This window comes from Hypanus sabinus, unplaced genomic scaffold (genome assembly GCF_030144855.1).
Source record: "Hypanus sabinus isolate sHypSab1 unplaced genomic scaffold, sHypSab1.hap1 scaffold_361, whole genome shotgun sequence".
In the NCBI taxonomy this organism is placed as follows: Eukaryota; Metazoa; Chordata; class Chondrichthyes; order Myliobatiformes; family Dasyatidae; genus Hypanus; species Hypanus sabinus.
The window spans coordinates 244768-305715 of NW_026781258.1; the positions used below are offsets into that span (position 1 = coordinate 244768).

At 44.8% G+C, this 60948-nt stretch overlaps 1 protein-coding gene across 1 annotated transcript; it reads left to right on the plus strand.

The window, feature by feature from the left end:
• Positions 1 to 43292: 43292 nt before the first annotated feature.
• Positions 43293 to 49650, plus strand: LOC132388602 (oocyte zinc finger protein XlCOF15-like). Its single transcript, XM_059960975.1, has 2 exons — positions 43293 to 43308; positions 48036 to 49650. The coding sequence occupies exon 2, from the start codon at positions 48685 to 48687 to the stop codon at positions 49507 to 49509; it is 825 nt and encodes a 274-aa protein (XP_059816958.1). The 5' UTR covers positions 43293 to 43308; positions 48036 to 48684; the 3' UTR covers positions 49510 to 49650.
• Positions 49651 to 60948: the final 11298 nt, after the last annotated feature.

Here is a 60948-nt window from a genome sequence, read left to right on the forward strand (position 1 = left end):
TTTTTCAGAAAGGACAGCACGCCCGTTGTTGTCAGAACCACAGCCGCAGTTTTCCCGGTGCAATATTTTGTTTTCAGCTTCTGACAGCAGATGGCGACAAACCGATCAAAAGTGAAGGTGACGGTGAACCAGACAGAGCAGTATGTGGCTGTGAGTCTCAGTACCTCGATAAACCTGCATGCAGGGCAAATCCTTAGAAAATTCCACGGAAAGTAATAATCTAAGACTTGACGTCCAAGGACCTCTATGACTACCGTCGGAAGATCTCCCGCTGCCATGGCCACCAGGTAGCGAGTGGTGCAGGTAGAGAGGCCGCACTTTCCACGGGACAGGATCACAATCGCCAATAAATTCACTGCAGGGTGAGAGAAGGGGACAGACACCGGGCATTATTAAACTTAATTTCATTTATGGCGGGAGAGACTCGGACAAGAGGGCACAGCCTCAGAATAGAGATTCGCCCTTTCAAAACTGAGATGCGGAGAACTTTCTTCAGCCAATGGTGGTACATATGTAGAATGTGTTGTTACATGCAGCTGGGAAAGACAGGTCCCTGGGTGTATTTAAGACAGAGATCGATAGGTTCTTTATTGGACAGGACATCAAAGGCTACGGAGAGAGCGACGGGAACTGGGGTTGAGGAGGAGAAAAAAGTATCAGTCCCGACTGAACGGCGGAGCAGACACGATGGGACAGATGGACTACTTCTGCTCCAATGTCTTATGCTGTCGTGGTATCTGAAGGGAGACAACGCACACAAATTCCCGGGGAACTCAGCAACAATCGCCACATTGGAATAGACTCAAATTATCCGGCCGAGGCCTTTCTTCAGGGCGGAAATGGGCGCCCCAGTTTACGTCTGGTCTCTGAGTGAAAGCCGGGAAAACATAGTAACCAGATGCCGAGTGGCTCCGTTAATGGATTACTTCTCCAGCGCAGCTCATTTCGACAACCCACGTCAGTAGATCCGTGGACTCGAGTTCACGAGATCGGGCCCAATTATTGACAAACAGGAAATAAAATACGACTGTGACAGGTTCCACAGGGAGCAGTGAAACGCAGGACCTGGGGTTCAATTTGATCAGTGACACAGAGACTGATAAATTCAAAATTCAAACCCCTCCAAGTCACAAAGGCCCGGAGAGCTGCCCGTCCCCAAGTCTGGGACAACTCTGGAGACGGTACCACTGAAAGTCTTCTCGTCTCTCCTTCCTGGAGAGCTGCCTGTCCCCAGCACTGGGACAACATGGCAAGGTTCCATTAAGAGTTCCCAGTCACATTTTCCCGGATGATTCCCGTCTCCCAACACTGGGACAACACGGACAAGGTGTCATTACAATTTCCCAATCACAACTTCCCCGATGATTCCCGGCTCCCAACACTGCGACAACTCTGGAGAGGATGCCATTGAAAACCAGATATTAATTCCGGTCAATGACTCACAAATGGTCAACACCACAATGTATAACATTCCTAGTCTCACATTCCCGGAGAGCTGCATGTCCGCAGCATTTTGTCCACTCTGCACAAAATTCCATCAAATGGAAGAACAACGTTCGGGTCGATTCCGTGAGTTAGAGGAGAGACAGGGGTTTAGTTCCGTTTGTCATTAAATATGAAAAATAAAAATGTTGAATAGGCATTGTTGATATCACTGGCGGATATTACTGACACTAATGTCCAGCGGGAAACTTGTAAAATGACCAAAAATCGGATCACACCGGTTAACAGAATGAAGTGCCAGACACGAATAGTTTTGCTCACTCACCAGGAACTCCAATAACGACAATGGACACGCTCACTATTTTGTCCACATGTCGGTACCTTTCAAACAATGTAGACATTTTCTCTGATGAGTGATCTGTCCCCGTGTGCCACAGGCGATCCCCCGAAATGCAAAGTCAAGGCTGCACATACTTGGGGTTTTAAAAACACTTACCGACTCCACAGGGGACATGTTTCAACTGGTTTAAAAATAAACACCTTTTAATTTATTTACAATCCAATTGCGTCAGAGAAGTGCAACACCGGGTTGCGACATTATGGTTAAGTTAGTGAATTAATGTTGAAACTGCAAACAATGGAAATTGTGATGTTACTAAGAGTTACAAATTGCGAGTGGCATTCCTCCGGCAAAGGGCATATTGTTTTTCAAACACCAACAGACCCGACTCCCCACCTCACGTTACTTCACCCAGTGTCAGTGCGACTCTTGTCCATCGTTTGAGCATATAAACCGAGAGTAAAGCGGCCTCTTCACTCCGATTCTCTCTCAATTGTAATCACAGCTCATCGCACTGTAACCTTATTTCCACTCCCGATGAGGAACCATCATCAGCTTTTTTGGGTGAAGTGGACCATATTTTGTCCTGGGTAGAAAACGTGTCCATGTTTATCATGTTTACGTTCGTTATCATTCAGAGAAATGTTGGCTCTGAGAAAATAAACTTCTGCCTTCTGTTTGACCTACATGGAACAGAGAAAGGTAAAGAACGGGAGCAGGTTCCTCGGCCCACAGTGACTGAGCCAACCATGTCGTCGTATAAAACGGAACACACGCACTGACACTCGATCGAAAACTAATCCCACTACCTTCGCCCCCCCCCCCCGTTCCCCACAGCACTGTATCAATCGACAAACTAACACACGGCAGTGCGCTGTCTTCACGGCCTCGTCTCCTTCCCCGAAATAATACCATTGTCCACTGGACCGACCGCCCAGAGCCAATCCCCCAAATAACCCATCGGCAACACTCTCGCCACAGGTGCAGAGACCAAGAGAAAATTGCGGAGCGATTGGCAAGACTGCGTCGGGGAGAAAGAATGTGTAGCAGGCGAGAGGTGGCAGCGAAGGGAGTCCGGAGTGGAAACGTTAGAAGAGAGAGAGAGAGAGAGAGTGAGAGAGACAGGGAGAAACAGAGAGTGAGAAAGGGGGGGGGGGGGCGGAGTGCTGGAAGCAGAACTGGGAGGAAGAGGGAAGAGGAGACTGGGAAAGAAAGAGAGAGGCTCCGAGCCAAAGGAGCAGGAAGGGGCTGGATGTTGCGGGGCAGTACGGTTGTAAGAGGGGGAACAGTAGAGGGGGGAATATAAGGGCAGAGAGATTGATGTAGGGAGAGAGATGCGGAGGGAGAGTAAGCGAAAGAGAGAGATGATGAAGTGTGAAAGACGAAAGGTGACAGAGGGAAATAAGGGGAGGGAGGGAGCAGTGGGTCAAGAGAGGGGTAACGAGATGGGAGAGAATGAACGTAGCAGATAAGTGTGAGAGCGTGAGGGAAAGAGGAGGTGAATTAAAAAACTGGGAAGTGATAGAATAGCAACGAAGTGCCAGTAGCATGGGATAGAGAGAGGAGGGAGAAAGCCTGCGGGGAAGAGGAACAGCGAGAAATGGTGCCAGGAAGAAATAGGGGCCGAGAAGAGCAGGGGAGAGGTAGGAGACTAGGGGAGAGTGAAGGAGGGAGTGATGCAGTGAAAAATATGGGCGTGTAGTGGGATGGGATGTAGAGGAGGATGAAGACTGAGTGTGTGCCTTGAGAAAGGGGGGTTGGGCTGAGAGAGTTACAGGGATCTGCAGCTGTGGGGAAAGACGGGGGAGGGTGAGGAAAGTGAGGAGCAAGTGGTAGAGAACGCTACACTGTAGAGAGAAGTAAACACACGAGGCAAGGGAGGGGAAGGGAAGAGAGGGGTAAAGTGATATTGTTTCAATCTCTGTTTCCGATATTTTACCTCAACCTCCCGATATCGAAAGAGCGCGTAGAATTTTGACTTTGAAATCTCGGGATCCGAATAAGCCAAGGTCAGTTTGGTCTGTTTCATTCGTTTCAAAGTTGAAGAACAAATCATGAAATATGCAAGGAAACACAGAGTTTTTAAATTCAAGGTTTCCGAGGTTCGTTATTATGAAGATTATCCACTGGATGTTATGGCCTTGCGGTGTAAATTCGTTCCAACCATGAAGATAGACCATGATAAGGGATTATTCCCATCAGTTCACTATCCAGCCCGTTTAAAATTAATTTCCCAAGATTCGACTCCACTTGTTTTTTTTTTAAACCCAAAGAGGCATTGGACTCTATCTTAACTCTATTTCGGTTGCAGCCGAGTTTTAGGACTAATGAATAATTGCTATTTGAGAATGAAAATAAGCTTTGAAGATTTCAGTTTTTCTTAAATTGTTCCTTGATCGATGGTCCACTTTAAGATGATGTGTGATGAATGGCTTTTCCGAAATCTGTTTGGTCTACTGAGCGAATTAACACAGCGGGTCCATTGTTAACCGGTTAGGTTATTTGTTGCTATCCTCCTTTTATTTCATTAATTACTTGATAATTTTCATAGTTCTTAAGGATTTTGTCTTATATATGCATAGTTGGGAGAACTCAGTAGATAGAAAATTTGTTTTTATTTCTAAAAAATGTTTTTCATTGGTCGTGTAAGTTAAATGAAAATTGGCGCTGATTTTTCTCTTCATGAGAGATTACGTAGTATTCTTCTCTTTGTTTAATTTTATTGTTTTAGCGTTTTGGGAGACCGCTTCTGCATTCACCAGCTTATTTTTAAGGATTAAGTATAAACTGTTATTTCGCTCTGCAGGGCTTTCCTATTTCAGGACAGTGTGGGTTTTTTTGTAACGGGGGGAATTATGGAAAGCTTTAAAAATTAACATTATAAAATGGGCAGCTGGCGGCGTCTTTCTCTTCTTTTCCTTCTATAGGGACTGGTTTTGAGTTATAAGATTAATTGTAGGATTAATTTTAGTTTACCTTTTTATACTTTTTCCCATTACGAAGTTCGGAGCATACATGTTTTGTATATTGTTATATTTATCACAGACAGTTTTGATTAGTCCTCGCTGGTATGAGTGTGTTTATGAGTTATATATTCCTTTTTCTCTGGTAATTAAACAGGTAAACGTTATAAGTTCGAACGTATGTGGTTGGAATCATCCTATAAGCACAAGAGGACTTTTAAAATCATTAATCAATTCCAACCCGATATAATTTTTGCTCAAGAAACGCCTATCAGAACGAGCGATCAGAACAGATTTTTTACATGTGGACGGGCCTTCAATTTCAAGCTACTTGTCAGAATAAAACAAAGGGAGTATCTATTTTTATTAAATCTAATATTTTATTCATCCAAAAAACATTGTGTCAGATATTAATGGTAGATGTTTAATTGTTAAAGGAGCAATTTGTGAGAGAAAAATGGTCCTGGTTAATCTATATGGACCTAATGTGGATGATCCTGTTTTTTAAAAAAGGTTTTTCCTTTCTTGCCGGATTTGACTGAACATATGTTCTTAACGTGGCGTGATTTCAACTGTTGTTTAAATCCTTTGATTGACAAGAGTCCAACCAAACTGGGGCTTCCGTTTTGTTAACTCTTTTTTAATTGATTTTGGCCTGGTTGAAATTTGGAGACATTCATATCCTAATGATAGAGATTGTTCTTTTTTTTTCCAAATGTTCACAAAAAATATTCTATAATCGAATATTTTATAGCTGATCCCCGATTTTTGTCCGTGTTATGAGTGATGAGCAGACATGATGGACAATGGGGGTGAAGGGTTAACCATTCCCAGCACCCCCTTCTAAGAACCACGAAATATTACTGTTGTTATGCTGACCATGAGAGACGAAAAACAGGCAAGAACATCAGCGACAGATAGGAGAGAGGGGGAAATTGCTGATTAACTGTATTGTGACTCCTTTTTGAAATTATTTACTGTTTCGCTGCAAGGATAATAGTTTGCTCAATAACATTCCTAATGGCCTAATTTGATGGACATTGTCATTCAGGAGTGATGGATAGCTGAGTCCCCGTGAGTAGGGATAAAAGACAGGTCTGGAGAGACACCCTCCAGACACACCAGTGGACACTGATCGATTGCTGGAACCAACAAAAAGGTGGGGGCTTCAAGACCGGACCAGGTGGTCGATCAGTAAGGCTCTCAGTGAAAACGCAGGGCCGGTGGGGACTTGTGTGCGTGTCCAGTCATGCCAGAGTGACGAGTTCACCACAGAATAACGGTCTAGCTGAAGGACGGAGAGGTCATTACTGAATGGCCACAACGATATGACGGATTAAGAAAGCAAAGGAAGGTTTAGCTGCTGTAACTAATTGTTACAGCTCCCTCGCTCTCTCTCTCTTTCTCTGTCTAACGATTACAATACAACAACCATAACTACATCAGCTCTCATGAACTGATCTGAACTTTATGCTTTTCTATGACAAATCATTTCTAACCAGACATCGATAGAGCTTGTTCATTATTGACTAGGATTATTCCTATACTTTTAGGTTTATTACTGCTAACATGTTTTATGTGTATATTTGTATTATTGATATGGTTTTGCTTATTTTATTACTAAAAACCTTTAGTTTGGTACCACTAAATTCCAACGGATTCTTCTTTCTCTGCTGATTAGACACCCAGTTACGGGGTACGTAACATCTGAAATCCAGAGATGAGAATCTGATGCTCTCGTTCTCTCGGATCATGCGTCTTTAAGCTTAGCTTTTGAATTGAATGCTGTTATTATTGCAAATTTGCCTTGGCGCTTTCCAGAAAATTAATTACAAATTTCGGACTTCGTCAAATTTATTGAGACAAAATCTATTGTTTTTGATTTTTTTTAATAATACGGGAGATATGTCCAAATTGATTACATGGGAAACGTTTAAAGCATTTTTATGCGGTCAGATAATTTCCTATTTAGCTAAGCTTAAGAAACAGACAAAAAGAGAGTTAGATAAGATTTCAAAACAAATTAAAGACTTGGATTTATGCAAGTTCTCCTAATATTGATTTATTCCAGCAGAGTTGAACTCCAATCACAATGCAATTGGATATTAATTTATCCTATTGAAAGAAATTTGCTCAAATTGAAACGTCAATTTCATGTGTTTGGGGATATAAATAATAAGCTTTTAGCATCTCATTTAAAAGTAGCTCGAGCTATCAGACAAATGTTAACCATTCGTAAGGGAGACGGTAGTTTAGCATGTAATTATGAAGATATTATTTATTTCTTCAAGACGTTTACATTGTTCATCATGTAAAACTTGCTCAACGGGCTGGGATATGTGTAGGGGAAAACTTCCAGCCACTCTCCAACCCCGCCTCCCGTAGAAGCAGTTGCTGTGCAAAACAAAATTAATGCAGCGACACACACACAACCAGATACCGTTATAGAATATACCTTAATGATTTTACTAGAACTAAATGGTTACTAGCAATTCAGATTCAGATTCAGTTTTTTGTCACTCAGAAAACACAAATGCAATGCAGTTAAAAATGAGACAACGTTCCTCCAGAATGATATCACAAAGCCACACGACAAAACGGACTACACCATAAAATCCACGCAACGTTTGGTAATCCCCAATCCAGAGTCCGGAGAGGATGCTGCGTATGAATAGAGCGCTGCCGTCCAGCGCGTTTCCCGGAAAGGAGCCCCAAATCGACCAGACAAAACAAGACCAGAAAGTAAATCTACAAGACCTGCACAAAACCACATAACTACAACGTATAGTTACAACAGCGCAACCAATAGCATAATTGATATATTAAAAAAAAACAGACAATGGGCATAGTAAATATAGCCCAAGATTTAAAAATGTTCAAAATAAATCACCACAGTTTCCACACGTCCCCAGGGTCCCGATAGACTCGCCATCCCACGCCGGCGGCAGAAAGGAATACCCCCGCTATGGACTTACACGGCGCCGCCCGACTCAGCCTCCCAGACGCAGCACACAGCGAAAGCGACCTGAGTCCGTCGAAAGGACGCCGAGCTGACCACCGTCCCCTCCGGCACAGCTTCTCCGAACACCATCCTCTGCCGAGCGTATTAAGACGGACATCGGCAACGCGACCCCGAGGACAGGGGGCCTGTTCTTCCCAGCAGAGTCCCGGACCTCACAGCAGCAGCAGCAACGAAGAAGATCATCCTGGAATTTCCCGATGTTTCCCCGTGCTTCCACGTCCGTTTTCAATCGATTATAATTGCGCACGGTATCCCTCTTCACAAATAACAGATAATCAGTTCCGGAGTGGCCGCTGCAAGCTGCGTCGCGTCACCATCTTGGATCTACACTTGCAGTACAGTACAGTATATAAGAAGGAAAAGGAAATAAAATAAAACGTGCCAAAACTTATCAGAGTTCGGTCAATTTGGTGCACATCATTGGAGCTCAGCTATCGAACCGTTCGACCCCCCCCTGGCTCTCCTCCGACCTCAGCGTCTTCGCACCTGGGGCCATCCGCAGCGGTCAACCGAGCATTGCCGCGCACGTCCACCTTCCTCGGCGACTTCGTTCCCTCTCCCCGAAATAAAACCGCGAAAACCCACCTCCCAGACAACAAGACAAATGAATACAATCCCCCACTATCAGCAATTCTAAACCTAAACCAACTGCAAGAGAAAGCAATTATCATAACAAAGAAGCCATTTCAATTACATACGCAGTACATTATCCCCCCACTAACAAAAGTCCAGCCCTCATGACATCACCAGAGTTCCCCGGTGCTTCCTGCAAGGCACAAGACCCAGGTGCAGTTCAGATCATACTCGGTTCTCCTGGCTCCGGAGGGTGTCTACTTTTCTGAGATCTCCGTGCCCCTCTGCCTCAGACACCAAGGGGGACTCTACTGTCGAACCCCACCCTCCCCCTCACTGGACTCCCGCTTCACTTGAGAACCCACTGCCTCGGACTCCCCATGTCTACCCGTCAGATCCTCACTCCTTCCCTCACTGGGCTCCCCCCTCACTTGAGAACACTCTGGCCCGCGGTCAGGCTCCATCCTCTCTCCCCCCAACGGGGTCCAGTATAGGCTTGGCTCAGTGACGCAGGGAAAGGACGACAGTGTAAAGTAACCGGAGTGAAGAAAGCTGGAACAACACGTCAAGAGGAAGAAAGAACGATATTTACAGAACAGAAGAAAGGATCAGGTAAGGCTATAGCGAATCACCGTGTAGACAGGAAGGAATTTAACAATGGTCTTAACAGAGTAATACGTGGATTTGAGAAATCCTTGGCGAATTGCACTGTGAAGAACAGGAGGAGAATGGGGAGATTATGGGCAGATCAGAGGTAAAAGAGGAAAACGTATTTGGTGTCGACGGAGGCGGTGCAGCTCCTCACTGAATACATTGATCAATGTGAACACAGAGTCAAAAGGCAGGTATGCTCGAACATGCCGACGCTGAGAAAGAGGATGCGCTGGAAACTTAGAAAACATTATGATACATGATTCCCGGTGCCGGAATGGATATAATCCAGGTAAATTTGGAAGGCGAGCTCAGATATTGCTGAGCTTTTGGACGGAATATGTGTGTCTTCGCTGGCCACGAAAGTAGAACTAGATGATTGGAGGGTGGGAGATGTTATTCATTTGTTGACGAAAAATAATAGGGGTACTTCTTGGAATTATAGACCAGGGAGTCTTACATCTGTAATGGGTAAACTGCTGCAGACGATTATTGAAGAAGGAATTTATGAGTATTTGGAGAAACGTAGTCTGGTTACCGAGAGAAAACATGGCATGTTGTGCTTAATGAATCAGATTGGATTATTTGAAAAAGTGAATATTAAAGAAACAGAAGAATCAGGACAGTCGATGTGGGTGCATCAATCTTGGTCAAGCGTTTGATCAGTTCCCCACAGTAGACTCATTCAGAAAGTCAGGAGGCAAGGGATCCAGGGAAACCTTGCTGCGTTGATTCAGAATTGTCTTCCTAACAGAAGGGAGAGTGAATTCTGCCTGGGAGACAAAGGGCAGCGTGTTCCATGGAGAGTCAAAACTCCGGTACACTTCACAACTCTATTGCGAGTCTGCCAAGAACCAGCCGTCCAAAATGGCAATCCGAATTCCCAATTCAAGTACACACCAATTTATCCAAATGCCAATTTACCTGTGAATCGTGGTTTTATCGCATCGGGTGTAGATACGCTAATATTTCGATCCATTTAACCCTGAATCCACATGGCCGGTGTGGAATCCGAGTCTCCCTCTGAAATCAATAATAAATGAAACATACAAAACTACACAAACTGAAAACGCAGCGAAGGCAAAGCAATAATCAGGCTCACACTTGTCTCCCTTCAAATCCATCGCAGTCAATTGGAGAATACAGAATAACCATCCAAATTACTTCAGTGTTGTAAGGACAGAGGGATCGAACAGTATCAACGACTTTCTAGATCGGTCGGTGCTGTGAGACACTGAAATTCTAAACCAGATACACAGTCAGACAGCCATAGGAAACTACAGCACAGAAACAGGGTCTGCAGTCCGTCAGGTCACTGAGGAATTACTTAAATTGCCTACTGCCATCGATCTCACCGGGACCGTGACCATCCATATCCCTCTCATCCGTGTACTTCTCGAATCATCTCTTAAACGTTGGCATCGGAATCTCAATTACCACTTGTGCTGGCAGCACTGTCTACACTCTGTCGACCCTTTGAGTGAAGACGTTTCCTCTGATGTTTCTCTTAAACATTTCACATTTCACACTTCACCCATGATCTCTAATTGTATTCTCGCCCAACATCAGTGGAGAAAGCCCGCTTGCATTTACACTCTCTATACGCCTCATAATAATGTTGTATACCTCTATCAAATCTCCCCTCAGTCTTCTATCCGCTCGGGAATAAAGTGCTGACATATGTAATCTTTCTTTCAATTAAACAAAATAAGTCCGTTCCGGCAATAACTGTGTAATTTTTTTCTGAATTATTTTAATCATAATTTCATCTTTCTTGCACACCATATTCCAAATTAGGCCACAATAAAGCCTTAAACAACAGCAATTTTACGACCCAACTCCTATACTCAGTACTTTGGTCTTTGAAGGCAAATGTTAGAAAATCTTTTTTTTACGACCCTGTCGACCTGTGCCGCAACTTTCATTGAATTATGGACCTACATTCCCAGATTCGTTTGCCCTATCGTACTCCGCAGTTCATGATTTCTCATTGTGTCAAACCAACCCTGGCTAGTCCGCCCAAAGGGCAGCATCTAACACTTGTGTGTGTTAAATCCGATCTGCCATTTTCAGCCCATTGTTCCAGCTGGTCCAAATCCTGCTTCATGCTCCTGTACTCTTCCCCGCTGTCAAATACACCCGTAATGTTGTTGACATCGGCCAATTATACACCGTTAAAGTTAACAACATTATTATCCAGATAGTTGATATAGATTACCAATAACAACGGGCACAGCGACGATCCCTGAGACACTCGACTCATGACAGGTCCCCCGTCAGAGAGACAACCATCCGTTACCACACTCTAGCTTCCCCAACGTAGCCAATGGGACTGCAATTTAATAGTTCATCATGAAAGCCAAGCGACTGAACCTTCTCGAGCATCCTCCCCTACGGAACCTTGAGAAATTCCTGGCTGAAGTCCCTGTAGACGGCATCCACTGCCTTGCCTTCAACACCACTCCTGTTAACTACCTCGGAAAGCACTGTGAGATTGGTTAGACATGACCTACTACGCACTGGCCCATCCTGACTATCGCTAATGTCCCTGTTTGTCCAGATACTTCCCTTCATACCCCATGACCAGCGTAGTCTGAACACCGAGGGCAATTCATCATTACGTAATACTTGGCGAGTTCCTTCCAAGCAAAACTATCGAGATCATCCAGCGGTCGGCACTGATTTTATGGCTTTTTTTTAAGTTCTCCTGCACATTATTATCCGACGCATTGAGAGTAGTCTGGAAAAGCAAGGCGTCAAAGCTGTAAAGAATTAGTCGACTTACTTAACTATAGGAAAAAACGCTACACTCGATCGAGCACGGAACATAGAATATTACAGCACAGTACACCAGGTTCTGATAGGCTTTCAATTAAAGTAAGTTCGATCTAACACACCCACCCCCGCACCTGAATCAGAATCAAAGGTTTCAAAGGTACATTTAAAAAATCAGAACCAGATTTACTAATACAGACATACGTCATGAAATTGTTAACTTTACGGTAACAGAACAATGAAATACCGGATAAATAAATACAGAGAAAACAAAACTGAGATAATACAGGTGGCAGCGGGGAGAAAAACTGTTCCTGAATCGCTGAGCCTGAGCTTTCAGGCTTCTGTTTCTCCTTCCCGATGGTAACACTGTGTAGAGGGCACGTCCCGTTAGTGGGCAATGTTAATGATGGACGCCACTGAGACAAGAATTATCCCTTGCAACAATGATCAATGAGATACAGAGAATCTGTATTTAGCAACAATTATCTTTTATTATTTCTACTAAAAGCACGTAGATTTACACACTATCTTCCTGTGTGCACCCTACTGGAAACCCAGACACTCCATGAACAGTCAATGAAGATAAAAGGTATTATCCGGGAAAAGAGTCTACGCTGGCAAAGCATTCCATAGAAACATAGAAAACATAGAAACTCTACAGCACAATACAGGGCCTTCGGCCAGCAAAGTTGAGCAGAACATGTCCCTACCTTAGGACTGACTAGGCTTACCTATAGCCCTCTATTTTTCTAAGCTCCATGTACCGATCCAATCGTCTCGTAAAAAGACCCAATCGAATCCGGCACCACCACTGTTGCCGGGAGCTTATTTCACGTACTCACCACTCTCTGAGTAAAAAAAAAACTTACCCATCCGCTGTACCGACTCCCCAGCACCTTCAACCTGTGTCCTCCTGTGGCAACCATCTCAGCCCTGGGAAAAAGCCTCTGAATCTCCACACGATCAATGCCTCTCATCATTTTCCGATCCTCATATTCCCGATCTCCACGTGTCCCTGTGCTCCTACCTTTCGGCAATGGTTGGTCTCTGGCCGCTGGAGAGTTATCTCCCCTGCCTATTTGAAGCTGAGGAATCTTATATTGTTCCTCATCAATTGAACCATTGGATCCCCAAACCATTGGCTCAAGGTCACCTGACCTACTTGGGTCACCTGGTTACTGATCATTGTACAGAGCTACAACCAACGTATTGTACGTGGCTCTGCCCACCCCAGCCTTATGTATTCGTCTCTTTACACCCTGACTGGTCCAAATCAGTTACATGAGGCAACCCAGACAGAGGGTAACGGGACTACAGATTGTTTCTTTGATATGTCTGGCATTTTACATAACAAGTAACTGCTCCTCTGAGCGTTGTCTTCGGTTTATTGCTCTGATTAGATTGTCCCAGAGTCAAGAATCAGTTCAGAGTCCACGCCCTTCACATAACAAATGGCGACTTGTTTGAGAATGGTCTCAGGGTTAGCAGATCATTACCTGAAGCTCCCTGTGTCCACATTCAGTTCCTCTGATTAAATTATTCCAGTGCAAGAATAAGTTCGTAATCCACAAAATGGGGGAAACTGAGAGAGCTGGTTTGTCTGCATCCCTGTCCTTGATCAGACTGTAATTTCTTCAGGCCAACAGTGTTTTATGAACCATTCAATCTGACACGACTGTACCTTTCTCGGGTCTGCTGTCATCTGAATGCACCAGGCTGGATGATGGAGGTCTTGCAGAGATGCCGAGTGCTGTAGCGGTCGAAGGGGTTTACAGAATTGCGGTGCGATGTAGGAGTTGGAACGGTTTTGTTACGTGCCCCGTAACAGGTTAAAACAGCCAGCATAAATGGAACACACCTAGAGTCTGGTATTGCTACAAACAAAACTGTTTATTAGTATCTACGTATTATAGAAATATAAAACCAGATAAATCAAACAGGTTAGCAGAGTTAATGCATATATAAGTTTGTAAATATAAAACCCCAAACTTCTTCAAGCTTAGGTAGTAAATGATACAGGCTTGCGATGGTATAGGAATGACGTCAGTTTAGTTCGTGATTTTAAGTTGAGTAGAATTGAGGAGAGAGAGAGAGAGAGAGCGAGAGGTGATTTGTTTTCCAAGTAAGCCGATGCCGTCGATCTTTCCGTTGTCCTCCGAAGTCCTATTAACGTTACCGACTGTGACCACACAAAAGGGTACAGTCTTCAACCGGAAAAGCTATCAACCCAGTCAAGGGTTAAAAACATCGATAACATTCCACCGATCACCCCCGTACCACACTGCGAGCAAACCCCACCCTCTCGTGGGCAGTGAAAGCTCATCCAGTGTCTATTTCTTCTGTATATCTCTCCGTGTCCTCCGTGTGTCTGTGTGTCTTTGAGAATGGAATTAAAGGCAGAGGTGACACTTTCCAGAGTCAACCGAGGCCCGCATATCAGTACGAGTTCCACAATGGAAACAGAGTGATGAGACTTTCTCCAATCACCAGAATCGGCACGGAGCGGTGCACTGCAGGAGCAGAAGGAAATGTGATTGACAGGTGAGCTTGAACACATCCGCTGTTCTGCACATACTCATAGTGACCGTTACTTAAGAAAACAGATTGAGGGAATTCTGCGTTTTCTCCTTGGAGCGACGGAGGATGAGAGGTGACCTGATAGAGGTGTACAGGGTGACGTCAGGCGTTCAGCGGCTTTTTCCCAGGTCTGAAATGGATGCCACAAGAGGATACAAGATTATGGTGCTTGGGAGTAGATACAGATGAAATGTCAGGGGAACGTTTTCTACGCAGAGAGTGGTGAGTGCGTGGAATGGGCTGCCAGCAACGATGGTGGAGGCGGACACGATAGCGTCTTTTAAGAGGCTTTTGGATAGGTACATGGAGCTTGGAGAAATATATGGGCTATGTCTAAACTTAGTAATTTCTAAGGTAGGGGCATGTTCGGCACAACTTTATGGGTCGAAGGGCCTATGCTGTGCTGTAGGTTTTCTATGTTTCTATGTTTGTATGAAAGACAATACACCTGAAAGCAAATCAGGAGAAAAACAGACAACCTCATGGCAAATAATAGAACAGCCCGAAACCCTGCGGTGTGGTCACTGATTTAACTTGTCACTTTTGTTCAAACATAGAATGGATGGCGAAATGCTGGTAGAATTGTGGCTGGTTTGAGAATATCTTTAAAGTTAAATCGACTGCATCGCAGGGCACGGGTATGGGCTGTTCAAGTCATTCACTGGAAGAGGTCAGGGTCCTGCCAAACGGTCCATGAGTACGTTGGAAGACATTTTGCTTCAAATTGTTCACAGCCGCCGCTAATTTCCCGAGGACTCGTTCCGTTTTTGACCACAGGTCTCTGGAATATCGTTGTGGATCTTTTAAATTGTTTGGACGAATATAAATGCAGTGTTATTGTAATACATGTCAGCTGTCATTGTTTATTCCACCACTCACACCGCCCGGAATGACTGGAACAAACGAAAGAAAAGAATGAACGAATAAACCCTTTAATAAACGAGTGTTCTCCATTTCACCTGCCAGAACAAACTCCTTCCCTCAATTTCAGAAGCGAATCTGCTCCGTAAAAATGTCACAAAATAAATTGACTTCAATATGCATGCCAACTTTAAAAGCAACACACTTCAATAAAAAAGATAAATTACAAAAAAGAAAGAAATTTAAAAAAAAAACAACACGGATATTAAAAAAATCATATTTAAATACCTGAAGCCAGGTATCATGGAAAATATCGTGGATAATTCACATTATGTTTTGTTTTAAAGTAAATAGATAGCAATATCCCTTTAGGAGCCAAATTAATGTCACTGGGACAGTCAGTAAAAATAGTTTTATGTAAGTGTTTGTGCTGTTGGTTGTCACTAATGTCCCTGACGTGACAGCCATGCAAATTGACTCAGTGGAATTGCTCTCAACTCAATAAATTTCTGTCTGCTAAACCGATCCCCAGTCCATCTGAGCAGCTGAAACATTCCGCACAACTGAACGCTTCTTCTTACGGAATATGGGATATGCGGCGATTTACTACATTGCGGGCATATTCTATCCTACACTTGTAGCGGTTGGTGTCCCCGGTAAGATGCCGGAGCTGGTCACTTTATGTATAGTGCTTTCGAAACTTTGCTGCGGTATCCGCACTCTTACTGAGCGCAGATGTTACCGTCGGCTGAAACGTGTTTCCGGAATGGAGGATTCAGGCATCTAACGGTTTTATTGCCATTTTTCATTTTTTGATCGGAGTGTTTTCCTCTTCTGTCAATTAAGTTGGTGATATCGTCACTGTTTCATAATTGCGCATCGCTAGGCTTTCTGAAGTGACGCTGCTCTCCGCTTTTCCAGACCCGAGTCTCTATCAGAGCAGACACTTCAATCATATAACTACATGCCAGCTTACTTAAATGACGGCCCAGTCTATTTTCGACATGTAGGTCTGTTCTTCTGTAAGTCAGTAAATGAGAACTCGTGCTTTCTATCTCCATGATACCACTTTGATACCGCTACAAATAATCCCGTCTGTTACTTCACATCTACTAATGGAAATGGTGTTGTTTACAGGAACGATCGACTACTCACCGGTCCGTGAGTCGTGGAACTCGGACGCCTCACTCTAAACTGTGGGAAGTCGCCAATCCACTGACACTCACATCCGTCATTGTCCTCCAGCCGGAGTGCAGCGACGGAGACCGCACCCACTGGATTCCCGCTTTCCACTTCCACAGACCATACCCTGCAGGAATCGGGGGGAGTGGTCATTGATCAGTTGCAGCTAAACCATATTCTGCATAGCATCTTTATAATGGTTGTTCAGTGAGTTGTCACTGACGATATTTATTTTTTATTCAAATTTCTTGCAGTTAATTTAACGGCGATTGTGATCCTATCTCGGGGAAAATGCGGACTCTCCAAATGCATCACCCGTTACCTGGTTGGAATGGCAACAGCGGATCTGATGGTGGTTATCGTTGTTGCTTTAGTGGAACAGACCAACTATATCCACAATTATTCCAGAACCCTGCTCATCACTCCTGTATGCGCTCTGACACTTGTATTTCGGGTCATATTGATCGATTGTTCTGTTTGGTTTACGGTAAGTTTTACCTTCGATCGCTTCATCGCAATATGTTGCGGAAAGCTGCGGGAGCGATACTGCACCGAGAGAACAGCAACGGTGGTTATGGTGACTGTGGTTATAGTGAGCTGCGGAAAATCTGTCCCGTTATACTTTGTCATTGAACCTTACGCCATCATTGACAACACACCGTGGCGTTGCGCCCTCACACAGGAATACGCTACTTCAGACGTGTGGAGAGGATACGAATTACTGGAGAGCATTTTAACACCATTGCTGCCAATCGGATTAATCCTGTTGTTTAACGGGTTCACTGTAAGACATATCGTTGCGGCAAATATAGTCCGCAGAAAGCTTCGACACAACGGCGACAATCAGAAAGATGCCGAAGTGGAAAACCGCAGGAAATCGATGATTTTGCTGTTTTCTATATCAGCAAATTTCATATTATTTTGGATGGCCTATTTAGTCCATTCCTTGCAATGGCAAGTGGAAAACTATTTTTTCGAGAACAGATATTTGAGTCCCCCGGTATACATCCTACAGCAATTTGGGTTCATGTTGGAAATACTCAGCATGTGCACCAATACTTGTATCTATGCACTGACGCAGAGGAAATTCAGGGAAGAGTTGAGGAATGGAATAACGTATGTGTTTACATTGAATGGCTATCTGTGTAGATCACACCCGTGTTTAATGGTAAGTAAGCGGAATTTTCAATAAAGCAGTTTTTCAATGAACAGGTTTAGCAAAAATGTCATTAATTCAAACAATCATATGCCTGGTCATTCGGAAATTGCTGAAATGGCAAAAGATTGTTTGCTTCATACGGTTCAGGTAGGTAGCAATACAAACGCTCAAAGCTGCTGGCATGATTGTTATTCTGATTGAAGAATGTTTCAAACTATCACAGACACTCGACTGTCACAAGGGCAGGGATGGCTTCAGGACTTTCCGGGTTTTAGATGTTGAAGAATGGAAAGGCTCGGGTAACAGAGTGTAAAGGGACTGCGATGAGGAACCAGGGACAGTATCGCAGCTGCAGAAAGGGAGGACAACCTGGAGTGTTTGTTTGTTAATAGACTGGGAGGAGAACACAGAGACATGAAGGGCTCGATCACCCCATTTAGAGAATTCTGTATAGCCGCCGACCTGCTTACCCCCCCCCCAAAAAAAAAATCAAGATCTGCAAACGGGAACGGTGAGGGACCGATCGGAAAGCGGATCTTTGACCTGTGTAATGGTATTGGCACGGGTAAGTGAAACTTCCACAATATTCATTGGCACCTTCCCTGGGTAAAAGGTCTGGCATAATCTCTCAGTTATGTGCTGGAAGGATTCATGTCAATATAAAAAGAAAGACAGTCGCGTGAACAGCCCAGACCGGATCGAATATTTGAAAAGGGAACAAATGAGGTGACAGATCTCTCCGCGGGTCAGCATGTCAGAACGACAGGGCAGAGCTCCCCTCTATTTACCTTACACGGGGATATGACCAGAAAGCATGAGATGTATTGAACAGTTTTTTTTTTTTACAACCCTGTCTAACTGTGGTGCAACACTCATTGAATTATGGACCTTCATTCCCAGATTCGTTTGTTCTATCGTACTCCTCAGTGCCCTATTTTTCATTGTGTCAGACCAACCCTGGCTCGTCCTCCCAAAGTGCAACATCTAACACTTGTCTGTGTTAAATCCGATGTTTTCTTAAGACCATTGTTCCAATTGCTCCAGATCCCGTTTCCGGTACCATGCTCTGGTACTCATCCTCGATGTCAACTATGTAGGTAATGCTGCTGTCACCGACAGTTTGCTGATCCAGTTAACGACATCATTATCCAGATCGTTAATATAGATGACAAACAACAAACAACGATGACAGCAACGATCCGTGCGGCACTTCACTCGTCACAGGTCTCCAAACAGAGAGACAACCATCAATTACCACACTCTAGATTCCCCAATGTAGCCAATGGTGACAACAATGCAATAGTTCATCGTGAAAGCCAAGCGACTGAACCTTCTCGAGTAGCCTCCCGAATGGAACCTTGAGACATTCCTTGCTGAAGTCCCTGATCGACGACATTCACTGCCTTGCCTTCCACACCATTCCTGGTAACTACCTCGTAAAGTTCAGTGAGATGAGTCAGACATACGCACAGGACTATACAGACTATTGCTAATAGTCCTGACTCTTCCAGATACTTCCCTTCATATCCCATGACCAGCGTAGTCTGAACACGGAGGGCAATTCATCAATACATAATTCTTGGCGAGTCCCTTGCAAGCAAAGCTATCGAGATCATCCAGCGGTCGGTACTGAAATTTATGGCCTATTGTTTTTTTAAATTCTCCTGCACTTTTTTATCCGACGGTTAAGAACACTCTGGAAAAGCAAGGAACTGTAGCTTTAAATAATTAATCGATTCACTGAACTATAGCAAGTATGGAGCTCGATGAAGCAAAGAACATAGAATATTACAGCACAGTACATGAGGTTCTGAAAGGCTTGAAGCTAATGTAAGTTCAATCCAACACATCCCCCTGCATTTGAATCAGAATCAAAGGTTTCAAAGGTACATTTAAAGAATCAGAACCAGATTTAATATCACAGACATACGTCGCAAAATTGTTAACTCTCTGGTAGCAGTACAATGAAATACAGGATAAATAAATATAGAGAAAACAAAACCGAGATACACGTGGCAGCGGGGAAATAATGCTGTTCCTGAATCGTTGAGCCTGAGCTTTCAGGCTTCTGAAAGTCCTTTCCGATGGTGACCCTGTGTAGAGGCACATCCTGTTAGTGAGCAATGCTAATGATGGACGCCACTGTGAGAAGATTCATCCGTTGTAACAACGAATAATGAGATACAGAGAATCTGTATTTACCAACAAGTATCTTTTATAATTTCTACTAAAAGCACGTAGATTTACACACTCTCATCCTATGTGCTGGAAACCAGAACACTCCATGAACAGTCAATGAAGAGAAAAGGGGTTATCCGGGAAGACAGTCTACACTGGCAAGGTATTCCATAGAAGCATAGAGAACATAGACAATCTACAGCGCAAAACAGGGCCATCATCCCACAAAGTTGTGCCGAACATGTCACTACCTTCGAAATGACTAGGCCTACCTATTGCCCTCTTTTCTAAGCTTTTCTAAGCTTCATGTACCTATCCAAAAGTCTCTTAAAAAGACCCAAGCGTATCCGCCTCGACCACTGTTGCCGGCAGCCAATTCAGCCCTGGGAAAAAGCCTCTGAATATCCACACGGTCAATGCCTCTCATCATATTCCGATCCCCATGTTCCAGATCTCCACGTGTCCGAGTGGTCCTACCTTTCGGAAATGGTCGGTCTTTGGCCGCTGGAGAGTTATCACCCCTGCGTATCTGAAGCTCCGGAATCTTATAGGAATATAGGGTAGCAAGAAAGGAGCTTACGAATGGGCTGAGAAGAGCAGGAAGGGGGCATGAGAATGCCTTGGTGAGTAGGGTAAAGGAAAACCCCAAGGATATCTTGGGATTGCCCTACTCCTGCTTCTATCTCTTATGTGTATGTTCTTATGTGATGTTTGAGAGACTACTAGACACGTATATCGAGGAACTTAATGTGGGGGAGGGTGTTAGTTGTTATGTGGGAAGCAGTGTTTGCGGGTCGGAAAAACACTGTGGGCCGAAGGGGCTGTAATGTGGTATACCATTGTATGTTTTATGTTCTATATATAATATAGCAATAGTAAAACAGATAAATCCAACAGGTTAGCAGAGTTTCTGCAGATATAAGTGTGTAAATATAAAACCCCAAACTTCCTCAAGCCTAGGTGGTAAACGATGCAGTCTTACGATGGTATAGGAATGACGTCAGTTCAGTGCGTGATATTTAGTTGAGTAGAATTGAGGAGAGAGAGGTGATTTGTTTTCCAAGTAAGCCGATGCCGTCGAACGCTCCGTTGTCCTCCGAAGTCCTGTTAACGTTACCGACTGTGACCGCACAAAAGGGTACTGTCTTCCCGCGGTAAAGCTATCAACCCAGTCCAAGGTTAAACACACGGAGAGAATTCCACTGGTCACCCCCTTCCACACTGCGAGCAAAACCCACCCTTTAGAGGGCAGTGAAATCTCATCCAGAGTCTACTTATTCTTTATTTCTGTCCGTGATGTCCGTGTGTCTGTGTGAAAAGCCAGCTGACCTTGTATGTATCCCAAACATGCTGAACGCCAGCTACCCATTATATGGCCCCGCCCCTCCTTAAGAATGGAGACTCACGAGCTGTTCGGTGCTCTCTCTCTCTCTCTCTCTCTCTCTCTCTCTCTCTCTCTCTCTCTCTCTCTCTCTCTCTCTCTCTCTCTCTCTCTCTCTCTCTCTGAATCAGTGTACACTCACTCTCTCCCTTTTTAGAGGGCACATCCATATTGAATAACGCTTAGCATCTTGTCACACCTCCCTCCTGTTGAGAAAAACAAAGTTTGATCAGCGAGCAAAATTGTTGTCAAACATATGATTACAGAATATGAAGCAATACATACATGATTAATATATAGCAGACTAGAGAAGTGTATAAAATATTTTCTATTTCATTCTTAAACTTAACGTCCGGACAGTCAATCCACCATGTCATTGTCTTTACCTTTCACATACATTGTTACAATACCAGATTCCTGCAAAACCAAAACCCCGTTATCTTCAAAATGGCGCTTGATCACACATTTTCTCATTTCCACTTCACTACAGAATATTTAACCATCACGTGCTCAGACCCAACAGGGCTTTCACGTTCCGCCTGAAATTTATCCTGCACAGTAGCTAACTACTCACTCGTGTTTTCTAAACTAAGCCCACTCGCTGAAATTTCAAAGAAATCCTTTGCTCCAAACAAGTCATTAATTCTATCTCCAAGATCATTAGTTCTATATGTTTCCATTAGAACACCTGCCGATGGCCTCTCTTGGTCAACACAACGCTTCCCTTTGTTTTGAGAGGTCTCCGAAGCCTGTCTCTCCAATTCCCAAACTTGAACAACATCACCACGTTGTTTATCTAAATTCAAAAACATAGTTAAGCGAACCTACGTGTACTGTCTCAGCATCTGAGAGAGCTGTTTCTGTCAGCAAGGTCAAAAGTCTTCAACCCAATCTACACTTCACAGGTACTTTATTCAAAAGTCCGGAGACAGCACCCTTCTCAATATCTTCAATAACATTCACCTCACCAGTTTTCATCTCATCACCAACATTTAGAACACTGCCTAACTCAGCTGACTGAGAATCCTCAATTTCCACTGCTAACAAGGTTAACCCCTTATTCACTGAACCAAGTCCAGCGGACACAAAAGGACTGTATTCCTTTTCAACCGACTCAGACACCTCAGGCCTTAACTGAGTTCCAAGACAAGGCGCAATACCCTGTAAATTCACAGTTGCTTCAAGAACCTGAACACAGAAAATCGGGCAATCTGCCACTTCTACGCTTTCATTACTAGCCCCAAATTCAAATTCCAGTTCACCCTGATTACCCCAGCTACTCTCTTCGAGGCTCCCATTCAGGAAAAACTTAACCTCATGGGTTAAAGCAAACTCGACTGCTGACTAATCAGACCCTGATTGGTTCTCAGCCACTTTCTCATCCTACCCCTTTAATTTTTCTAACCGAAGCTGAACTTTAGCCTCAGTAGGTTTACTTTAAACAGCATTTCCAAAATATTCTCTTCAACCGTTCCCTTGGATGTATATTGCTTTGCTATTAACGCTTGTATTATGTACGTCCTCATTCTAGTGCTCACCTTAAGTTTTAGATTATGAGTAATTCACAAATGCACATTTCTCTTAGCACCATCTCATACTTCAGGGGATGGCTCCAACGAAACGTACCAACCTCAATCTCCATTGCTGCTGATTTTCCACGAAAGGAAATATAAAGTGTTTTTCCCCTTCAGGATAAACCACTAATCACTCAATTAAGCATCCAACAAATTTAGAATGGCTCCAATCAAGTTTTTTTATTAATACCGGACGAGCCCCCAATTTTTAACATACCCCGTAACGAGGCAAAAGAACCATCAGAAATGGAACACACTGGAGTCTGATTTTAGAGCATAGAACATAGAACAGTACATCACAGTTCAGGATTTCTGGACCACAGTGTTGTGCCGACCATTAAACCCGGCCTCCCACCTTAAATTTTAACACCAGATCCCTCTGGTCTCCCACAATACCAAGTTTCCTGACATTTACTTTGAACTCTGCCTTGTAAGTTGACCTTCCAAAGTGTACCACCTCACACTTCTCTGTGTTGAACTTCATCTGCCACTTCTCAGCCCACTTCTGCATCCGATCAATGTCTCTCTGAAATCTGCTACAAACAAAACACTATTTATTAGTATCTACGTGATATAGCAATATAAAACCAGAATAAATCAAACATGCTAGCAGAGCGACTGACGGACTGGTGCAGAGACCTGTTACCTGTCTCTTAATGTGAACAAACTAAAGAGATGGTTGCTGACTTCAGGAGGGCACAGAGCGACCATTCCCCCCTGAACATCGACGGTTTCTCTGTGGAGATCGTAAAAAGCACGAAAGTGTCACCTGATGGAAATTTCACCTGGTACCTCACCTGGTAACTCCAAGCAAAGAAAACCCAGCAGCGTCTCTACTTTCTGCGAAGGCTGAGGGAAGTTTATCTCCCACTCTCCTCCCGCCATCCTCATCACGTTCGACAGGGGTTGTATGGAGAGCAACCTGAGCAGCTGCATCACTGCCTGGTTCGGAAATTGCACCATTTCGGATCGCAAGACCCCTCAGCTGATAGGTTAGCTGAGAAGATCATCGGGGTCTCTCTTCCCGCCATCTCGGACACGTACACCACACTCCGCATCCGCAAAGGAAACAGCATTATGAAGGACCCCATGCACCGCTCATACAATCTCTTCTCACTTCTGCCGTCTGGGAAAAGGCACCGAAGCATTCGGGCTCTCACGACCAGACTATGTAACAGCTTCTTTCCCCAAGATATCAGGCTCCTCATTACCCGAGCCTGCACAGACCCCTTGCCCTATTTGTCCTGTTAATTGTTTATTGCAATATATGCACTGTTTTATGCATTTTATGCAGTCCTCTGTAGGTCTGTAACCTAGTGTATTTTCTCTGTGTTGCTGTTGCTGTTTTTTTTTTTTTTACGTCGTTCAGTCTAGTTTTTGGACTGTCATGTAACACCATGGTCTTGAAAAACGTAGTCTCATTTTTACTATGCACTGTACCAGCAGTTATGCTCGAAATGACAATAAAACTGACTTGACTTTACTTGATTATGCATATTTAAATCTGTAAATAGAAAACACCAAACTTCTTCAAGCTTAGTTGGTAAATGATACAGTCTTACGATGGTATAGGAATGAAGTCAGTTCAGTTCGTGATATCAAGTTGAGTAGAATTGAGGAGAGAGAGAGAGAGCGAGAAGTGATTTGTTTTCCAAGTAATCCGATGTCGTCGATCTTTCTGTTGTCCTCCGAAGTCCTGTTAATTTTACCAGCTGTGACCACACAAAAGGTTAGCATCTTCACGCGGTGAAGCTATCAACCCAGGCAAGGGTTCAACACCGGTCCCCCCTTTTCCACACTGCGAGTAAAACCCTTCCGTGGGAACTGAAAGCTCATCCAGTGCCTATTTCGTTTGTATTTCTGTCCGTGTCTTCAGCGTCTGTGTATTGGTCTGAACAGCCAGCTGAGCTTGTATACATCCCAAGTATGCTGAACACCAGCTGTCCATTACACAGCTACGCCCTTCCGTAACGATGGAGACTCACGAGCTGTTCGGTGCTCTCTCCCTCTGAATCGGTGTACACCCATTCCCTCTTTTTAAAGTCACAGTCCATATTGAATACACCTTTGGATCCCGTCACAGTTTTTACGGATAGCGAGGGGTGCCAGCACAATGCTCCATCAATGTGGAAATGTAGTTTACATGTAGAACCAAACTGGCATTTCTGTCTGTAACAAAATGAAACCCGTATCGCGTCAAAGTGTTTTGCTAATAATGTTCGTGCAACATTACGCTGAGCAAACCTGAGTACCTGACACAGACCGCAGTCCCTACACTGTATTTCATCTGCCACTTCATTGTCTGTTATTCAAATCTGTCTGAGTCCTTCTGCAGACACTCACTTTGCTCTAAGCTCCCTGTCCGGCTCCTATCTTCGTAGCAACTACAAAGTCGGTCACCAAGCCAACAACTCTGTCATCCAAATTGTTCATTTTAAAATGCACTGACGCAATCTCAATACCGACTCCAGAGGAACGTCATTGGTTACCGGTAGCCAACAGAATAGGCACGCATTGTGCTAACTCTTTATCTGATGCCAGTATACCAATCTTCGATCCTTGCCAGTATTTTTCCGGTAATACCATGAGTTATGATCTTGTTTGGCAGCCTCATGTCCAGCAAGTCGTTAGAAACCATCTGAGAATCCAGGAGACAAACATCCACGGCCTCTCCTGTCTATTCTGCTTGTTATTTGCTCAAAGAATTCCAAGAGAGTTGCAGACAATATATATCCTTTAGAAAAACAAGCTGAATTTGGCCTACTTTAACATGCGCTAAATACCCCTAAAAATCATCCTTAATGGAATCCAACCACTGACTAACTGTTCTATAATTTCCTTTCTTCTGCCTCCCTTCCTTCTAAAAGTGTGGGGTGACATTTGAAATTTCCTAGTTCGCCAAAAGCTTTCCAAAATAGAGACACTCTTGAAAGATCATTACTCATTCTTTAAGAGAAAGATGAGGGGGAATTTCTTCTCTCAGAGGCGGTGGGAATGTGGAATGTGCTGCCAGAGCAATGGCACGATTGATCTTCCAACATTTCAGAGATGTTTGGATGGGAGGGAATGTAGGTTGCTGGAACTAGGCAGATTAATGGCTTGGCACAGACTAGACTGGCCCAATGGCATTTTCCTGTGCTGCCAAAGCACATTTTCTCATTAATAATAGCATCCATACTCACTTCTGTCCACGATACTCTTCAATTACTGGCTTTTTCTGAAAAAGGTGAAAGGTCAGGGTAAGAGGTGTAGTGGGCAGGGGAGACAGAATAAAAAAGCGGTACATCATCGGTGACATTGGGAGAAGGGGAGAGGTGTTAATTAATAAAAATCTCCTCAGGATATGTTTTTCTTAACGAAACCAGATTTGAGCACTGCATGCCGGCATGTGTAAAACTAATATAAAATTTGCCCCATTCAGAACTAACACAAAATACAGATCACTAAACTCAAATGAGAGCATAATCCAGAAACATGAGGAAATGGTCACTATGGAAGATCAAGTGAACCACTCATGTCAGTCCATAGAAGACATCCCAGCGATTTGAAAACACAATTTCCTTGCAAACTGAGAAATGAGTGTGCTTCGTGATGGCTGTACCTCAAGTTGTACCGGCTTGATCTAAGAAACGAGTAAAATATAATTATTATTATTATTATTATTATTTTTTCATCATCATCATCCATCATCATCATTATTTGACAAACCTTGCATAGACATTCGATCGCTCCTTCATCATTAAAGGTAAAATAATTAATTAAATAGCCTCACTATATTCTAAAGATATAAATATGAACTTTAGTCAGGATCCGTGAAGAGCAAAGTTATGAAAGTTGCCATAGAGCTGGTAGTTTATGAACCAGATCAGCCCGATAGAATACAACTGAGAGATAGATATTAAACACGATTAAAAGACGTGGGAGCAGAGATAGGTTATCGAGTTTGCACCACCATTTCATCATGGCTGATCCAACTTTCGTCTCTGACCCAATCGCTTGCTTTCACCCTGTATACCTTCATGTCCTGACAAGTCAGGAATCTATCAATCTCTGTCCTAAATAAGCAGAAAGTCTCGGCCTCTACAGCTGCCTGTCCCCACACTCTGGCTGACCTCATCAGCGCTGGATATGGTGGCCCCGCTATTCAGAAACTGTTTCCTCTGGTCCAAGAATCTCCCACCACAGGACGCATTCCGACATCATCCAGCCCATCGGGGACATTCGATATATTCAAATTCTATCACCCGTCAAATTCTCTTCATATGACAAAATATTGAATCCCGGAATCATTTTCATACACCTCTGTTAAACTCGTTCAGATGTTGCGACTTTTTCAGTTCACAGCTGGTATGTACAGACCACGTGAGGTCCTCGGTGATGTGGATGCTAAGGATCTTAAAGCTGTTTACCCTCTCAACTATAGATCCATTGATGTCAATAGGGGTTGGCCCGTCACTATTCCTCCTGTAATCAACATCCAGCGCCTTTGTTTTTGCGTCATTGAAGGAGAGGTTGTTTACTTGACGTCACTGTGTCAGAGAGATAACTTCTTCCCTGGAGGCCACGTCGTTATTTTTTGAGATTAGTCCAATCAATGTACTATCGTCGGCAAATTTAATTAACAGATTGGAGCTGTGGGTGGCGATACAATCATGGGTATACAGGGAGTAAGGGAGGGGACTCGGTACATGGCCCTGAGCTGCCCCTGTGTTGAAAGTCAGAGGGGTGGAGGTGAGGGAACCCATTCTTACAATATTCTGGCGATCTGAGAGGCGGGGTCAAGGACGAGACCTCTGAGTTTCCTGTCGAGCCTGGGGGCAATTATGGTGTTGAATACTGAACTATAGTCCAATAATAGCAATCTCACTTAAGCATCCTTCTCCGGATGAGTAAGGGCGATATGTAGATCAGCGGCTATTGCGCCGTCTGCCGATCGGTTGCGTCGGTTGGCAACTTTTAAGGGGTCCAGCACCCTCCTTTCATAAAAGGGTTACATACACTAATCACACAGGCCTGCGTTAGTCACCAAGTAATCTCAATGCCCCGCTGTGTCCCCACAACCTCGTGTCAATCAGGAACGGATACGTCCTGGGAAATGCACAACGGAAATGTGAAGGAATTTTAGGCTGGTGTTCTGGACAGGTTTTCCCCATGCAGGCAGGGAAAGGACGGTAGGCTGAAGGAACCGGACCGGACCCTAACAGTATCACCTCTGCCTTCAAATTCATCCTTCCAAAGTGAATCATTCCGTACCTTTCCGGGTTGAACTCCATCTGTAACTTCTCAGCGCTGCTCTGCGTCCTGTTGTAATCTGTGACAACCTTCTATACCATCCATAATTCCACCAACTTGCACATCATTGCATGTGCAATAAACCACCATTCCACCTCCTTATTTACATAATTTTTAAAGCACTAAAATTCGATGCTCACGGAACAAATTTCTGCAGGACAACACGGGCACCAGGATCCAGAGAGGAAACGTTCCATTCACAACTATCCTCTGCCTTCTAGGGCGTCGCTCCTGAATCCACCAGCCAACTTTTCCAGGATACCAAGTCTTCTAACGTTTTGAAATGATTAACTGAAGGATGACCATCACATCCTCACAGAATTGAAGCAGGCTCGAGAAACATTATCTTCCCCTCACAAAGCCATACTGATTCTTCCAAATCAGGTAATACATCTCCGAATTCTCTTAAATTCTGTTTCTAAGAATGTTCTCAATTAAGTAGGGCTTACCGCTTCACACAGTCACCCAGGGATTCTCCCGACAACAAAAGAGAACTTATCTATCCTAATGTCTTTTTTCAGAAGTTCCAGTACATCCTCCCTCCTAATCTCGGTATGTTGTCGCACCTGCTCTGTACCTGGTCCACCGGATCTGAATCCTGCTGTGTACCTGTTTCGGCCGGTCCGGATCTGGTTCTACCCTTGTAGCCGCCCTGCTCTATATCTTGTTCTGCGCTGTTTGCCGGCCTGTTCATTATCTGTTTTGTCCAGCTGGTCGTGTTCCCCTGCTTCTCTCGTACGCTGGTCGCGCTGTTCCGCCTTATTCGCCTTGCCCGCGTTGTCACGCTGTCGGTTGACTTTCCCAATGTACCCGGTGTATCACGGCAGTACTGCTGCTCACCCTGGACCAAGCTCCCTTCTGTTACCTCGCCTCCTTCGGGTAAGCCAGGCCGTCGCTGTTACCCCTCGCGTGGTTCTGTCCCTTCTTGTCCCTTGCCCCCATCGGGCAAGCCAGGCCGTTGCCGTTACCCTACGGGTGGTTCTGTCCCTTCCTACCCCTCAGCTCTGATGGGCTGTGCCCCGCACCTGCCCAGGTGTCAGCGCCTTGCCCAGGCCTACGTGTTTCCGCCTGGGATGCGGCCCTGCCCGTGATCCATATGCCTTGATGACTCATCCTGCCCCGCTTGAAATCTGGGATCCTCTCGCCTCGCTTGACCTCCGGGATCCAGTCCCGCCTGCATTACCCTTTACATGCCATGGCATCCCCATCCTGTCCTACCCCTAGCACTTCAGTGCCTGCGTCCTACATTTGGGTCCATTCCATGTCCGCTCCTGACAGATACTTTCTCAAGTCAACCGAGGGGCGCATGCTAGTAAAAATTCCTCAATGGAAACAGAGTGATGAGACGTTCTCCAATAAGGCGAGACCCGCTCATCGCTCCGAGAACCACAATAGGCACAGAGCTACTCACTGCAGAGGAAGTGTGATTAAGCGGTGACCTTGAACACTTCCGCTGTTCTGCACTTACTCATTGTGACGCTCAAAAGGCAATATACCTGACAGTAAATCAGGGGATAAAAATACAACCTCGTGGCAAATAATAGAACAACCTGGGAACCTGGGCAGGATTCACAGATTTCACTTGTTTCTTTTGTTCAAAGAGAGAATGGATAGAGAAATAGTGGTAGAATTGTGGCAGGGTTGAGAATATCATTGAAGTGAAATAGACTGCACCGCACGTCACGGGTATGAGGTGGTCAAGTCATTCACTGGCAGAGGTCAGGCTCCTGCCAAACGGTCCATGTGCGCGCTGGAAAACATTGCTTTTCAAATGGTCCACAGCCCTCGCTAATTTCCAGGAGACACGTTCCGTTTTTGCTCATAGGTCTCTGGAATATCTCTGTGGATCTTTTAAACTCTTTTGAGGAATATGTGCAGTGCACTTTATTGTAACACGTGTCAGATGTTACTGAGATTTCCATAGCTCAGTCCGCCCTGAACGGCTGGAGCGAACGAAAGAAAAGAACAAACGGATGTTCCGCTTTAATAAAGAAGTGTTCTCCATTTCACCTGCCAGAACAAACTCTTTCCCTCAATTTCAGAAGCCAATGTGTTCCGTCAAATGGTACCAAATAAATCGACTTCAAGGTGAATGCCTACTTTAAAAGCAATACAGATACAAAAGATAGAATAGACACATATCCTATTTTAATGACTCAAGCCAGGTATCACGGTAAATAACGTGAAAAATTCACATAGATTGCAATATCCCTTGAGGAGTCAAATTCATGACACGGGAACAATGAGTAAAAATAGTTCAACGTAAGTGTTTGTGCAGTTGTTTGTCACTAATGTCCCTGACGTGATCGCCATGCTAATTGCCTCAGTGGAATTGTTTTCACCTCAATAAAAGTCTGTTAAACCGATCCCCAGTCCATGTGAGCAGCTGAAACGCTCCGTACAACTGAACGCTCCTTCTGACGGGATATGGGATATCCGCCGATTTTCAACATCGCGGCCATTTTCTATCCCACACTTGTAGCGGTTGGTGTCCCCGGTAAGATGCCGGAGCTGGTTACTTTATGTGTGGTGCCGCCGTTACTCTGCTGCGGTATCCGCACTGTTACTGAGCACAGATGCAACCGTCGGCTGAAACGTGTTTCCGGAATGGGGGATTCAGACTTCTAACGGTTTTACTTGCATTTTCCATATTTCGATAGCAGTGTTTTCTTCCTTTGTCAATTAGGTTGGTCCAGAAATTGCCGCAGTTTCATAATTTAACCTCCCTAGGCTTTCTTAAGTGATGCTGGTCTCTGCTTTTCTAGGTCCGAGTATCTATCAGCGGAGACACATTTATTTAAATGAAGGTCCAATATATTTCCAACATATAGGACTGTTCTTCCGTAGTCAGTAAATGAGCACTCGTGCTTGATATCTCCATGATGCCAATCTGTCAACGCTACAAACAATCCCTTCGGCTATTTCACCTCTAATAATTGACATGGTGTTGTTTACAGGAGCGATTGACTGCTCACCGGTCCGTGAGTCGTGGAACTCGGAATCCTCGCTCTAAACTGTGGGAATGTCGCCAACCCACTGACACCCACATCCGTCATTGTCCTCCAGCCGGAGTGCAGCGACGGAGACCGCACACACTGGACCCCCGCATTCCACTTCCAAACGGACCATGCCCTGCATAACATCGGTAGAATGGGGGCATTCAGGGAACTGACCATATCACTATTTTGTTTCCAAATTTCTTGCAGTTAATTTAAATGCGATTGTGTTCCTCTCTCGGGGAAAGTGCGGACTCTCCAAATGCATCACCCGTTACCTGGTTGGAATGGCAACAGCGGATATGATGGTGGTTATCGTTGTTGCTTTAGTGGAACAGACCAACAATATCTACATTTATTCCAGATCCCTGCTCATCACTCCTGTATGCGCTCTGACACTTGTATTTCGGCTTGTAACGAGGGATTTTTCTGTTTGGTTCACGGTCAGTTTTACCTTCGATCGCTTCATCGCAATATGTTGTCAAAAGCTGCGGGAGCGATACTGCACCGAGAGAACAGCAACGGTGGTTCTGGTGACCGTGGTTATAGTGAGCTGCGGGAAATGTGCACCGGTTTACTTTGCCGTTGAACCTTACGTCATCATTGAAAACATGCCCTGGCGTTGCGCCCTCACATATGAATACGCTAATTCACCCGTGTGGAGAGGATATGCATTACTGGACCGTATGTTAACACCATTGATACCAATTGGCTTAATCCTGGTGTTTAACGGGTTAACCGTAAGACATATCGTTGTGGCAAATAGAGTCCGCAGAAGGCTTCGGCACAGTGGCGACAATCAGAAAGATGCCGAGGTGGAAAAACGCAGAAAATCGATGATTTTGTTGTTTTCTATATCAGCTAATTTCATCTTACTTTGGATGCCCTCTGTAGCCTATTCTATGAAATGGCAAGCGCAAAACTATTATTACCAGGACAGATATTTGAGTTCCCCGGTATACATCCTACAGCAATTTGGGTCCATGTTGCAAATGCTCAGCATGTGCACCAATACTTGTATCTATACACTGACACAGAGGAAATTCAGGGAAGAGCTGAGGAATGGAATGAAGTACGTGTTTACATTAAATGGCCATCTGCGTAGGTAACGCCCGTGCCTACTGATAATTCAGAGGAGTTTTCAAATAAAGCCGTTTTGCAATGAACCGGTTTGTCAAATGTGTCATTAATTCAAGCAATCATATGCCTGTTCGTCCAGAAATTGCAGAAATGTCGGAGAATTGATGACTTCATACAGTTCAGGTAGGTAGCAATACAAACTCTCAATGCTCCTGGCGTGATTGTCACTTTGGTTGAAATATGTTCCAAACTATCACATCACTCGACTGTCACAAGGACAGGGATGGGTGCAGAAATTTCCGGGGATTAGATGTTTCAAGATGGACAGTTTCGCGTAACAAACTGGAAAGTGAGTGCGATGGGAAACAAGGGATATTATCGCAGCTGCAGATACGGAGGGCAACAGTGAGACAAACAGAGATATGTGATCACCTCATTTGGATTATTCCATGCAGCCGCCACTCTAACAAAAAAAAACCTGCAACGGGAACAGCGAGGAACCGATCGGGAAGCGGGACATGGACATTTACCATGTTATTGACATGGCGAACTGAAACTTCCACAATATTATTTGGCAACTCCCCAAGGTAAAAAGTTTCGGTATAGCATAATTTCTCAGTTGTGTCCAGGAAGGATTAATGTCACTATAAGAAGATAGGTGGACTAGCGAACAGTCCAAACCGGATCTAATATTAGAAAAGGAAACGTATCAGGTGACAGATCTTTCCGCGGCTCAGCATTACAGAACAACAGGGCACAACTACCCTCCATTTACCTTGACCAGGGAGCATGGGATCTATTTAAGTGGAGATCCGCGAATTATGGAATTATGGTGTTAGCTGGCAGGAACTTGGGAAGGTAAATTGGGAAAAGATGTACTCAGTGAAATGCGCAACAAATATGAGGGGATTGGATAGGGAGCATTGACATAGGGTTCAGTATAGGCTTGTCTCCGTGAAGCAGGTAAAGGATGATAGCGTAAAGTAACTCTGGGTGACAAGAAAGTTGGAACAACTCCTCAAGAGGGAGAAATAACGATTCTTAAAAATTAGGAAGAAAGAATTAGGTAAGGCTATAGCGGGTCAGAGTGTAGAAAGAAAAGAATTTAACAATGGAATTAGAAGAGGTAGAAGGGGACTTGAGAAGTTCTTGGCGAATTGCACTGTGAAGAGTAGGCGGAGACTGGACACAGTCTGGGCAGTTCAGAGGAAAACTTGTATCCAAAAAGGCAGTGAAGCTCCTCACTGAATACATTGATGAATGTGAACACCGCGTTAAACGGCAGACGCTCAGAAAGAGGATTCGGGGGAAACTTCGAAAACATTATGATGGATGATTCCCCAGTGCCAGAAGGGATATAGTCCAGGTAATTTGGTAAAGCGAGAGAAGTTATTAGTGAGCTTTTGGACAGGATCTTTGTGTCTTCGCTGGCCACGGAAGTAGAACTGGATGACTTGGGGGGGGGGGCGGGGGGTGTAAACTATTATTCATTTGTTGCCGAAAGATAATAGGGATACTTCTTGGAATTACAGATGGAGCCTTACATCAGTAGTGGGTAAATTACCGGAGACGATTATTGAAGAAGGAAATTATGAATATTTGGAGAAACGTTGTCCGGCTACGGAGAGAGAACATGGCATGTTGTCTTTTATGAGCCAGATTGAATTATATGAAAACAAATGTGAAAATAAAACCAACAGATGAACCAGGACAGTCGATGTGGGTGCTTTAATTCTGGTCAGACGTTTGATCAGTTCCCCATAGTAGACTCATTCAGACAGTCAGACGCATGGTATCGAAGGAAACCTGGTTTCGTTGATTCAGATTTGGCTTCCTAACAGAAGGTAGATCATGTAGTAGATAGGGTGAATTCTTGCTGGAAGACAGCGGACAACCGTGTTCCGCACAGAGCGTCGAAATTGTGGTGCAAGTTGCAACTCTATTTTGGACTCTGCAGTTACAGTGTACCGAGAAACAGTGCTGAGGGAAATAACCGATTTAGTCTGACCACCCAGCAACAGCTGGAATGTTAATGGAATTAGGGGTGACGATGTAAGCAAATCGCTGAACTATTGACTGCACCGGCACGTTATCTTAACTATCCCGTCATTTACATATTACAGTAAAGATGCTAATTTATGGAAATAGGGCTGATGACGTACGCAGATCGCTCAGCTGTTGACTGCACCGGAACGTTATCTTAACTACCCCGTCATTTACATATTACAATAAAGGTGCTAATTTATGGAAATAGGGCTGAAAACGTAAGCAGATCGCTCAGCTATTGACTGCACCACCACGTTATCTAAACTGACCTGTCATTAACATATTACAGGGCAGATGCTACAATGACTTCAAAGCAATCATTTCCAACGGAGCCCTACAACTTAAAAACAGCTTTTCAAAGTGTACAGCAGCAGGTTTTTCTGCTGATTAAAAATATCTAGCCTTCCAAAATGCCAATTCCAAATTCACAGTTCAAGTATACACCAAGTTATCCTAATGCCAATTTACCTCTGTATCGTGGTTTTATCGTATCGGGTGTAGATACACTCATATTTCAATCCCTTTAACCCTGAATCCACATGGCCTGTGTGGAATCCGTGTCTCCCTCTGAGATCAATAATAAATGAAACACGCAAAACTACACAAACTGAAAACGCAGCGAAGGCAAAGCAAATATCCGGGCTCACACTTGTCTTCCTTCAAACCCATCGCAGGCAATTGGAGAATACAGATTAAACAACTTCCAAATCTTCCATCTTCTCATGCTGTAAACATCCATTAACTCAGTCTCCATGCTTCAGTTTGCGCAAGGACAGAGGGATCGAACAGTATCAACGACTTTCTAGATTGGTCTGTGCAGTGAGACATTAAAATTCTAACCCAGATATCCAGCGAGATAGCCAGAGGGAACCAACGCACAGAAATAGGGACTTCAGCCCGTCCAGCCAATGAGGATTTATTTAAACTGCCTACTCCCATCGATCTCACCCGGACCGTGGCCATCCATATCCCAGTACTTATCCAATCATCTATTAAACGTTCACATCGGAATCTCAATGCATTTGCGTAGGCAGCACTGTCTACACTCTGGAATCCATCTGGGTGAAGAAGTTTCCCCTCCTATATTCCCTAAACATTTCACATTTCACCCTTCACCCATGATCTCCAGTTGTATTCTCGCCCAACATCAGTGGAGAAAGCCGGCTTGCATTTACACTCCCTATACGCCTCATAATGTTGTCTTCCTCTTTCAAATCTCCCCTCAGTCTTCTGCCCACTCGGAAATAATGTTCTAACATACGTAATTGTTCCTTCTAATTCAAAACATCCAGTCCCGGCAATAGCCGGGTAACTTTGTACTTTATTCGTTCAAACATATTTATATATGCCCTGTTGGTAGTTGAGCAAAAATTAGATCTAATTAGGCCTCAACAATTTTTTAAACAGCATCGACATAACACCCCAACTCCTGAACTCAGTACTATCGTCTATGAGGGCCAATGTAAGAAAAGCTTTTTTTTTTTTGCGACGCTGTCTAACTGCGCCATAACTTTCATTGAATATGGAGATGCATTCCCAGATTGGTTTGTTCTATCGTACTCCTCAGTGCCCTGTTTCTCATTGTGTCAGATCAAGCCTAGCTTGTCCTCACAAAGTGCAAAATCTAACACTTGTGTATGTGTTGAATCCAACCCGCCGTTTTTCAGCCCGTTGTTCAAGTTGGTCCAGAGCCCGCTTAATGCTCCGTTAGTCTTCCTCACTGAGGAGAAAGAGACCGGGGAATGTAAAGAGACTGCGGCGAGAGTCTGAGCAGGAAGGGAGGGAGAGAGACGCGGACGAGATTTTAGGATAGGAGAAACGGCAAAGGGCGAGAGAAACTGAGCGAGACCGGGTGCGGCGGGGTAGAAGGAGAGACCGAGGGCTTAGAGAAAGACCGGGGGGAGGGAGGTCGGGGAAGTCGAGAGATCTGAAGTGAGAACAGATATTTCTGGTGTGCAAAGATCATTGTGAGGAGGAAGATTGGAACAGAACTCGCTCGGGGAGAGCCCGAGACAGCGGAGGGCGGCGTAAGATATGCGTGAAACATGATAGGAGAGAAATTGGCCGGCGGGGGGTGGGGGAGAATTGGGGAGGCTGATGGATACAGAGGGACGCGAAATTAAAATACCTGGGAGGGAAATAGACACTATGGGTTGAGAGAGAGAATTGGATGAGGTCGGAAAGTGTGAGTCAGAGAATACAGTCCATACATGCACTGAGCGATTAGAGGACTTTCCTTCCTGCAGGGAATTCTGGGAGTACAGCGCTTCCATTCTAAAGTCCTTCAGAAACAAGCAACCCGTGTCATCTCGCTGACCTCTCTCACCTCGACTGCTTAAATACTCTCCTTCCCACACCGTATCCTCGATCTCGCTTTCCTGAACCGGTTTTCGCGATCTTCACCCTCTCTCTCCCTCTCTGTGATCACATCCGTTGGCTCCTTTTAGGAACGCGCAAAGTAGTTTGATGAAACATACTTAGTCATGTTAGTAATGGGACACTCTGGACAATTTACAGTGTTGTACCTTTTCCCCGGCGCCCCTCTACCCGCCTGTCGGCTGTATAACCTGCCCGACCAGAAAGGGAAGCAGTGGAGGCTTACCTAAATGACTCTTTCACGGCGGGCATTATCCGACCCTCATCTTCCCCTGTAGGCGCAGGATTCTTCTTTGTGGGGAAGAAGGACAGCTCACTGCGCCCCTGCATTGTCTACCGTGGCCTGAACAACATCACCATAAAGAATAATTGTCCACTGCCCCTCATCAACTCTGCCTTCGAGCCCCTTCACGTAGCCACAACTTTCTCTAAGTTTGACCTGCGGAGTGTCTATCACCTGGTCAGGATAAGGGAGGGAGGTGAGTGGGAAAACAGCTTGTAATACCCCTCTTGGTAATTTCGAACATCTGGTCACTACATTCGGCCTCATCAATGCCCCCGCTGTCTTCCGAGCCTTGATAAACTATGCCCTTACGTAATTTATTAATAGTTTCGTTTTCTTTTATTTGGACGACATCTCTATCTTCTCCCGTTATCTCCAGGAACACACGCACCATGTTGGTCAGGTTCTTCAGAGGCTTTTGGAAAACCAGCTATTCGTTAAGGCAGAGAAGTGCAGGTTCCATGCCCGTTCCGTCAGTTTGCTGGAGTACATCATTGAGAGCGGCCCAGTGAGGGCGGATCTCGAAAAGATCCGGGCGGTGGCGGAGTGGCCAAACCCCACGACACTTAAGCAACTCCAGCGATTTCTGCGGTTCGCAAATTTCTACCGTCGCTTCATCAGGGATTGCAGCCGGGTGGCAGCGCCCCTTACTCGATTCACCTCTCCTGAGACCCTTTTCACTGGACACCCGAAGCGGCCCAACCTGACCCGTCTGGTCAATTCATTGTGGAAGTCGACGCCTCCGACTCTGAGTTGGGAGCGGTCCTCTTCCAACGCTCCAGCCCAGACCAAGAGCTCCATCCCTGCGCCTCCTCCTCTCGCCGCCTAAACCCCGCCGAACGGAACCACGACGTAGGGAACCGGGAGTCACTGGCCGTCAAACTCGCTTTGGAGGAGTGGAGACACTGGCTGGAGGGAACGGAACATCCATTCATCGTCTGGACGAACTACAAGAACCTCGCATACATCAAAACCGCCCGACCAGTCATCCCAGAGCACTCATCTGGCTTGGGTAAAGTACGCCCACAACTCCCTGGTCAGCACCGCCACCGGAATGTCTCCCTTCGAATTCTCCCTCAGTTACCAACCCCCTCTGTTTCCTGCACATGAAGACGACATCGATGTGCCTTCAGTTCAGGCCCATCTCCGCCAGTCCGGCAAGGTCTGGAAGGATGCACCCGTGGCCCTGCTCCACTCAGCCGACTGCAACCCGGAGGATTGCCGATCGCCATCGAATTTCTACACCTAATTAGCGGCCTGGGCAGAAGGTTTGGCTCTCGTCAAAAGACATTCCCCTTAAGAATGAACCCAAGAAACTCGCCCCTCGCTCCATGGGACCATTCGAAATTGAGTGTATAATCAACCCCTCGGCAGTCAGAATCAAAATGCCCACATCCATGGACATTCATCTCAGGTTCCACGTCTCCCAATTGAAACCGGTATCTCTTAGCTAATTGTGTCCATCTGCCAAACCCCTTCCACCCGCCCGGATCATTGACGACCACCCAGCGTACACCGTCTTGTGAATACTGGATGTGCGCCGCCGAGGCAGTACCTGGTCGATTATGAGGGATACGGCCCGGAGGAACGCTCCTGGATTCCCCGTTCCTTCATCCTGGATCCTTCCCTCATCTGTGATTCCATCGAGACAATCCGGACAAGCCTGATGGTTCGCCTGGAAGCTCCCGTTGAGGGATGGGGGGCGGGTGGGTTACTACCATGGTCCTTATTGTCAATTCAGTATTTTTTTTAAATTTTCCTTTGATTGCGCCACGTTTCCGACTGCTAATTTCCCATTTGCTGCGAAATCCCTTTGATAACGGCATACCTATTTTTCATCAGGACCTGCAGCATAGAAACCGCGGCTTTGCAACCACTAGTTGCCCGATCGTTGGTTTTGCCTGTGTGGTAATTAACGTTTCCCGACCGCTTAGGACTGTATGTTTTAAGTTTTTTCTCCAGTATCGAGATTTACCTGTGAAACTCCATTTCTCCGTGTCAAGGTCAGTTTTCCAAGTTGAATTCCAGTTCAGAGGTTTACCCGTGAAGCACAGCCTCTTCGCACAAAAATAAGTCTTCTAATGTTTTACTTCAGTGTAACTCTGTCTCTCCGGACTAAGAAGAGTTTTATCCGCCCTTTCTTTTAGGACGCTCCGACTCAAGATAAATTCTTTCCGACGTCTCCTGCCTACCTGCTCTCCCTCTTGTTTGCCGTTCACGTCTGCACCCTAACCAGTTCTCCGTGCCTGTGTCCTGCACTTGGGTTCGCGATATTCGTTGTAACAAGCACATCCTTTTCCTTAACATCTACAAACTTAATCTTTTCAGTCCACTGCGAGTCATTTCTACAATCGCCTTTTTTTTCCGTCGTGAATACTGAAGCAAAGTATTCATTAGGTACCTCTGCTACCTCCTCCGGCTCCCTGCACACTTTTCCACGCTCACCATTGATTGGTACTATTCTCTCAGATCTTATCATCTTGTTCTTCACATACTTTTAGACAGCCTTGAGGTTTTCACTCATACTGCTCGGAAAAGCCTTGTCATCGCACCTCAGGCTCTCGTGATTTCGATCCTAATCTGCATCCTGGTAGCATTAAAATCTTCTGGTTCATTATCATTACCTGTTTTTCTGAACATTTCGTATGCACTTCATTCTGTATCTGTCAGTCTCTGCTACAGTGTGAGTCTGGATTTCATTCTGTATCTGACCCTCTCTACTATCGTGTCCGTGTGGGGTTCGCTCTGTATCTGTCTGCTCCAGCGTTACGGGTGTTGTCTCAGTCCCGTACCTGTGAATATCTGACTCAGTGTGAGCCGCTGTTTTTTTTTCTCCTCCGTTCCCGCTGTTCCACCAATCTAGTGAATACTCTTAAAACAGAATCTGTATTCACTGAGCTATTCTTAGAACAAGGGCCTTCTACAATTGGATGATGTTAAAATTGTGAGAGAGATAGTGCACTGATGAATAATGACGGTTGTACAGTGCAACACATTCAGCGCCATCGGGTCAGATGGCAAGCAGACCATTCTGCATGCTACACGTTGCTAAACCGCACAGCGCCAACTGAGCAGCATTTGATCCGTAAACCTCTGTGTTTTGGCAACACAACTTCTGAAAGGATGAATGAAATTAAACAAAATAAATATATTGATTAATTTAAATAAATAAGCGCGTAATTAATTTCATAAATTGATCGAAATAACACACACCAAGACCGCCTGTTTCATGTTCCTGCATTATGTATATGAATGCATTACCCTTAAGCAATTCTAAATTGCTGCCTTCACCGTCTATCTCTGGACTCTCTTACGTTTGCTGATTCTGTCACTTGTTCCTCAATGTGAACCAGAGCGTGAAACTATTCGAGTTATATCCCACTCATAAATAATATAAGAATCATTTCGATTTTCTTATTACAGTTTCGGACTCGTCTGCAATATGCCGTGCATCTTTGATTGGGAAAATTGTAACTACGTTGTTCTGTGCAGGACCGAGAGAGTTTGTGAGTAGGATTGCGAGGGAAGGTCCAGTTTGATATTCGGAATCACACAAAGGTTCCACATTGCAGCAGGCTGATGAACTCCGAGAAACTGCTGTCACTGCGACGTCACTGCACAGCCGGGAACGTCCCGTTCATCAGCGGCATGGCTGGCGGGAGAGCTTGTTCCGGTGTTGCAAGACACCGTTTCCTATATTACACCCGTCAATGCAGAAGACCGAGATGAAAGTAGGTGAATGGACAGCAGATGGTGAATAGATTGACATTAAAATGTGAACACATCACCTTGACATGTTGGGATCATGAAACCGCAGAACACAGGAACAAGCTCTTTGACTCACTACTTCTGCGCTGAACAAGGCACCGAATGAGACTAAACTCTGATGTCAGTAGATGACCCATCTCGCTTCATTCACTGGATGCTTATGTGCTTTGACTGAATATTTACCGTTATGGGAATCGAGAGTTTATATCCCAATAGAAGGGAAACCTTTGTCATCAGCTCCCTTGTTGAAGTAAATATTTGAGAAGGCAAGAGAAAACACTGATGGATTAAAAAGGTGGAGGCTCACTTAGAGACATCCCCGGAGGGGAGTAGGAGGGTTGGTGAGTTAGCCAAACTAGAGTTAAGCTGGATGATGAACAGTGATGACCCAGATAAATCGGCAATAGAAGTAGTATTAAGACCCACTCCGTAGAAGGACCATGTGTTAACTTGTAGGATTATTTTGTTGGATCTTCACCTCCATGCCCTGGAAGACTGAACTATATCCTCCAGATGGTGGATGCGTTCACCAGGTGGACAGAGGCTTCCCCAACTAGATAATGAAAACCGCTGACGTTACAGGCAGAATTTTGTTTGGAGAGAGTTTTTACCCGTTGTGCATTGCCGAGGATTGTAGAATCGGATCATGGTCCCCGATACACCGCACAGGTGATACAAAATGTAATGAAACTGGGGAAAAACACAGGTTGGTATCCCTTATCGACCACAATACAGAGCAATTGCTGAACGGATGAGCGGGACCTCAAAGACAATGTTAGGAAAATGAAAGTGTTAGAATCCTTGTTTGCGCTGGATTTATCATCAACCGAGTTTGGTGGCATTGGAAAGGATAAATGCAAGCAACAGTTAATTGAATCTATCAAGTCGGCTCCTTATGTCGCCGCCCATAAAATGTGATGGAAGAAACAGCAGAAACAATCTTATTTCGAGGTGCAAACAAAACCGCGGGAGTTGGAAATCGGACAGAAGGTTATAATGTCTTTCCATCAGCCGAGCCCCTTTACAGCTTCGCGATTTGTAGTGATATGTGATATCGCTGACAGAGCCGGTACATCAGTATATCGAATTTAGACTGTTCCAAACAAATTGGGTTGGTATCATATTAACCAATTCAAATCACTTTGAGATAGTCAATGTCCTCTAGTAGCTCAGTTCCAGAAACCATATTGGCAAAGGGATGCTCTGGACCGAGATGAGATCATACTCTTAGATTCACGTTTCAGGCAATCGGCGGTAATGTGGATGAAGTGCAGTTGTCCACTCAGTGAGTTGGGCAACCACTTCCGGCTTGTACACTGAGTAGAAGGAGAGGTCACATTTTGCACTCGCCCGAATCAAAGCAGAGAAAATGGAAGACAGAATCAGATGGGACAATGAGATTATTACGTGGTCTTCTGCAACTGAAGTGGGAGTTAATGGATCTGGTGTAAATGCATTTTAATAAGGCTTTGTTTAGCCATGGTATGGCCATTCATAACGTCAGAAGATTTGGTATCCAGGGAAAGTTGGCTGTTGTATTCAGAAATGACGCCCACAGAAGCAGAGGATAGTTGTGGATGGAGCGTTTTCACCCCGGATGTCGGTGACCAGTGGAGTCCTGCAGAGATCTGTTCTGAGAGCCCCGGAATTTTGTGTTTTTATGAACGATTTTCATGAAGAGGTGGAAGGGTGATTTATTGTATTTGCAATGATGTGGAGCTAGGTGGAATTATGGATAGCATAGAAGGTTGCGCTAGATTGCAACAGGACAGTGACAGGATGCAGAGCAGCGCTGAGAAGTTACAGATGGAGTTCAACCCGGAACGTTACGAAGTGATTCACTTTGGAAGGATGAATTTGAAGTCAGAGGTGATACTTTCTAGGATCAACCGAGGGCCGCACATTAGTACGAGTTCCACAATAGAAACAGAGTGGTGAGACTCTCTCCAATAAGCCGAGGGCCGCTCATCGGTACGAGTACCAGGATCGGTTAATCTCCTTTTTCCCTGCTCTTTTCAAATTTTGTGTCATTTCCACCAATTTCAAAGGATTGTTCCTCAGACAGCTGGATTTTTGCAAAGCACCTCTAAAGCTTGACAGCAGACTAGCGAGTCAATCTTCGATGGAGCAGAGTCAGAAAACAAAGAGTTACCAGCACCAATCAGGGCTTTGGGGCTCCGGAAAGAGATGGGATCTGGAGGTTACGAGCAGGAGGAGGAAGAGGAACCAGACCAGCAGGATGTGGCTGTGAATGAAAGATGAGCAACATTTGGAAACTGGTTAATTGAAAAACAAAATGGTTAATTTCTACAAAACATTGCAGGTTATCAGCAGATCAGGCAGCAAATGTGGAGAGGAATAAATGGGCAGCATTTAATCCGAGCCCCTTCAGCCCCTACTCCTCTGCTTAGTTGCTGCCTGAACTGCAGAGCTCCTTCAGCATTGTGTGTGTGTGCGTCTCTGGTTTCCAGCGACTGCAGAATCTCTTTTGTTTCAGATCTGCATTTGTAAGAGGATTAGATACACAAAATGCCTGTTGATTTTGAGTGTATCGTTTATGGGAGCCGCTTTCTGCGTTAAGAAATCTGCTGAGTTTTCTACACACAAAACAAACTGAAATATGGACATGGAACCGGTGCTTGTATATATTTTGAATGGCACCATGATTACCCATAAAATTTCGCTGTCGTTTGCAGCACCGATCAAATGCGCAGGCGCAGGGTTGCTGCCGTCTCCGATAACTACGCATGCGCGCAGTATACAAAATGTCGGGAGGATCGGAAAGGTAAGGGGTTTTTCGACTCTAATTGAGTGACAATTGCTGTGATAACCGGAGACTGTGGCCCTCAAACTCCGCACAGGCCAGGTCTTTTTCCTCTCTCTCAGCCCCACGATCCGTACACGGACCCCGGGGAGCTTCCGGCTGATCAGGGAACGGGAGCAGATAGATCACACAGACAGAGCTGAGCTCCAGCTATCTGAATGCAAGGATTAGGAATTCGGAAAAAGAGAACAAAATCTTTCTATCAGCTGTTGAGAAAATCATCTTTGTTCTGCCTCCAACCGCAGCAAGAGAAAACCTGCAGCTGCTGGAAATCCGGAGGAATTTCACACAAAATGCCGGAGGAACTCAGCATTAGTACTCTTTTCCATAGATGCTGCCCGGCCTGCTGAGTTCCTCCAGCATTTTGTGTGTGTTGCTTGTTCTACCTGCCCTTGTTCTGGACTTTTCTAGACGTGAGGATATGTTTTGACCTATTCTCTCTGGGTACATAATGATATCAAACAACTTTTTCCTGGGCAACAAGTAGCTTTCACATCACAAATGTGCCAGATTCCAATGAGTCAAACTACTGCCCTTCCCGGCATATTGATTGGCATTGCCATCACCGAGTTCATCACCGTCACTCACCTGAGGGAGGGTTCAGGGGAAATATTTATGTACAATACAGAAACTGGTGTTACCTGTGTGCATTGTGGTGATTCAAAATTTGCTGGAGAATTTGCAAGTGGGAAGAAGGGGAGTGATATTTGGAAGTCCAACTTTCTAAAGCACCATTTAGGAAGAAAATCACATACAGTGTCATGCAAAAGTCTGGGCACCCCGGTCAAAATTTCTGTCCCTGTGAACAGCTAAGCGAGTAAAACAATGACCTGATTTCCAAAAGGCATAAAGTTAAAGATGACACATTCTTTAAGATTTTAAGTAAGATTAATCTTCTGTATCCATCATTAAAAAGGAAAATGTCTTGAAGCAAAAGATTGGGCACTCTGCATGGTCAGTACTTAGTAGCAACCCCTTTAGCAAGTATCGCAGCTTCTAAATGCTTTCTGTAGCCAGCTAAGGGTCTTTCAATTCTTGTTTGGGGATTTTTGCCTATTCTTCCTTGCAAAAGGCTTCTAGTTCTGTGAGATTCCTGGGCCCTCTTGCACTCACTGCACTTTTGAGGTCTGTCCACAGATTTTCGATGATGTTTAGCTCGGGGGACTGTGAGGTCCATGGCAAAACGTTCATCTTGCGCTTCCTGAGGTAGTCCATTGTGGATTTTGAGGTGCATTTATGATCATTATCCTGTTGTAGAAGTCAACCTCTTTTCATCTTCAGCATTTTTACAGATGATGTGATGTTTGCTTCCAGAATTTGCTGGTATTGAATGGAATTCATTTTTCCCTCTACCAGTAGAATGTTCCCTGTGCCACTGGCTGCAACGCAAGCCCAAATCATGATCAATTCACCCCCATGCTTAACAGTTGGAGAGGTGTTCCTTTCATGAAATTCTGCACCCTTTTTTTCTCCTAACATTTTGGCTCATTGCGGCCAAAAAGTTCTTCTTTAACTTCATCAGTCCAGAGGACTTGTTTCCAAAATGCATAAGTCTTGTTTAGATGTTCCTTTGCAAACATCTGATGCTGAATTTCATGGCAAGGGCACAGGAAAGGTTTTCTTCTGATGTTTCTTCCATGAAAATCATATTTGTGTAGGTGTCCCTGCACAATAGAACAGTGACCACCCCTTTAGAGTCTGCTAAATATTCCTGAAGGTCTTTTGCAGTCAAACAGGGGTTTTGATTTCCCTTTCTAGCAATCCTACGAGCAGTTCTCTCAGAAGGATTTCTTGGTCTTCCTGACCTCAAGACCTCACCGTTGCTGTTAACTGCCATTTCTTAATTACATTACGAGTGAAGGAAAGGGCTACCTGAAAATGCTTTGCTGTCTTCTCATAGCCATCTCCTGCTTTGTGGGTATCATGTATTTTAATTTTCAGAGTGCTAGGCAGGGGCTTAGAGGAGCCCATGGCTGCAGATTATTGGGGCGAGGTTTGGGGAGTCAGGGTATTTATAAAGCTTTAAAATTTGCAACACCTGGCTTTTCGTAATGAAGATTGTGAACAAGCCATAGCCTGGTTAATTAAGGTCTGACACCTTGGTAAAAGGTACCTGAGAGCTGAAATCTCTTGGGGTTCCCAAACTTTTGCATGGTGCTCCTTTCCTTTTTTTTCCCACTCTGGAATTGTAAAAACAAAAATAATACACTAATTTTGCTTAAAATGTTGAAAATAATGTTTCATCTTTAACTTAATGACTTTTGGAGATCAGTTCATCTTCTCAGGACTTTATTCCTTGGAATGTCAAAGACTGAGGGGAGATTTGATTGTGAAAGAGGGGCATAGATGGTGTAACTTCATTTTTCATACTTTTTTATTGATTTCCAAATAAGGAATATACAAATCGGAAGAGGTTTAACAAGTAGATATATAAAAGACATATAAACAGCAATAGTAAAAACAAAAAGTATATAATATCAAAATCAAATAAGTAAAATATTACGCTGTTATATATACAATGGCTAAAAAAAATTACAACTCCTCATAATAATCATTAAAAAAATTGGAAATTTTATTGATAAGGAAAAAAAACCACTAACTAAACTAAAACCAAAAAAAAAACAAAAAAAAAAGAAAGAGAAAAGGGAAAGAAAAAGAAAGTTTGGGCTGTCCAATTATGGATAAAATTAGAAAATACAGAGAGAGAAAAAAAAAACACATCCTTCCAGTCATCACCGAAACTTCTTGGATAAGGTTTTGCCCTAAAGAGAATTTTTAAAAAATTAAATTATATCATGTGAAAATATTGAATAAAAGTTCGCCAGACTTGTTCAAAATTAAAGGACGTATCAAATGTCTGGCTTCTAATTTTCTCCAAGCTTAGACATGACATAATCGTGGAGAAACAATAGGAAACAGTAGGTGGTTAGATTATTTCCAATGCAACAAAATAGCTCTCCTAGCCAGTAGAGGTGAAAAAGCTATCACATGTTGGGCGGAAGCAGACACTTTGCTTGCTTCCTCTGGAATAATCCCAAAAATTGCTGTAAGTGGGTTAGGTTGAACATCCATATCTATAACTTTAGATAATATTCCAAACACATCCCCCCAAAAATTATTTAAACTTGCACATGACCAAAACATATGAGTTAAAGTAGCCATTTCTGTGTTACATCTGTCACAGATAGGGCTTATATTCGGAAAAATATGCGACAATTTATCTTTGGATTATATGGGGCCTGTGTACTATCTTAAACTGAATTAAGATATGGTGAGCACAGACTGATGAATTATTGACTAAATAATAAATTTTATTCCATTGATCATCTGAAAGTGAATGTTGAAGTTCTATTTCCCAGATATGTTGAACCCTATCATTAGGCGACATGCGAGCATTAATTAACTGTTTATAAATGATAGCTATTAATCGTTTTTGAAAAGGTTTAAACTGAAAAATAACATAAGCCAAATTTGAAGAGCAGGCCAAGGGGTAATTCAGTAAAAAATCATGTAAGAAATTCCTAACCTGTAAATACCTGAAAAAATGTGTATTAGAGATATCATATTTATCCATTAACTGTGAGAAAGACATTAAACAATCTTGTAAAAACAAATCTAAGAAAGTCTTTATTCCCTTAATTTTCCATGTTAAAAAAGCCTTATCCATAGTTGATGGTTTAAAAAAGAAATTAGGATAAATATTACTAGAAAATAAAAAATAATTAATTCAAAAAATCTACAAAATTGAAACCAAATTTTAAAAGTATGTTTAACAATAGTGTTAAGAGCTTGTCTACCTATTCTGGAGAATGGAAACGGAAGAGGAGCCATTTTTATAGCATTTATTCGACCGATCAATGACATCAACATAGGTGACCATTTAGAAAGCGCCTTTTGAGTATATTCAACTAAAGGGAAGGTGTAAATTCAAGCTGGCTTTTACCACTGATTGGTGTTGGACTACAACCAGTGGCCGTGGATTAAGGGTGAAAGGTGAAATGTTAAGGGGAACATGAGGGTTAACTTCTTCATACAGATGGTCATCTGGGTTTGGAATGAGCAGCCATCATGAGTGGTGGATGTGGGCTCCATTTAAACATTTAAGAGGTTCGTGTAGGTACCTGGATTGTAGGGGTGTGGGAGTGGCAGTTTAAATAATTCAGCACAAACTAGATGGCCCAAAGGGCCTGTTTCTGTCTTGTAATTTTCTAGACAAAACTGAAATATTACAAAAATTCAATCTAACCCCTTTTAACAGCTGTGCGGACCAACCATTTATCTCAGCAGGAATTTTTTTTATATGGCGTTAAAATTGTGGCACTTTAAGTTAATAACACATAAGAGAAAATTCCAGTTGCACGTCAAGAAAGACTATTTGTGTGATATTGTTTCAGTTACTGTGGGGCCAGGCACCCATACTGCTCAGCAGGAGCAGGGAATAATACCAATGGAGAGTCAAACTGAGCCAGGCCACAGATTGGAGATGGCAGAAATGCCCCATTCTTATAGAGACAGGAAGAACATCTTATAGAGCATTCTTATAGAGACAGGAATTGATGGTCATTCCGGATACCAGCTCGCCGCCCAGTCAGGAGAGTGTGATACCAGATCAATCCTTGGCAACTCATGTAATCTCATCTGAAATGTTGTCCTAAATCCATTGATGGATTTTGTAAATCTTTTTACAGGTTGAAAATGGGAAGGAATTTGTCTCCAGGAAACTCAAACATGGCACACCAGTTTTGTTGTCTCTGTCTAGATATTTAAGAAGTGGAGCAAGGGATTCGATCGACAATCCTTCCTGCTCAAACTGTGGGGAGGGATTCACTTGGTCATTTGACCAAATTGCAAGCCTGTCATTTTACACGGGAGAAAGGCCGTTCACCTGCTCAGACAGTGGGAATGGATTCACTCAGTCATTTCAACTGAAGGTACATCAGCAAGTTCACACTGGGCAAGGCCATTCATCTGTTCCGTGTGTGAGAAAGGATTCTGCCGGGCATCCCACCTGTGGACAAACCAGTCAGATCACACTGGGCAGAGGCTGGTCATCTGCTGAATTTCGGGGAAGGGATTCTCTGGGTCATCTGACCTAATGGCACACCAGTCAGTTCACACTGGAGAGTGGCCATTCACCTGCTCAGACAGTGGGAATGGATTCACTCGGTTATCTCAACTGAAGGTACATCAGCAGGTTCACACTGGGCAAGGCCATTCTGTGTGTGGGAAATGATTCTGTTGGTCATCCCACCTGTGGACACATCAGTTAGATCACACCGGGCACAGGCTGTCATCTGCTGAATTTCGGGGAGGGGATTCTCTCGGTTATCTGATCTAATGGCTCACCAGCGACTTCACACCAGGGGGCGGCCGTTCACCTGCATAGTCTGTGGGAAGGGATTCACTCAGTCATCCCACCTACTGAGCCATCAGCGAGTTCACACTGGGGAGAAGCCATTCACTTGCTCAGTCTGTGGGAAGGGATTCACTGAGTCATCCAACCTACTGAGTCATCAGCGAGTTCACGCTGGAGAGAGGCCATTCACCTGCTCAGTCTGTGATAGGAGATTCACTGTGTCATCCCACCTATTGGTACATCAGCGAGTTCACACCGGGGAGAAGCCGTTCACCTGCTCAGTCTGTGAGAAGAGATTCACTTGGTCATCCCAACTACTGGCACACCAGTTTGTTCACACTGGAGAGAAGCCGTTCACCTGCTCAGAATGTGGGAAGGGATTCACACTGTCATCCCGCTTACTGGTCCATCAGCGAGCTCACACTGGGGAGAAGCCATTCATCTGCTCTGTCTGTGGGAAGAGATTCACTGCATCATCCAACCTACTGGTACATCAGCGAGATCACACTGGGGAGAGGCCATTCATCTGCTCAGTCTGTGGGAGGGGATTCACTCAGTCATTCAGACTACAGAGTCATCAGAGAGTTCACACTGGGGAGAAGCCATTCACCTGCTTAGTCTGTGGGAAGAGATTCACTGAGTCATCCAGCCTACAGAGACATCAGCGATTTCACACTGGGGAAAAGCCGTTCACATGCTCAGTCTGTGGGAAGAGATTCACTGAGTCATCCAGCCTACAGTCACCAGCGAGTTCACACTGGGGAGAAGCCATTCACCTGCTCAGACTGCGGGAAGAGATTCACTGATTTATCCAACCTACAGAGACATCAGCGAGTTCACACTGGGGAGAAGCCATTCACCTGCTCAGTCTGCGGGAAGGGGTTTACTGAGTCATCCTACCTACAGAGACATCAGCGAGTTCACACTGGGGAGAAGCCATTCAACTGCTCAGTCTGTGGGAAGGGATTCACTGAGTCATCCAACCTACAGAGACACCAGCGAGTTCACACTGGGGAGAAGCTGTTCATCTGCTCAGTCTGTGGGAAGAGATTCACTGAGTCATTTAACCTACAGAGACATCAGCGAATTCACACTGGGGAGAAGCCGTTTACCTGCTCAGTCTGTGGGAAGGGATTCACTCAGTCATCCCACCTACAGAGTCATCAGCAGGTTCACACTGGGGGGAAGTCGTTCACCTGCTCAGTCTGTGGGAAAGGTTTCACTCAGTCATCCCAACTACTGGCACACCAGTCAGATCACAACAGGGAGTGGCCGTTGTTATGAATCCCTAGGTTTCGTTTGCTGTGGACTGTCATTTTAAGAGAGAAAGTGTGAGGTTAAGAAGTCAAATCAGTCTGACTTGCAGCTTGTTTAGTTTTAATCGAGGACACGGACGCTCAGAGTCAGATTGAGACAGAGGAAAAATGGAAGGATTGAAACCAGGGAGCTGGTGGCCAAGGGTCATTTTTCAGAAATTTCCTATGCCCGCAAGGGTGGGTTAATTATCAATTCACCATACATCGCATGTGTGGTTGTCACCTCGTTTGATCCATAGGTTTGGATCGGATTTGGCGTATCCTGTGGAGACCACTTATGTGGTACCCTTTCCTGGGCGTGACGACGATATCACTGTGACAATTCGCTTTCGGTGATAATTCATATGTGGATTTGGAACGACGGATAAATTCTACAGCGACTGATCTCTCATTTTACCACCGTGGAACCTGTGGAATTCGACAGAATTGCCTTCTCTCGACATTTACCCTGGATTACAACTATCGCTCTCATCACCTATCCTGTGGATGACCTGAACTATACCATTGCAAGACTCCAAGCATTGTTTCCCCCCAAGCTCAGTAGTTTGGGAGTTATATTTACACACATTTATACACATAACACTAAACTTTTTTTTCAAATTGTTTGTTACAATTTTATAAGTAGTTACGAATAAAGACAGTGGTTTTAACATCAAAACTGGACTCCAGGTGTAGTCTATTGCTGCTGGTTTGTGTCTAAAGCATTATGGTTCATAACAAAATTGGGGCCTGCGTCTGGGATATGAACAAATTTGCAGGGCTTATTGATCAAATAATTATCAATCTGATTGGGGAAAATCCCTTTTGATTTATTTGTATGTGGAAATCAGCAGCAATGGATATTTATATATGTCTGGAAGCGCCAACCCCTGAGGCATTAGGAAAAGCCAAAAAGAATGAATTGCTGACTATTACTAATGGGCTGAACCCTAACGAGGTAAGAATGTGTGAAGGACCAGGGGAAGCATAAAACTGGGAGAGCAGGTACAGGTGAAAAAAAAATAGGGGTTTTATTACCCAAAATGTTTATAAACTCAACAGAACTGTTCTACAGTCCAAACTTGAATCAGCTAAACAGAACAAAACTGGGTTACAACAACATAGCGAAATACTCCTCAGACCAAGAGACACCACTCAGCTCCTGGCGTATATTGGATGCTGGCCATTCAATAGTAAGTTGCATGGGAGAGAAAATATTCCTCTCCTTAAAAAGATATGGCATAAATGAAATAGCTCCAGAGAACACCCCTCTGTCTGTAGTAGAATGGCACAATCCAATTATCCAGCCCCATCTACTTAGGTTGGTGTAACTCAACAGCTCAGTCGTTTACCAGATTATCAGGAGGATGGGCGGCTACAGGACACTTTAATATGACCAGTTGATGGTGCGGCTGGGAATTGCAGACGCCACGGGGGTGGGGGGGGGGGGTGGGGTGGGTTATGACAGCCCCAGAAATTCAGAGGAAAATCGTTGAGCACTGTATATCTATGAAGGTGTATGATAAGGAGGTGTTACAGAGGTTTTCTGTGAGTAAAGAGGAGATCCAGTTATGACTGGAACAATTGAAGATTGATGTACTTAAATTAGAAGCTGAAGAGAACGAGAGAAAGAGGGGGTTTGATGCTCGAGAGGCATACAAACAGACAGAAGAAGCATAAAAAAAGGTCTTGAAGCTGAGGAAGCAGAAATACAGAGGGATAAGGAGAAAGACAGAGGTAGTTTGTGATAGAGAGGTTAAGGCTCAAGAAAAAAGTTGCTGTCTCAAAGGAGTTGGTTGTACCGTTTATTGCCAGCCAGGCGGTTAAATTGGTCCCTCCATTTGATGAGACTGAGGTTGGTAAATCCTTCCAGCATTTTGATAAAGTGGCCGAAAGGAAGCTGGACTCTTTAGTTACAAAATATAATTAAGGGTAAGGCTCAACAAGCTCATTCTGCCCTATCAATTGAAAATGCTGCTAATTATGACATAGTGAAACAGGCTGTGCTCAAAGCTTATGAGTTGGTCCCAGAATCATACAGGCAAAAGTTTAGAAATTTAAGGAAATCTGTGAATCAGACTTATATGGAATTTGCTTATGATACGTTTGTGTGTTTTGACCGCTAGTGCACATATACAAATATAAATGATGATTTTAACAGCTTGAACGAGTTGGTTTTAATTGAAAAATTCTAAACATGCGTCTATGATGACATAAAGACATATTTAGATGAAAAGAATGCTGCCATTTTACGGAAGACTGCTAGATCAGCAGAGTAGTTTGCTTTAACTCATAAGGTTAAGTTTACTCCAAATAAGATCTTCCAAAAGAGTAGCAGGGATCAGCAGGGTAAACTAGTAATTAAAGCTGGGACTAGTGACAAGAGTAAGGATGAAGGGAAACAGTTGAAGGAGAAATATCTGGTCTCACTTGTTACTATTGTAAGAAAGCTGGTCATATGATGGCTATTTGTTCCATCCTGAAAAAGAGAAAGGAAAAGGAGGCAGTCACAAATGCCTGTGTTCACAATGTTGAAGCACCTATAAACGCACAGGGTTCTGAACATTCTGTCGAAGCTCAGTTAAGGACTGAGAGGTCTGACCGAGTTAAGAAGGGGCTCAATCATTTTATGTCAGATGTGTTTGTATTAGTAAAGGAAGTTTCAACCCTGTTACCAGTGAAAATCCTTCGAGATACTGGGGCTTCTCAGTCACTTTTATTAGACAGTGTTCTAAAGTTTGGTGAGGAGACTGACACTTGTGAGCTAAATCTTATTAAAGGCATTGGGGGTGGCATGGTTTCTGTGCCATTGCACAAGGTAACTTTACAGTCAAGGTTGGTTTCGGGACCTGTTAAGATCGGAATATGTTCCAGTTTACCGGTGAAAGATTGCTGTTAGGGAATGACCTGGCAGATAATAAAGTTGTTCCTGCAGTGCTGTTGACAACTAACCCAACCACTGACGACCCACAGATGGATTTTAACATTTATCCTTCCTGCGCAGGAACTCGAAGTATGGCTAAAAAGTCTGCCGACGCAGACGGTTATGTGCATGATAATATACCCATGATAGCCAAAATCGGGATTCAGGTTATGATGATTTGTCAGGGACTTTTCTGCCTTCATTGTTTCAACAGGATTCAGGTAGTAAGTCTGATGAGAAAGATTTATCCCTGTGTCGGAAGGAGTTTATAGCAGAACAGAACCGAAACCCTGAGATTGAAGCTTTAAAAGAAACAGCTCTCTCAGATGATGAGATTAAGAAAGTGCCAGTAGGGTATTATCTCAAGGATGGAGTGTTAATGAGGAAGTGGAGGCCACCTGCTATACCAGCGAGTGAGGAATGGGCAATTGTTCACCAAGTTGTAGTTCCTAAAGTTTATAGGGCTGAATTTTTAATTTTGGCCCACAGTATGCCCTTAGGACCTAAGGGGTCAGCAACCTTTACCACTGAAAGAGCCACTTGGACCCGTTTCCCACAGAAAAGAAAACACTGGGAGCCGCAAAACCCGTTTGACATTTAAAATGAAATAACACTGCATACAACGTTTTGTTTTGCCTTTATGCTATGTATAAATAAACTATAATGTGTTGCATTTATGAAATTGATGAACTCCTGCAGAGAAAACGAAATTACATTTCTGCATGCAACAAAAACATTTTGAACTCCGAAAAAAAGACGTTGGGTTGAAGGTTACTTTTAAGTAAAATACTCAACGTCTATTTGAGTCCTTCTTGTATTTATGAAAAACGCCAAACTTAAATTTGCCGCCAGCAGCAAACCAAAAATAACGTCAGCCAGCTGTCAACCTGAAAAATAAAAGGACTATTTCACTGAACAATGAAAACATATGAATATACGTAAAATAATACGCAATTAAAATATTTATCATACTTCTTCAGGTTGACTCACACCTGACAATGCAGTCGTATTCAGTAAGGATGGATCGATGCTTAGGGGAGTGACCGGGAAGGATAATGTGTTTTTTTCCTCTCTGAACTCACAGAAGCGTTTCCCAAACGATGTTTGCAGAATGTAAATACTCCGAATTTATCATGTCGTGACATTGTTTGAACTCTCTCAAATTGGGGAAGTGAGACAATGTGCCTTTCTGTAAATCTCTGGCAAGCAACGTCAACTTGCGCTCGAATGCAAAACATCCTCCAACATGTGCAGGGCTGTACGTCCTTACCCCGCTGAAGAGCTGTGTTCAGCGTGTTCAGGTGCGCTGTCATGTCTACCATGAAGTGTAGCTTTTCCAGCCACTCTGGCTGTTCCAGCTCAGGAAAGTTGAGCCCTTTGCTGCCCAGGAAAGTTTTCACTTCTTCCAGACGCGCGACAAAGCGTTTCAGCACCTCCCCTCTGGACAGCCAGCGATAAAAACACGTTGTAGCGGTTGCTACACGCAGTCAGTAAACTGCAGTCAAAGATAGCTTTATTCGAACTAAACAGCCTTGCTTTTAAGCCTCCCTCAACCCGCCCCCCATGGGCGCGGATGCTGCAAAAGACACGTACTCACAAACCCCCGTAGGCTATCTCCCTTAGCCTGAACGCTGGCTAATTGTGAGCCGGTTCGGATGTGTCAGGAAATGGGTCGCCACAACGTCTTATTTAGATTGTACAAGATCACCATAATCTTCAAATTTAGATTTACATTTCAAAAACTAACAAACTAACATAAAATACATATTAATTAAATACTGACCATGTAGCGGTGTGCTACACGCAGCGCTAAAATTACGACACGGAGTCGGTAACTGCAGTCGAAGGAAAAAAACTTTATTCGAAATCTTCAGCCTCACTTTTAAGCCTCCCTCAACCTGCCCCCCCCCCCCCATGGCGCAGAGGCTCCAAAGCTCTGTGCTCGCAAACCCCCGTAGGCTATCTTATTGTGAGTCGGTTCGGATGTGCCAGGAAAAGGGTCGCCACAACCAATTATTTCCCAAAGCAACAGGGAGCCGCAGCACAGACGTAAAAGAGCCACATGTGGCTCCGGAGCCGCGGGTTGCCGACCCCCGCTAGGTCGACATTTTGGAGTGAATAAAACTAAACAGGATTATGTAAAAATTTTACTGGCCTAAGTTCAGGAAAGATGTTGTGACCTTTTGCAGAACCTGTCACACTTGTCAAGTTGTTGGTAAACCTAATCAGGTCATCCCAGTGGTCCCACCGTGGTCTATACCTGCATTCAGTGAAGCCTTTTCTAAAGTTATCGTGGATTGAGTTTGCCCATTGCCAAAGTCTAAAGCTGGCCATCAGTATTTGCTAATTATTATGCGTACTGCATCCAGATTCCCAGAGGCAATACCTCTCAGAAATATTAATGTTAAAACTGTGGCGAAGGCTGTTACCAAGTTTTTTTTACTTTATTTGGTTTGCCTAAAGAAATCCAGTCTGATCAAGGAAGTAATTTTACATCTGTATTATTCCAGCAGGTAGTTTATGAACTGGGAGCTAAACAAATTAAATTATCCGCGTACCATCCTGAATTACAATGGGCTCTAGAAAGATTTCATATTCTACCCTCAAAACAATGATTCAGACATACTGTGTACCACACAATCTTTCTCACTCGCTCCGTGCCTTGTAAAGGCTTGATAAAGACATCATTGATGCACGCACGCACACGCCAACAAAAGACATACTGTGTTGAAAATGGAAAAGACTAGGATGAAGGAATATATTTGCTTTTGTTCGCAGTAAGAGAGTCGGTACAGGAATCACTGGGCTTTAGTCCATTTGAACTTGTATTTGGTCATAGAGTGAGGGGACTTTTGACCTTGGTAAAGGGACAGTGGATTGATGGGGATGTACATGTTAACTTGTTAGACTATGTTTTGAAGTTCAAAAATAAACTACACCACGCCTGTACTCTAGCAAGACTAAACTTAAAGATTTCTCAAAACAAAATGAAGTGTTGGTTTGATAAGCGGGCTTGCGAAAGAAAATACCAGGTGGGGAATAAGGTGCTTACCTATTTCCAATGTTGACGAATCCACCTCAGGTGAAATTCAACAGACTGTATGAAATAGTCTCTCAAATTAATAATGTGAATTATGTTATCAAAACACCCGACTGATGTAAACTAACACAGGTGGTGCACATAAATATGATAAAGCCTTATTTTGACAATCAGGCACCGTCCGTGAGTATTGTTGTCAAAACATATGAATCTGGCAACCCTGAGAATGAAACAATTGACTCGTCTGAGATTTTCACAAGCCAAACGTGGTCCCAGTTAGGCTAAAGAACTCGCTTGTTCTAGAAAACATTGATAACAAGTTGGCTCATCTGCAGCCAAAGGAACAACAACAGCTGAAGGAATTAATTCTGAAGTTTAAAGATTTATTTCCTCATGTTCCCAAGCAAACCACGGTCGCAGGACATGATGTAGATATTGGTCAAGCCAAACCGATTAAACAACACCTATATCGCATGAACGTAGACAATGTAAATTGGGTGAGCAAGTGTGGTAAGTGGGGAAACAGATTCGGTAGCTCTCAAAGGCAAGGAGTTTGGACACAGTCTTGGTAGTAAAGTATTTTATTTACAGAAGGCAAGCGTGGGAAAATGGCAACTGAAGCAACATGCACACAATTTACAGTAGTCGTGGGGAAAGGCGGATCGGCAATAAAACACACACGGTCAATTACTAATGTACGTGGGAAAATCGCCTGGGGACAAAGTACACGCACACACACACACAACCAAAGGAAAAGTCAATACGATACTCTCCACCACTTGTCTCTGTGCAGGCTCGGCTCTATGTTATCAGGGACAGTAATCAACGCTCCCCATAGTCTTCAATACACAGCTCACCAACAATTCCTCCAGCTCCGTTCCACGGTTCTCAGCCTGGGGTGAAGCAGGGTGATCCCTCGGAGTTGGCAAAGGGAAAGGGTCCAGCACACGTGACACCCTTTATAGTGCAGCAGGGCTGGAGGGTCCCGCCCTGGTAATTCACAGTGGGGCAATGGCTGGGTTCCAGCAGGGTTAAGCCTATTACAAAGGCCAATTGCTCGAGGCCAAGTACAAGGAAGGCTAATTAAAGGGACCAATAGTGAGGTGTGAATTGATGGGCGAGGAGTGGTCAAACCTCGACTGGCAGGTGGCGTACCTTCCGACCAGGTAGTGGGCAGTTCCGTCACGTGACAGTCACGACCCCTCCAATACAGTCCACCCTTCGGATCCACGCCAAAATCTGTAAGACCGACATCCCACAGCCTGGAGATGAGAGAGACGGAGGGTGAAGGACACAGAGAGACAGGAGACGGTACAAATCCCCAGTGTTTATCAGTAACACAATTACTGATCACATTAATATTCAGTGTCAGACACCCAGTGACTGTAAACACAATCTCCCACAGTCTGGTACTTACCGCAGTTTCTGTATTTTACACTCCGGGTTCCTCAGAGCCGCAGACACCAGTTTCACTCCTGAATCTCCCAATTCATTACATGTAACAGAGTGAGAAGGAAAGTAATGTATCTTAATGGAAGTCTTACACTTAACTATTTCTGAAGAAAGGCAGACGTGCTCTGAATAGTTTGACCAGCACAGCACAATATACACACAGAATGATAACGAGATTGAGTGCAATCGATCAGTGAATGACAGTTGCCCACCACCCCAATAAGGACCCAAACGGCCACCAGTTTCCCCATGAGGTGTCGTGTTGGAGGAGCTGGTCCCTCGATGTTTGAATGTTAGCCACCGAGTCCCGAATGTGAGCAGCCAACTGGGAGATGTTAGTCGACTCGTCAGGGATAAACGTGCAGCGCCCCTTACCAATCACTGCACAGTTACCACCATCAGCCGCCAGTGGGTAATCCGGGGCCAGTCGATTCTGCAGGGCGACCATCCTGACAGCCGCCAGCTCTGCCGCCGTTCGGGTGAGGGCATCTTCGGCGTGTTGCAGTGCCACTGCCGTTCCGTCAGCCGGCGCCTCGAGCACAATGGTCATCCGGATCACGTCACGGGACAATCGGGCCGTGCCCAATCTGGGAGAGGCTGTCATCCAGAACCTCTCCTCCTCCGTGATGGCCCTCTTTTCCCAGTGCCACTGCCGTTCCGTCAGCCGCCGTCTCCAGCACACTGGTCATCCGGATCACGTCACGGGACAATCGGGCCGTGCCCTATCTGGGAGAGGCTGTCATCCAGAACCTCTCCTCCTCCGTGATGGCCCTCTTGTCCCAGTGCCACTGCCGTTCCGTCAGCCGGCGTCTCGAGCACACTGGTCATCTGGATCACGTCACGGGACAATCGGGCCGTGTCCTATCTGGGAGAGGCTGTCATCCAGAACCTCTCCTCCTTCGTGATGGCCCTCTTGTCCAGGTGCCACTGCCGTTCCGTCAGCCGGCGTCTCCAGCACACTGGTCATCTGGATCACGTCACGGGACAATCGGGCCGTGTCCTATCTGGGAGAGGCTTTCAACCAGAACCTCTCCTCCTCCGTGATGGCCCTCTTGTCCCAGTGCCACTGCCGTTCCGTCAGCCGGCGTCTCCAGCACACTGGTCATCCGGATCACGTCACGGGACAATCGGGCCGTGCCCTGTCTGGGAGAGGCTGTCATCCAGAACCTCTCCACATCCGTGATGGCCCTCTTTTCCCTGTAGCTGCTGTGTGCCAGGTGCTCCGCCATATCACCCCACCCCTCAGGGCATACACGTTGATGAAATGCGGCCGGGCACGACATCCTGAGCTTTTGCCATTTCCGGCTGGAAGGTCGAGGCCAACAGGATCACCACCCCGCTAGAGTTGGAGCTAAGGTGACTCATGTAGACCCCGCCCCGCCACTCTAGAAGCCAAACAGACTCATCCCCTGGGGTGGTATGGATTCCCTACAGGTCATTCACCGCATATCTCCCATGCCTGAGGACTGCGAGATTGTTTTATCTGCGGAGAGAACCCCTGCTACCATTAAACTTTAGACTAGCTACAGTGAGCTTCATGTCGGGAGTACACTAGGCCTCAGCAACAGTACCCTTCCCGGTGAGAGCGGAGGGGCCCTCAACCACACTATCCAGAAAATAAAGCAAAAATGCTGTTTGCTTTCCGGCCCGAGTGGTGCCAACGCCACCCTGTGACCCACCGTCTCCCGAAGGAGCGAGGCTGCTTTTCACCCTGATGCCCCCTACCAGGTCATCCAGAAAGGATTTCGGCTGTCGTCTGTCTTTCCCTGACACAACATTCCTCTTCCCCTTCCCCTTCCGTCTGAGGATGACTCGCAAGGACTTCACCAGCCTCGGCATGCTAGGCCAGCGAAGCGAGGCTGGTTTAGGCCGATGCTTGGCACCCACAGAGGAGTGAATGAACTCTCTGATCTCCTCCACAGGTATCAATGGGGATTTCTCAGAACGGGTGAGGATGTCCATTGTCTCGCTAAGAAAAGAATCTCCCTCCAACCCCTCACTGCAGTCAGATCCCCCATCTTCCTCCTATTGTGTTCTAATAGGTGGCTGCACTTGTGACCCACACTGCGCAGCGGGTACCTCACTCAAACCTTCCCGCTCCACCGGCGCATCAGTCTTATCCACAGTTCCGACGATGGAAGGATAATCTCCAGAGACTCCCTGCAGGCCATTAGTTGATGGGGTCGGCATGCAGATTACATCACCCTCCCCAGGAGACAGGCATGAAGGGGACCCCAGCAGCTCTGATCCAAGGGATTCACCGGCAGCCTAAAGCTGACAGTGAGAGAGTTTGTTCTCCTCTCCGCTCATACTGTTTAATACATTTGCCTCCAGGGAGGCGCTTACTGCTAAGTCCTGGGTGGAGGGCTCCAGGTCTGTTTAAGTTGTGCAAACAGGCCTAGCACTGGTTTCCTGCACAATCACACCACCTACCACAGGACTGGTGGCTACATCTGGGGATTCAGGGTTAGACACAACTACCACCCGGATTCCCACCCCTTTCTGGGACTCCCCCTCATCTACATTCTCTGCCCTCTGGGGGGAACATTCCTTTCTCCTCTTCAAGCCGGAGGATCACACAGGTGCGGGATTCACCGATGAAGCGTTACTCTCCGCTTCCATCACCCCGTCCAACTGTGCACTTCCCCGAGCCTCCCGCTCCACTTCAGGGCAAAAGGGCGTGAGCTCTGCTTTCTCGGCGGCAGACTTCTTAGAGTGTTTGGACTTCTTATTCGCTTTCTTTCTCAGTGGTCAAAACACCATCTCTCCCCAACAAGTCCTCCATAGCCTCCGCGCAATCTTCCAGAGTAGTTCCAGTTCGTAAAATACATTGCGCCTCGCGTTCCACTTTCACCGTCCGAAACAGGGCGTTGTCCGAGGCTGGAGAGGCAGCCGCCTTTGCATAAGTCCCCGAAGGCCTGCGACTCCCTGTAGACCGGTCCAGCATGTTGCTTCTCTGTCCGAATCGAGAATAAAACGGTTATAAAGTCCTGGAGTGAGTTGAGTAACTGGCTGGAAAAGTTTCTACTCGACGGTACCCTGCTGGCTCAGTGCCAGAAATTCCAGCGCCAGGAAAGGCTCCGTTAGTCCCGCAGAACGTCCAGGCCGTGAGAGGTCGAGACGTCTCAAACGATGCTTCGGCTCCTACATCGAACGTGAGTCAGGACGATAAAGATGGAAGGAGGTTGTCCCGATGTCAATGGGAGAACAAAAGCGTTTGTCTCCTGTTTTTGGAGAGTCCCGGCTTCCTGGCGAGTTGCCAGCGGCCACAGCAGGGAGCTACGCAGTTCGCAGCCGTCAACAACCCCGTCCAAACTGGCAGAAAAACTCCAAACGAAACTTTCACACTAAACCAGCCGCTCATTTAGATGTTCAAGAGACGTTTCAAACCAATTCCACGTAACTCACGACCTTCATAAAACAGTTTTTCTTCGATTTCTCCCAGTACAACCAGAACAGTTCCACTCTGTGTCTGACCCCGGGAGTGTGTGATTGGACGGTGTGGAGGGAGATTCACTCTGTGTCTGACCCCGGG

What these genes read in the sequence shown, in the direction of transcription:
- LOC132388602 (XM_059960975.1), top strand. Translation starts at nt 48,685, where the DNA reads ATGGCTCACCAGCGACTTCACACCAGGGGGCGGCCGTTCACCTGCATA.